Raw genomic sequence first — 72,089 nt, 5'->3', positions numbered from 1 at the left:
GAAAGGGTTAAAAAATAGTGACTTTTTAGGAGTGGTATAACTTAAATAAAAGATTAAAGGAAGTCTATGAGTTGCTAAGAACAGAAGTATGAGTAAGAGCACATTGTGAAGGGCAGCCATTTTAGCTCCTTTTCTACTGAGAGTGGAGGAGGATTGCCATAGTTCTGACTTGCGATTTGCAGTGGAAAACATATATTACAGTGAAAGTTGCACATCTGCAAAGAGATTGTACAGGTATGTTAATTAGGATGTAGTATAAAAAAAGTATATAAAATGTGAGTGTCTATAAGATGATAGAAACTGTGTAGCTTCTAGACAGTATAGTAAAAGGACCAATAGAAGGGAGCCTAGATGAGAATATTAACTAAACATAAAGTGAGCAGCAAAGGAGAAAGATTAATTGCTATACTGAAAATATAGGTATTTTTTTAAGCCAGTATGAATGAATGTGTTAGACATTATATGTGGGTTCTTGCTCATAGTATGTAATTTAATAGTATGTAATTTGCACCCACTCGAACAGTCGGGCAGGCACTTGTACAGCCAGTTACATTCCCACAAAAGCACATTTGTACCCACCATTGATATAGCCAGAGAGTGACTGACACACTCAGTCATACACCCATAAAATCCTTCACATACCCATTTACTCTCCTATACATCAACTTACATTGTTATTCACACACTCTTAAGGCACTGTCACACCCACAGCTATAAAGCCATTCATGTATTGAGCACACAGACAGTTGCACACACTTACACAGCTATACATCTAGTTATGCACTCAGTCACCTACCCATGCAGTCACTCGTATACCTATTTACAAAACCATACAGGCACTAACAAACCCAGTCAGACAGCAACAGAGACACTTGCACATATATATTCACATTCCACATAGCACTTATGTACCCACCACTAATAGAGCCACTTGCACCCACAGTTACACACCCAAACACTTACTAATACATCCACTTACAAATCAATACAGCCACTTGCATGCCCATTTAGATACCCATATTCAGCCTGTTACACAGTGATATACGCACTTATGTAGCTATTTGCTTGCTTATAGTATGTAATCTAATAGTATGCAATCTGAAGGTAACTGTATTCTTTATTTGCTTTTCAGATATCTACTTGTGTTTAAAGAGAAATGGAAGATGGAAGGATGAGGTGAAAACAAACATATGAATGATGCTTCTTGACCGCATCCATTAAATGGGCAAGAGGTGATCTATTTAGTTCCACTGGCATATAATGTTTGGCACAATGAGTCACCATCTCTTGAAGTTTTGGTGAAACAGCGAGAATAGTAAGTATCTGGTCAAGAGGTAAGGGTCCCACAGATGGTCCACCTGCTGATGTTGATGTACCGCCTTCCGTCTCTCTTATCATTCTCTGATACGTCATTGTATGTATGGTTTTCAGGGATTTCAAAATGAATGATGTGCCATGTGATCACGTCTTCAAAGTATCTCTTGACAGTTTATTGCAGCATATATTGGTTTGGAAACTTTTTACATTGTTTTCTATCTTCAGCAGAAGAGATCTTAACTTTGATATTCTCTTTTTTTGAAGGAAAGGGAATTATACAATGGAGCTGTGCTTTAGAGACTCTCCAAAGAGATGTGACTCTGAAACAACTGATTTGGTGTATGGTTTACAATGTGGATGGGTGGCCAGATCTGTGGTGGCATTGCAATGGATCTGCGGATCCATAAAATAAATTGAAAACAGTGGTTGAATTTGTAAAAAGTTAAATAAATTGTTATGTTTATTTGTTAATTGTTTATTTTAAATTGTATAATGTGTTCTAAACGTATAAAAAGTATATTACCAAATTGAATGTATGAGTGAAATCTAGTGCAATTTATTTAAAAAAAGTGACATTCCCCCCCCAAAAAAACATTTACAGCGACGTTATAGTATGAAATAGCATTAAGAAAAGTGGAAATTCACTGAAAAAAACGAAGGTTACAGGGACGAAACTTCGAAATTCACAAATTAAAAGTTTACAGACATTATAGTTAGGCTCAGATTTTGCACTCAGAAAAGTATACAAATTTAGCAGTTATAGTTACCTGAGTTAACTACAACTTATGCTGCTTATGACTAGGGGTGGGCAGTAAACTCTGCACCGACCGCATACGCAGAGTTTTTCCCCCTCAGCGATCCACTTGGAGCGCAGAGTTCAGCAAAAAAATTCACCAACCACTGTGTGACAAACGTCACTGGTACCCACTAAAATATCATATAACATGTTACACCTGGTCAGGTGCCTGTTGATAAGGGAGAGCTCTGAACTATCCGAGATGTCCAATGCCATGGTACACATTCTGGTACGAGGGCAGGAGGAACAGGCACAGTAATCCCGGCAGGCAATGGTAAACTGTGCTCCCTTTCACTAGACTCCTCTGACGTGCCACAGCCCTGCAAACTCCATACTCTCCGCGAATATAGGATACTCATTTACTACCTCTTAGATTTAAATTCAGCAGAAATATCCTAGTGCTCACAGAGTTACTCTAGTAGTGTTCAGGCATGGTCACCATCTTGAATTGATAGATTTGTTGCTGGATTTTAAAACAAGTGTTACACCACTTATGTTTGTTTCCAAGTATGCTACTTCTAATGTGTGGTTTAATGTAACTCTGCGGAAATCCCACAGAGTAAAACTCAGTGAGTTCCACCCACCCCTACTTATGACCTCACATATTACATCATTCATGACATGGTCAGTGACATCACTGATGGCATCATCCAGCAAAGTAAACTTCAATATACTTAATAAAATACCATTTAAATTTGTTTTTTTTATAAACAAGTTTTTATTGTTTTAGGCAGTACAGCAAAAGAAACTTTCGGGCCCTTCGAACCACCACCACACAGTAACACAATAGAAAGTGCATCACATTCCCACCCTCCCCTTGAAACCCTCCCCCATCTTCTAAGCCGCCCTATTATGGTACGTTGCCCAGCCATTTCCCCCCGACTTTTCGGTATTTCTTGGGGCAGCCCCGCGCCCGATAAAGAGTCCGCTCCTGCGCCGCACACCAGTCCACCCCGACGCCCCATTTAGCTAAGCTAGGCGGCTGTGGTTGCTTCCACGCCGCTGCAATGTCACGTTTGGCCACCATTAAGGCGGTCATGAGGAATAGCTGTTCTGGGCGCGTGCCATCCAAGCCGTCAGTGATGCCCAGTAGGGAGTGTCTAGGTTCATGCGGCACCTCCCACCCCAGGACCTCCGTAAGTTCGGACTCAATGCCCCTCCAGAACCCCTCCAGCTCCGTGCAAGACCACACCATGTGAAGGAAATCCGCCGGCTCAGAGCCACAGCGGGGGCAGGCCGCGTCAGCGGAGAGGCCCGCGCGGTGGAGGCGAGCCGGTGTGAGATAAGCGGTGTGTAGGTAGTAAATTTGGATAAGCCGCAGCCGTCACCAAGCGGGGGGCCATAAGGGCATCCCGCCAGTCGGCCTCATCCAGGGGCCCCACCCAACCCTCCCATCGTTCCTTAAGGCCCTCCAGGGATGTAGGGGTGCAGTTGACGAGGGAGCGATAAATCCTGGAAATGCCCCCCCTCCCCAAATTGCCCATCATGACGTGAGCCTCCGGGGGGCTGTGGTCCGGCAGCTGGACGTCCAATGGGGTGTAGGTGCGTATGGCGTGGCGCAGCTGGAGGTATCTATAGAATTGGGAGGAGTGGAGGGAGAAGCGCGCCTGCAGCTCTGAATAGGAACACATTCGCCCTCCCCGCCAGACGTCCCCCAGCTGGGAAATGCCGAGTAGGTCCCATGATTTAAAGCCTTCCAGTTGCGCGACCTCCCGCAACCACGTCCCGTGCCACAGAGGAGTGACACGGGTCAGCCTCCCAGTCCATCGGGTGTGACGGAGCGCCGCTCGCCAGGCCAGGAATATAGCTTTGGTGATATCCGGGCAGGAGGCGGGGATGGAGGCGCCATACAGGCGGTCCTGAATACCAGAGAAACCCAGATCCCCAAGATCCACCCTGTAGGCCGGGTCGGACCATCCCCCCCCCCAAACCAGTCATGAATGACCAGGAGGCGGGTGGCCAGATAATAGAGGTAGAGATTAGACATGCCCAGGCCCCCATCAAAGGTGGGCAGGCGGAATGTCGACAGAGCCAACCGAGGCCTCCCACCACCCCAGAGAAATCTTGTCTCCATCCCATCCAGCTCACAAAACCAAGGTCGTGGAAAGGAGAGGGGGGTATTTTGCAGCACATACAGGAACCGGGGAAGAACCATCATTTTGTAGAGGGCCACCCTCCCCAGCGGATTGAGGGGTAGCTGGTGCCATCTTGCCAAGTCTGCCTTGGCTTTCTTGACCAGGGGGATCACGTTAAGCACCCAGCTCAGCTCCGGGAGGAGGGAGACCCAGATGCCCAGGTATTTAAAGGATAACCGGCGGAGGGGGATGGTCGCCTGCCAATCAAAACATTCCCGGGACGGGTGCAAGGGACCCAGAACCGACTTCCGCGAATTCAGGGACAGACCGGACGCCCGGCCAAAACGGCCCAGGATGGATAATGCACGGGGTCCGGAGCGCGCCGGGTTGCCAAGATACAGCAGGACGTCGTCCGCGTAGAGGGCGATTTTGTCAGCCTCTAGGCCAGGCCATTCCCAGCCCTGAAGGAGAGGGTCAGCTCTAATCAGGGCCGCAAGGGGCTCCATCGCGAGCGCGAAGAGAAGAGGCGACAGCGGGCATCCCTGCTGCGTCCCCCGGCCGATTCGAAATGGCCTCGACAGCGTTCCGTTAACCAAGACCCTGGCACGGGGGCGGGCATAGAGGACCCGCACCATCCCCATGAACTTAGGGCCAAAACCCATGTGGGCCAGGACGTCAAACAGATAGGCCCACCCCACCGAGTCGAAAGCCTTTTTGAAATCAGCAAGGAGGAGGGCGAGGTATGGAGTCAGTCTGTGGCGGTGAGCCAGGGCCACATGGAGGCAGCGAAGACAGTGGCGGGTACCCCGAGCGGGCATGAAGCCACATTGATCCGGGTGGACCAGGGTCGACAAAAAGGGCCGAAGCCGTTGGGCCAGGACCGCCGCATAGAGCTTCACGTCAGTATTAATGAGCGAAATCGGTCGGTAAGCCGCTCTGTCGGTGGACGGTGGTGTGGACTTGGGCAAAACCACAATTGTGGCCAAGTCAGCTTCTAGGGGGAAGGAGCCCTTCTCAATCGCCTCCGCATAGTGGTCCCGCAGCCGCGGGACCAAGCTGTCCCTATAGGCGGCATAGAATTCTTGGGGGAAGCCGTCGGGTCCCGGGGTCTTCCCAGCGGACGTACGCCCCATTGCGTCCCCAGTTTCCTCAAGGGAAATGGGGGCTTCCAGGCTCTCCCACTCGTCCGGCCGAAGCTGGGTGAGGTGCACGTTACCAGACCCGAGCAGAGTGGCCAGAGAAAGATCCGGTGCCCGGGCCCAGTAGAGCTGAGAATAGAACTGGGCGAAAGCTGCCGCTATCGCCACGGAGGAGGACTAGAGCACGCCTTCGGAATCGGTGATCGCCGGAATGATGCGCGACGTCCTGGGATAGGTGGCCAGGCGATGTAACAGCGCGCCGTTCTTATCACCCCAACCATACACCCTCGCCAGCGAAGATTGCCAGAGAAGCTTGGCCGCCTCGAGGGATCGCTGACGAATCTCCTCACGAAGGAGCCGCAGCTGCCGGTCCACAGCCGTGTCATCGAGCTCAGAGAGAGACTGTTCCAACCGCAGTGCCCGGGCCTCACAGGCAGTGAGCTGCTGCAGCTGCGTCTGGCGGTGCCGCACCACATGCGCCTTAGCCGCGCCTCTGATGGTCGCCTTGCAGGCCTCCCAAAGGGTGCCCGCCGAGGAGACCGAGCCCTTGTTGGTGCAGTAGTACTGGGTAAGCTCAGTGCCCACCGCCTTACGAAGTGTCTTGTCTTGGAGGAACCAAGCGTTAAAGCGCCACATCGGCCGGGCCGTGTGAGGCGGAGTGCCCAGACCCAGGAGGACCGGAGAGTGATCCGAAATCCCCCTGGGGAGGATACGGACATCTTGGATACCCCCGCAATCGGCGGGGGGGGGGGACAAAAATCATGTCAATACGCGCGTGAGAGTGGTGAGCGGCCGAGGGTTGGGTGTACTGATGATCGTGAGGATGCCAAATCCTCCAGGCGTCGCATAGGCCCTGGGCCTCGGCCCAACCCACCAGCTGCCTCGCTCGCGCAGCACGGGAGTATGAAATCGGTCCCGACGAGTCCAGCTGAGGGGCCGAGACGGCGTTAAAGTCCCCCCCCCAAGCACAACAGCACCCAGCGGGAAGGTCTCCAACAGAGAGGCGGCGTGAGATAAAGCCTGCGACAGTCCGGAGGGTGGCGCATAGAGCGACAGAAAGCTGACCGGCCTACCCTCGAGTGTGCCGCAAATAGCAATCCCGATTCCATGAGGGTCGTGGGTCGCCTGTGTAAGGACAAAGGGGAGGGAGCGGCGCAGCAGGACGGCCACCCCGCGGGAGCCAAGGGAAAACCCAGAGTGCCACACCCGGTCATACCCGTAGCGTGCCAGAAAGGGACATCTCTCACCGAGAAGATGGGTTTCCTGAAGCAGGAGCACATCGGCCCCCACGCGCTGGGCATACTTATGGACTGCAGTGTGCTTGAGCCTATCCAACAGGCCGTTTACATTCCAGAACAGGATGCGCAGCTGGGCCTTGGGGGCTAAGTCTTCCGTGGAAGCAGTGGACGTGAGTCGCAGCAGGGGCGGAACAACCAGGGGGGAGCCGGGAGGACACCGAGCGGCATGGGCACGCGGGGATGGGACGAGGAGCATATAGGTACCACAGGGAGAACGAATGACCTACTAAAGGGAGCCAGGGAAGGCCGGCTGAGAGCGGGCGCTAGCGGAGCGCATGTGAGTGTCAGTGTGGAGCCACACAGTGGCGCTCGTACGATACTGCTGTGTGACAGGCCCAAGAAGAAACAAACCCAAACTAAAAAGAACACCCTCCCTAGAAGGAACAACCAACAAAACCCCATCCCCAACCCCCCACCCTACACTTCGAGAACGGAAGCATCTGTCGCCCTAACTTTAACAAACAACTACAAGGCCCCAAGCAGGGGCGCTCGGGTGTAAAGAGCGTGGTGGACACCTCCTGAAGTACGGATGTAAGTGTTCTGTCCTAGGTTACTACACAAGAGCAGGAAAACGCTGAATCCAAGTCCGAGATTGAGGCCCCCGCAGCGGGACCAGGCCGTCGAACCCCCTGCCAAGACAGAGGACAAAGAAAAGTCAAATCACATGGCTGGGCTGCGGGAGAGGTCGGAGAGGTCTATGTGTGTGGGGAGGGGGGTCGGGGATGGGTCCGGCAGATGCAATGAGCGGCGTTGAGAACCCCCAGCCGCTTGAGAGGACGTCCCGGATGAGGCGGATGAGTCCCTCGGTCTCCTCCCCGACACACTCGCAGATCGAGGCCCAGCCGCCACCCCACCACGGGGCCGCCGGGATGGCGTGCGCCTCCTGCGTCGTGGGCGCGGGAGCCTGGCTGTGTCTTGGGCCGATGGCCGCTGAGCCAGCGACACCCGCCCTGGCTGGCGCAACGGTCGTTCCTCGGTGAGCCAGGTCCATGCCGCCCGGGGAGTGTCAAAAAATAGAGTCTTGCCCTGGAAGACAACGCGGAGGCATGCCGGGAACTGGAGTTGGTAGCTGAGGCCCAAGGAGCGCATCTTGTGTTTCACCTCCGTGTACGAACGGCGTTGCTCCTGGACCTCTCGGGTGTAGTCCGGGAAGACCATGATGGTGTGGTTGTTAAAGGACAAGGGGGCTTGCACCCGCGCTTCCTTCAGAATAGCGTCCCTGTCTCTGAAGTTGAGGATCCGCAAGAGGAAGGGGCGCGGGGGGGCCCCCCACCGGAGGCCTGGCAGCCAACGACCGGTGCGCCCTCTCCACCACAAACCAGGTGGACAAGCTGGCCGCTGGCATCTAAGACTTGAACCACTTCTCTAGAAAGTCGTCGGTGCGGCCAGACTCGACCCCATCCGGAAAGCCCACCAGGCGGAGGTTGTTGCGGTGGGCCCGGTTTTCGGCATCCTCCGCCCGCCGATGCAGCTCCTTGGAGTGGGTCGTGAGCTCCCGGACTTGGTCTTGGAGCTGTCTGATGTCATCTTCCGCCGTCGAAATCCAGGACTCCGTCTCCGTGATGCGGGCCGTGGCATTGCGGAGGTCCTGTCGCAAGAGCGTAATGTCCACCTTCACCTCCCCGACCATCCCCTCCAGGGACGCGCTGGAGGCGTTGATGGCCTGCAGGATGGCGGCAAGGTCTGTGCTAGGAGTTGATGCCGCCTCTCCGCCCGCGCCCGGGGGGTCTGGGTTCGTGAAGCGGTCGATTTTGGTCTGGTGGGACGTGGTCGTCGACTTAGCGCCCCTGTCCTTGCCCATGATGGCGCTCGGGATGTGTACGCCGGTGCCTAGGCTCGATATGGCGAATCGTCGGCCAGCCGCGCCCTGCCGCCAAGCGACCGGCCGGCGTGGGGCCAGGAACCGGAGGGTCCAGAAGAAAGGGAGAACAGAGGCACCGCCGTCCCCCAGCGGGGGGAGGCCAGGAGTCCGCCGGAAACACCACTGCCCCGCTCTGATCCGGGCCGCCCTCTCACCTCACCAGAGCCGCTCCGGCGCGACCCACTCCCGCAGACGTCAGCAGCTCAAGCACAGTCCCTGGTCCATCTCCCACCGTCCTTCACAGTAGGTCCGCAGGTGCGCCCGGTGCAGCGGGCCACCCCGCAATTGCCCCCGGGCCCGATCGACAGCAGGGCCCCTCCGGGGGGGGGGGGGGGGGGAAACAGGGTGCCCCTGCTCTTCAGCGGCGGGCCCAACCAGCGGCGGCGGGGAGGATGGAGTCCAATGGCCGCAAAATAGGGATGGGCTCCCACGCCGGCCGCGTATGCCTGTGTCCGCAGGGCTCCGTCACCCCTTGCGGTGGGTCCACACTCAAAGCTCTCCAGGAGGCCGCCGCCCGGTCGCCGCCGGTGCAAGTCTCAAGCAGCGGCGTGGAGAAGAGACAGGAGCCAGTCCCAGCGCAGCCCGATGTGGCCGCCCGCGCAGGCCCACACCGCTCGCTCCAGGCCGTCACCGTTGCGGGCCTCCGCAGGTCCAGGGGGCACCCCACGGTGCTCGTGACAGCGCCCTGCTGGTCCATAGACGACTGGGATCACCTTCCCGGGTCCCGCGATGGGCGGCCGGCCGCCGCCAGCCACACGGCCTGTATCCCTCACTGGCGCCGCGGGACTCTCGTAGCGCCCAGCGCCGGCCGCGGAACCAGCCTGCCGCGTCCCTCACAGCCTCATATCAAAGGGCAGCAGAACCCGGCCCCGGGAGCAGGAAAGCGGCTCAAATTCGCACCGAGTGTGGTGCATCGGTCCCGCTGCAGGTGGAGACCTCCGGATCGCTGCTAGGACAGCGGGGCACGGATTAAGGCTGGATGCGAGGGGTCTGGCATCAGGAGCCTCACATCAGTGCGGCCATCTTGATTAGCGCCACCTAGCGCTCTCTCCCATTTAAATTGTTTTAAAGTCAGAAGATGACACAGGTGAGTGACTTAGAGCTCACTGTAACCTTATCAACTAGTGCACTCATCATGTATGTAAGAGACAGTTCTTAGTGAATAGTCCTGTCTATTCTGAACAACAACACCATTCATGAACCTGGAAAGCGGTTTTAGTGAAAATGTCAGATTTGCAGAAACCACTACAACATACAACTAGTAGACAGGTCTTCCTGTACCGTCTACTGTGTCACAAAACACTAGTAAAATTATTCTTCATCCTGGAAAAAGGTGTGAGAAGGGAGGTCAGTATGTTATACAGGTCTACTACACTGAGCCCTCATCCTAGAGAAAGGTCTTTGTAGAAACAGATTGCAATAAATTAATCTATTCACTGTCATTCATCACAAAGGAAAGAGTTCTAAGGAAACTGGTCAGTCTGTCGTAAAACAGAACTATACTCAGCAAACACTGTGGAGAAAAGTCCCAGTGAACAGCTTAGACTATCCAAAACACTACCATACACATACATCAGCAGGGAACATGTGTCAGTATAGAGGCTAGTTTACTGATAAAAAGTACACCCGCTTTAAAAGTTGGATTATAGATCAGATTACTTATGTTAGAAATAACAAATTAATAGTACAGAAGAAAAGTAATTTAACTTATGCAGTAGCTCAGTATATGCCTTTAAGTCTCAAAAACATATACGATATACTAACGCTCACTGGATGATGCAATCAGTGATGTCACTGAACATGTAATGAGTGATGTAATATGTCAGGTCATAAACAGTGCATTGCGGGGGCGTAAGTGATAGTTAGCTCAGGTAATTATAACTGCTGAATTTCTTTTGGTTGTGTGTATGTAAAATCGGAGCCAAACTAGAACATCCCTGTAACCAATGTTTTTTTTCAGTCAATATTCATGCATATTCATTGAATAAACCAAAGGTTACAGGGTTCAGAATATGAATATATATATATATATATATATATATTCTACTGGCGGTCGCCAGTAGGTAGTTAGGACCTATTTTCCATAGGAAATCCGCAACATTCTATTGGGAATATCTTTGGCGCCGATTGACGAATCTTCGCGAAATTCTCCAAACTTTTGGCCTGCTCCGCTCCTACCCTGAAAGTTGCGGTGATCCGTGAAGCGGGGGCCGAGAAAAAAGGACTGTCCCAAAACGCGTTTTCCCCATGCAATTTCCCATAGGATCTGTTGTCGCAGCTACAGCCCGAACCGCTGAACAGAATGACACCAAATTTGGCAAAGAGGTAGTCCTCAGTTCGGACTCGTGCCTTTTGCATATTTGGTGTGAATCTGTTCAGTAGTTCCTGAGAAATGTAGGGTAAAAAAGTTAGTGATATCTATAGCTGCGGAGGATCCGCGGACCGTACCCGCACCGTATGCGCACCCTCCCCGAACGGAGCGCGCACCCTCCCGATCGCGCGCTGAATGCTAATTGGCTGTCGAGCGTCTCTCTACATTCGAAACCAGGAACTGTTGGCGGCCATTTTCTGCCTCGGTAGAAGCGAGGCTGAAGATGGAAGGGGAATAAGTGTGTAAAAGATATAAAGGGGGCAGAGTGGAAATACTCTGACCCTCTAGATCTGCTTAGGGGGTCCCAGAAGGACCCCTGTGGCCCCCCTTTTAAAAAAAAAAAAAAAAAAAAGCGGCGAAATGCGCGCTCGGTGCGCGCATCCTATCGCATTGGATGCACGGATTCTCTCGCGGTGGGTGCGCGGATCCACGGCAACGTTTTTTGAAAAACGACAAGAAATCATTGGTTGTATAACCACTTTCTACACTGAAAGGTAGGGTGTATATTTTTGTTTTTAAAGGTATGATTGTTATTGGTTAACAAAAACAGATTGTAAGGAACATTATATATGATAAGCTGATATGTTGAAAAGTCAATCACACTTCCTGTCTTGTGAAGGAACATTGTGTGCTGAACTTGTGACCTGTGAGCTCAGTACAGTGTTCCATGACCTGTTTCTATGGTAACAGGCAGAAGGCAGATTGGGGGAAGGGTTGAAATGTATTTCAGTTGGAAAGGGTTGAAATGTTTAACCAATAGAAATGTGTGTTTGCTTTTGAGTTTATGTGCGAAGGATTGCGATTTGATGTTTACATGTATATGTGTGGAAAATGAAATGGAAACTTTTCCATTCTTTGCTTTTGCTGAGAGGTGCACAGTGCAGAGATTCTGTAAAAGAAAATATGGTGAGTGATTGATATACTCCTTAATCTACAAAAGAACTTGAAAGATGAGTTATTTAATTGTGAGGGGATGTATGTAGACTATTTTGATTTTAATCAGACTAATGTATTTGTCCTGCTAAAGTGTAGGGAGTACTTTTTTTCTCTACAATGTGTGTGCATGTAGAAACCATTCTGTGATAGGCATTTGTGTTTTTCATGTGTTTGTAGACAGATAACTGTGCAGTTTTTATATTTTGGTAGAATTAGAAACCAGTCATTGTTTATGAATTTGTGAAATGAGTTATGTTATGTTTCTATACTAAAATGTAGTACTACTTCTAGATATGTTTTGATATAGTGCAAGGGATAGTGTTGTTTGTCTAGAATCACACAGTGAGTCTGTGTGCATTTGGGAACCACTGTGAGAGAAGCATTTGGTCATATCGTGTATTTGCTGACAGATAACTGTTTTAAAACCAGTCAGGTTGTCAAGTTTTAGCAGCATTAGAAGACAGTTATGGCTTATGCTTTCATTAAATGAGTGAGGCACTGACAGTAAATTGCAGTTGTGAAATATGTAGATTGTGTGCAGTTTCCTTACCACTTGCACTGTAGTGAATGAGTTTTGGTAAGCTCATAGGGATAGTGGTGCTTGTCTAGAATCACACTGTGAGTTAGTGTGTATTTGGGATCAGTGTGAGACAATCATTTGGTAACATCATGTATTTGCTGACAGATAACTGTTTTAAAATCTGTCATGTTGTGAAGTTTTAGTAGCATTAGAATCCAGTCTTTGCTTATATGTTGATTAAATGAGTCATGCTTTGACACTGATGTGCTGTACTTAAATATGTAGATTGTGTGCAGTACCATTAACTCTTCCAGACTAGTGAATGAGTTTTGGTAAACTCCTAGGATAGTGTTGCTTGTCTAAAATCACACTGTCTGTCTGCATTTGGGTAAGGATTGTGAGAGAAGCATTTGGTAACATCGTGTATTTGCTGACAGATAACTGTTTTAAAACCTGTCATGTTGTCAAGTTTTAGTAGCATTAGAAGACAGTTATGGCTTATGCTTTCATTATATGAGTCAGGCATTGACAGTAAATTGCAGTCTTGAAATGTGTAGATTGTGTGCAGTTCCCTTATCACTTCCAGTGTAGTGAATGAGTTTTGGTAAACTCCTAGGGATACTGGTGCTTGTCTAGAATCACACTGTGAGTCTTTGTGCATTTGGGAACCACTGTGAAAGAAGCGTTTGGTAACATCGTGTATTTGCTGACAGAAAACTGTTTTAAAACTTGTCATGTTGTCAAGTTTTAGTAGCATTAGAAGCCAGTCTTTGCTTATGTGTTGATTAAATGAGTCAGGCATTGACACTAAAGAGCAGTCGGTAAATATGTAGATTGTGTGCAGTTCTCTTATCACTTCCAGTGTAGTGAATGAGTTTTGGTAAACTCCTAGGGATACTGGTGCTTGTCTAGAATCACACTGTAAGTCTTTGTGCATTTGGGAACCACTGTGAAAGAAGCGTTTGGTAACATTGTGTATTTGCTGACAGAAAACTGTTTTAAAACTTGTCATGTTGTCAAGTTTTAGTAGCATTAGAAGCCAGTCATTGCTTATGCGTTGATTAAATGAGTCAGGCATTGACACTAAAGTGCAGTTGTGAAATATGTAGATTGTGTGCAGTTCTTACCACTTCCACTGTAGTGAATGAGTTTTGGTAAGCTGCTAGGGATATTGTTTGTCTAGAATGACACTGTGAGTCTGTGTGTATTTGGGAACCACTGTGAGAGAAGTGTTTGGTAACATCGTGTATTTGCTGACAGATAAGTGTTGTAAAACATGTCATGTTGTCAAGTTTTGGTAGCATTAGAAGACAGTTATGGCTTATGCTTTCATTATATGAGTCAGGCATTGACAGTAAATTGCAGTTGTGAAATATGTAGATTGTGTGCAGTTCCCTTACCACTTGCACTGTAGTGAATGAGTTTTGGTAAACTCATAGGGATAGTGGTGCTTGTCTAGAATCACACTGTGAGTTAGTGTGTATTTGGGATCACTGTGAGAGAAGCATTTGGTAACATCATGTATTTGCTGACAGATAACTGTTTTACAACCTGTCATGTTGTGAAGTTTTAGTAGGATTAGAATCCAGTCTTTGCTTATGCGTTGATTAAATGAGTCATGCTTTGACACTGATGTGGTGTACTTAAATATGTAGATTGTGTGCAGTACCATTAACTCTTCCAGAGTAGTGAATGAGTTTTGGTAAACTCCAAGGATAGTGTTGCTTGTCTAAGATCACACTGAGAGTCTGTGTGCATTTGGGTAAGGATTGTGAGAGAAGCATTTGGTAACATCGTGTATTTGCTGACATATACCTGTTTTAAAACTGGTCATGTTGTGAAGTTTTAGTAGCATTAGAAGCCAGTCTTTGCTTATGCTTTGATTAAATGAGTCCGGCTTTGACACAAAAGTGCAGTCCTGAAATATGAAGATTGTGTGCAGTTCGCTTACCACTTCCACAGTAGTGAATGATTTTTGGTAAACTCCTAGGTATAGTGGTTGTTGTCTAGAATTACACTGTGAGTCTGTGTGCATTTGAGAACCACTGTGAGAGAAGCATTTGGTAGCATTGTGTATTTGCTGACAGATAACTATTTTAAAACCTGTCTTTTAAAACCTGTCATGTTGTCAAGTTTTAGTAGCATTAGAAGCTGGTCTTTGCTTATACATTGATAAAATGAGTCAGGGTTTGACACTAAGGTGCAGTACCATGTACTATTCTGTTCACTGTGGCAGAACTGAAAATTGAAAAGTTTTACCTAAGCACTGTCCTAGAAGTAGTCTGATTATTTAGTCAGTTTCTAAGTACCAAATAGATTGCTTCAAATAAAAGTGTTCTGACATACTATACACTTGTCTTTTACACCTTCAATTCCCTAGTCAGTATCCATACACTTCCAGGAAACATCCTGTCACTTCCTTTGCAGTCCTCTAGAGACCCATTCAACAGCATGTACTAATCCATTGACTGTGCCAAAACTCAAACACTTTTAAATTCACCTAGACACTCTTTCCAGTACTCTAATGATTCAGTCACTGCCTAAGTATTCATGCACTGAGCCAGGTCTTAGCACATGGACTACGTCAAACCCATATCCACTATCCATGCAGTCCTCTAACCACCTACACACTTGTCTTTCACACCTTCAATTCCCCAGTCAGTATCCGTTCACTTCCAGCAAACACCCTGTCACTGCCGTTGCACTCCTCTAGTGACCCATTCAGCATCATGTACTAATCCATTCACAGCGCCAAACCCTAATAAATTCACCCAGGCACTCTCCTTGCAGTACTCTAATCATTCAGTCAGTACCCAAGTACTCATCCAGTGACCCAGGCCTTAGTATATGGACTGCTTCAAACCCTTATCCTCTATGTATGCAGTCCTCTAACCACCTACACAATTGTCTTTCACACCTTCAATTGCCTAGTCAGTATCCATACACTTCCAGGAAATACCCTGTCACTCTCTTTGCAGTCCTCTAGTGACCCATTCAGCACCATGTACTAATCCATTCACTGTGCTAAAACCCAAACACTTATAAATTCACCAAGATACTATCTTTGCAGTACTCTAATCATTCAGTCAGTGCCTAAGTATTCATACACTGAGCAGGCCTTAGCACATGGACTGCTTCAAACCCCTATGCACTATGCATGTAGTGTTCTAACCACCTAGACACTTGTCTTTCACACTTTCAATTTCCTAGTCAGTATCCATACAGTCCAGCACTTGTCACTGCCTTTGCACTCCTCTAGTGACCCATTCAGTACCAAGTACTAATCTATTCCCTGTGCGAAAAGCCTAGCACTTATAAATTCACCTAGGCACTCTCCTTGCTGTACGATAATCATTCAGTCAGTACCCAAGTAGTCATGCAGTGAGCCAGGCCTTAGCACATGGACTGCTTTAAATGCCTATGCAGTATGGATGCAGTCCACTAATCACCTACACAGTTGTGTTTCACACCTTCTATTCCCTAATTAGTATTCATACTCTTCTAGCAAACACCCTGTGAGTCACCCAGTGTGTCTCCTTATAGTACTGTAATCATTTAGTCAGTTAACATGCAGTCTTTTAGTGAGGTAGGCTTTAGGGCATAAACTGCTTCCAAGTAGTTTGCACTATGCATGTAGTGTTTTAATGATCGTCACACTTGTGGTTCAGGGCTATAGTTTCATAGTCAGATTTTATATAAAATGTGTTTGTACAGTAATGGAATAGTATAAATTTGAAAGTTATTAATATATATTTATTTGTGATTCTTTTTTTACAGATACAGAACAGGAGTGTTTCTCATCTGTTTGCACTCTTCTCGTGCAAGATTGTTTGGATGAAGGGTCCTTAGGTGTTTCATCATACTTGCTGTGCCGCAAGAGTATTTTTTGTTAGGATCTCCTCGTAACAGAACTATTTGGCAAATCTTGCGAGTGACGAAGGTGGCATTGGTCTTTGTTTGCTCCTTGGAAAAAGTAAAAAATTTCCTCACCACTGAAGAAAAACGTTGTTGGTGTGGTGCCTTCTGCAAAACATTTTCTTCAGATTCAGTAAATATTTTAAAGCGGCAACATTTACAGTTTTTGTAAGTTAAACTTATAAAATTTTGTTAGCTGTATGCATTTTATATATCTGTGATTTGTTTCTTGTGGTATTTTGTTGAGAATACCATGTTGTTTTTATCTTTCTTATTTTCCAGGTCTGTCGTCGACATCCATTGTCCCCACAGTAGTGTTCCGCCTTGTTGTTTTTTATTATTGTTACATTTTGTTTATTAGTTTATTGTTCATATATATGTTAATAAAAAAATAAAGTTTGAAAATAGTTTTTCGTTTATATATTTATTATTATAAAAAATAAAGTTTGAAAAAAAAATTAATAACGTTTTTGGTTGTTCTCTTAACTGCTGTGTGACTCTTTCTTGTTCTTATTACTGTTATTTGATGGAGTCCACCATGGTGTTAAATTTTGGGGCACTTATCGCTGGAATACTGGTGATATCTGCAGTTTGCACCAACTTCTGAATAGTGTGTTAGATTTATCTCAACTTTACTTCCGTTAAAGTGCTGATAATGAAATGGAGGGTAGCCGTTCCCGTGCAAAAAGACACGAGGTGCACCTTTCCGATTTATTCTAAATACTAAAATCCTGTATTGAATTGCACTGAGGTATTGGTTGCACTTACAGTGTACACAGTGATGTCACTGACCATGTCATGAGTGATGTAATATGTGACGTCATCAGCAGTGCATTGCGGTGGCGCGAGTTATAGTTAGCTGAACTAAATATAACAGGGGAATTTCTAGGGTTTTGTACGAGGGAAATGTCCAGCTAACTATAACGCCCCTGAAACCTATGTTTTTTTCAGTGAATATATATATAGATATAGATATAGATATATATATATTCACTTAAAAAACCATAGGTTTCACACATGTTATAGTTAGGTGGATATTTCACTAGTAAAAAACCAACAAGCATTGGAAATGCAATAGGTCTCGCATTTGTTGGAGATGGAGCTATTGGTATTGTAAATGGCAATGTTTTTGAAGTACTGGGTATTTTAAACCCAGCGGTGCAGGGGCACACACCCTATGACTTCTGGGTTCTCCCTGTTCCAGACCTACAGAAACACAGAGTCTTCTGGGTGAAGTCAAAGATTCATTTATTGGCTGCAGACCAATTACAGGTATCCTAGAAGTACAACAGCGTGTATGTTCTCAGGAGACTGCTAAAAATCATAGAAACGGGCTTCTCCTTAAGTACAGTTTTTCCTGCCTCAGGCATACATTCCTAGGTTTATGATATGGTCATTTAAAGTATACATTACAAACGAAAAGGCAGAGTCATGATGACCATCCCACATTCCAGTTAAGCCAGCCCACAATTATTTACACAGCAAGGTTCAGATCCCACATCAGATATCGCTAGGCCCCAATAAACCACGGGCAGCTCCTGTTGATAGAAACAAGTCATAAAGCAGGAACAGTCAGGTGTGAAAGAGATTAGCCAGAGGCTTGTGTGGGATGAAAGGACTTTATGGTGTGTCAAGCCCTGATGCTAATCACAGGTGGCCGGAGGAAGGGGAGCTCGTGAGACCAGTTTGACCAGGGGCAGCAGAGCCAAGCTGCCCAGGTCACAGAAAAGTCATGGAAAGGCAAATGTGCTGTGAGGCCCGTATTTGCTTCATTATAGCCTATGTGAGGGCAATCACAAGATGGCCACCGCTTCCAAAATGGAACCCGCGTAGTGATGCAGAATAACGTGTACACAGTGCATTTATAGCTAGAACGGTATACAAAGCACTTGTACATACCGCATTAACCATTTGCGGTTCGCTAATACCAGGATAGACAGGGGTGGGGCCCTGTCCCCTACGCGGTCACAGAGATTAAAGTACGACAGACCCTCCTTTTGCCCTTACATAGGCAATCACTATACTCATCTTAATCCGAGTCTAGGTCAATGTTCACAAAGTCATGGAGATGTTGCTGTAGCATCATCCTATTACTTAGCTCGTCCCTCGATACAGGTTTCCTTACACATAATGTAGCACAGAGGCCACATATCGCAGGAGCACACTGTCTGCACAGACAGAACAGAAAAAGAATGGCTAAGATCATTCCAATGACCATCAGGACTTTCCAACCCCAGGCAGATATCAGTTCCCAGAACCACCCCACCAGTGACCAATCTTCTTTATCCACGTGTATGGACTCAGATATTTTATGGAGTCTGGAGATGGCTTGATAGACTGTTGGAGCGTTATCTGCTATGAAAATGCAACAACTGGATTGGATAACCTTACATACCCCACCGCGGTCTGCAAGAATAACGTCTAGAACCATGCGGTTCTGCAAAGTCATGAGGCGATCCGCTTGGAGCTCAGCTGTCAAATTACCGAGGGCACCAGCCGTTACATTGACAGTGGATTCAACCACACGAGTCAGTTGTCTCAGGTTCCTACTATTTACCATAGGTCCCCAAAACGGCAGGAAACCCAAGAAGAAGTCTCCCGCTTCCTGACCGGCAGTATCCTCCTTACTAATTACGCCCCTCACAACTCTAGTCTTGTGATAGTCAGAGGCAGCAGTAAATGTTGGCGGTAGCAAGTTTGCAATATAACATGTGCCCGAGAAATCAGGGGGCAACCATGTATATGCTCGGTCATTGCAGATGAAATATGTGCCCTTGGCAGCCAAAAACGCAGGAGAAAACTGTGATGGGAAAGTGTACGTTTCAGTACAGTCACTTCTCCCCAGTTGAGCTCTAGGATTCTGACCATTACCCTGTAAGCAGAACCGACCTATGTGGGGTACGACCCAAATTGGGGATGAGATTTTTCGCTGTCTTTCACTCAGACTAATACTATACCCCGTTGCGTTCCATCCTACATAAGGTCTCAATTCTTCCTTGGGTATGGACGAGTATGCATCGATATCTCTGCTCATATCGGCAACTCCTTTCATCAAGGCCTTATTATTGGTGATAGGTCTGATGGAACGCGGCTGTCGAGGGGAGTACGTATCTAGAGCATAGAGAAACATGGTCTGGAATGCCCATGACGATCCATTGTAACTGTACGGCAACACTAGATAGGGAATACCCTTATTGATGGTATGTGGCATTAACCCACACACCCAGCAATTGGTTGTATTCATTACTAGTTGGTGTTGGTGCAAGAGCTGAATAAACGAGTTATTTACAAACTCCGATCGTCTGGTTTGTTCATGTTCAGGCAGAGGGTGAAAAGAGTGTGAGGAGGCAGTAGAAAGAGGTATAGGCTGTACAGTGGGCGCAATGGGCTTTTGAGAGGAGAAAAATACAAATCCAACGATGAACATTATTATACTACATAGTATAAATAGGCACAAAAATACAAAACATTTACTCTTTATAATTTTACACATCCGTGCTTTAAAGTTCATTTCCTCAACGGGTCTCTCCATCTTAAAAAACTCCATCCTCTAATCGGGCCGCTCGCGGCGGATGAGTTTCTTCTGCTAAGGAGTACGCCTGTCAGTCCAGGGAAACGCCCTAGACCAACCAGAACCGTTGACCTAACGTCTTCGGCCTGTACCCCAAAGTCTTGGCACCGCGACCCTGCGGCTGAACCCGGATGGTGGTTCGAAAAACAAAAATCAAGAAAGTCCTTCAGATGGGAGAGCTTATAATGTCAAAAAGAAAAGATAGTAAGGAAATCTTTATTTGTCCATAGGCCTTGGTCTCAAATTATAGCGGAGACGGCCAGGTGCTGTTTGATCCTGGAACAAAAGTTCAGGCTCTGTGGTGTCCAATCGACTTGATAGTGGCACAGCTTCTTGCAAAATATCGTTACTCTCTTGGTCTGAAACTGTGCCTTTAATGCGTGCATCACTGAATGGTACAAAACGAGGTACAGTGTCTGTTTCAGAGTCGGCGATACCCTCCTGGACCCACTGGTCATATGGCAGGGGCAAGGGGACTACCTTGCAGTGGGTGCCATGGACCCAATTCTTTCTCCCTTTCACCCGAACCGCTGATCTCGTTGACAGAAGTACAAGGTGGGGGCCGATCCAACGAGGCTCGTCGTTGCTTTTGCGCTGGAAATTTCTAATCAGCACCCATGTGCCAGGGTCGATAGGGTGTCCAGGAGTTTCAGAAGCTTGGGGAAGAGTATCATGCACCTGTTGATGTAAAACACGTAGTTTAGCAGTCAAATCATACAAGTAATCGAGTAGTACTGGATGCTCGATCTCACTGAATTTCGTAGGCCTTGGTACACCCCATACGTTGGCCGGGCGGCCAAAAACCACTTCATAAGGACTAAGTCCCACTCGTGAGTGTACGGTCATTCTGGTGGACAGGAGTGCTAAAGGCAGAGCATCAGGCCATTTAAGACCGGTGCTCGCCTGGATTTTGGCCAGTTTAAGTTTTAGAGCGCCGTTGTAGCGCTCTACTAATCCAGCTGATTGGGGGTGATTTGCAGCGTGGAACTTCTGCCTAATACCTAGCCCCTCACACACATTCTTCATCACTTTACCCACAAACTCACTTCCGTTATCACACCACATCATTCTTGGCATTCCAAACCTAGGGAAGAACTCTTTCACAAGGGCTTTGGCTGTGGATAGGGCAGTGTTATCCTTTAGAGGATAGGCCTCTACCCATTTTGAAAAAGCGCAGACAACCACCAATACATATTTCAGGTTGTTGCACCTTTCCATGTGGATAAAGTCCAGCTGCAAAACTTCAAATGGGTATGATGGGGGTGCAAAATGACCAGCTGGAGTTGGGGTTCCCCTACCAGGGTTATACTTCAAACATACCATACAATTCTTGACCACATTCTCTGCACACTTGGGAATTCCAGCATTCTGCCATACTGGAGCCAACAACTTACAAATTCCTTTCGTACTGATATGTGCCATTCCATGTGCCATTGTAACTACTGGAAGCACATATGCATCAGGCAACAACCATCGCCTATGTTCTGTCAGATCAATCCAACAACCATTCTCATCCAACTTACCCACACTTTCTCTCCACTTGCTTAATTCTTTCTCTGTAGCTTCAGCTTGAAGCGACTTCACACTCTCTATCGTGTTTTCACACATTCGAACATCATCAACCCATCTTGCGGGGCCTGCAACATACATTCTAGTCTTTACATTCTGTGCTGTTTCTTTCGCGATCTCATCAGCAAACGCATTCCCACGTCCAACATCATCTGTGATTTTCCTGTGCGCACTGCATTTCATAATCGCAACTTGCAACGGTAGGGTCAGTGACTCAAGGAGATCATTCACCAACTTGCCATTCTCAATTTTAGCTCCATGCGACGTCAGGAACCCGCGTTCTTTCCACAATCGCCCAAAACTATGAGCCACGCCAAAGGCGTACTGGCTATCGGTGTATATATTCACTCTCATTCCTTCAGACAACACGCATGCTCTTGTGAGGGCGATTAATTCTGCTGCTTGGGCCGAATTATGTGGCACACGTGCAGTTTCCACAACCGTGTGTAAAGTCGTGATAGCATATGCAGCAGTCGTGTCACCATTAGGGAGCTTGAAACACGAACCATCCACCCATAAAGTACCATCACACTCAGTCAGGGGAGTATCTTTTAGATCTACTCTCCCTTTCGTCTCTTCTCCTGTTCTGAACAGACAGTCATGTTGCTCATTCTCATCTAGGTCTGCTGGATTTGGCAATAACGTAGCTGGATTCAGCGTGTTGCATCTCTTTATGTGTATGTGGTTTGCTAACAGTGTGAGCTCATAGCCTGATAATCGTGCACTAGTCAAGTGTTGTGTCTTGGTTCTGTTTAATAATGTGTCTACAGCATGTGGAACCATAACGATCAATGTGTTGTCCATTACCAAACCAGCAGATTGTCGGATAGACATAGCTGCAGCAGCTGTCGCTCTCAGACAGCTTGGCAATGCCCTCGCTACAGGGTCCAAGGTTGATGAAAAATATGCGCATGGGCGCGGTCTGTCACCAAAAGGCTGTGTTAACACTGATAATGCACAACCATCTTTCTCGTGAACATACAATGTAAAAGGCTTGCTGTAGTCAGGGGTACCCAACACAGGAGCTGAACATAATGCACTGCGCAATTCCACAAAACTTTTCTGGCACTCTTCAGACCATGGGATAGGATTCGGTGTGTCTTTGCATGTTAATGCTAACAAAGGTTTTGCCAACAGGGAAAAATTTGGGATCCAGTGCCTACAGTATGAGGTAATGCCCAAGAAAGCACGCACTTCTCTCTGTGTTCTTGGCACACTCAACTGTGCAATGGCTTGAATTCTTTCTGGGGTCAGTTTCCTTCCCTCCTTCGATAAGAGATGACCTAAGTAGGTCACTTCTTGTCGACAATATTGCAGCTTTGAGAGAGACACTTTGTGATGGAAAGCAGATAAATGACGCAACAATGATAATGTGGCTTCTTTGCAAATCTTCTCAGTATCCGCGGCAATTAGTAAATCGTCAACGTACTGAATCAGGATAGCGCCACTAGGTAAAACAAGTGCATCAAGCTGCGCTTTTAAAGCTTGGCTGTATATTGATGGACTTTCACAGTAGCCCTGGGGAGCGCGTTTGAAGCGGAAGCTTCGGCCTCCCAGACTGAAGCCAAAAATGTCTCTGCTCTCCTCTGCAATTGGGATGCTAAAGAAAGCATTCTTTAAATCAATCACTGAAAACCATGCAGCAGATGCTGGAATCATTGTTAACAAGGCAGTTATATCAGGGACAACTGGAAACTGTGGCACAACAATCTTATTAACCTCTCTAAGATCAATCACAAATCTGTAAACAGGTGGCTGTGAAGGGTCCGTTCGTTTTAAGACAGGTAAAATCGGACTATTGCAAACGTTGCCTCTTGTCTCTTCAATTACACCCTTATTAATCAAGTCGCTGACAATGTCTAACAATGCTTTCTGGCCTTCATTAGAGATCTTGTACTGGGGAATGCGTGGCAGTCTGACATTAGCCTTTAAAGTTACCACGTATGGCGGTATCTCCAAGAGGCCCACATCATTGGGACCAGTAGCCCAAAGGACATCCGGAAGGGATGACAATTCAGGCGGCATTGTATTTTTAGACAAGTACATCGGGGAAATCACTTTCCTGCCTAATGTAAGTTGTACTCCTGACGGTGAACAATACAGTGTAGCATGCAATCTTTTTAACAAATCTAACCCTAGCAAATTTTCACCACAACCTGTTGTTAGGATCAGGGGTGCTTTCAGCTCGCAAGTTCCAATAGAAAGTGACATGGGACTAGAAATCGGGTTCCTAACTGGGGCGCCAGAAAAACCTACTGAAACATTTATATCGCCAGACAAAGGTGCGCCAGGGAGTTTTGAATGCATGATTGAACTCTTTGCAGCACCAGTATCCAGCAGAAAGGGCTCCGTTACATTTGCTGTAGTTACTTTAACATAAGGTCCGCTCTGATCCACTGGCACTGAAACAACTCCCTCTCTCTGTCTACGGCTGTCCTAGTAATCATTATTTTCTGCATCGCCGTCCTCTGCATAATAATCATTATTGTAGTACTGAGCTGTATTACTAATCGCGTTGGCTTGCTGATCAAAGCTATTGATGGTATTTTGAGGCGGAAGAGGACGCGCGTTCTGGGGAACATTCCCACACCCTCTGCCTCTAGGAGCTTGCTGACCACCTCTCCCTCTTGCGCCATACATATTGCCGTTACGCTGCATCAATTTAGGGCAACTATATTTAAAATGACCTTCCTCTTTGCAGTATGAACATTGGTTGGGACCTACAGGGACACGTGGTTGATAATACCCATTCATTTGCTGATTGTTCTGAAATTGTTGGGGTTGGTGATAGACACCTTGGGGTTGCCTATAATTATTCTGACCTCCACGTGGCGGTTAGGCCTGCTGTAAAAGGACCTTTGTTTTTAGTTCTTTCGTTTTCTTTTCTGTTCTATCTTTCTCGTCTTTATCTCTGTTTTCATAATACTGTGCAGTAGCCAGTATTTGCGCTGAAGAGGAAACAGCCCAAGAACTTTCTGAATCTTTTAACTTTTTACACAGGTCAGGAAGTAAATTCTGCACAAATTTATCCACAAATAACCGTTGGCCACCCTCAGTACTCATATCTTGCCCACTGTGGTCAATAAACGTTTCTTCAAACCTGGTAAAGAAGTCTGACACTGTCTCATCTTTCTTCTGCTTGCATGCAGATAGCTTGTCCCAATTTACGCGCATCGCGGGCATTATTGTCTTCATATACGTGATGATTCTACCAGGGAGTTCTGCTATTAAAGGCTCTGGTTTCGCGCCACCAATCTGTCTAGCGTCAGCAGCGATGATGTTAGCCCATGTGTCCCCTAGTTCTGCAGCATGATCCATATTACGAATGGATCCCCACAAAGGCTGTGGAACCACATTCCCAAACAGCATATCTATATCAGCCAGATTCATTACACAGGATTCTGCAGTTTGTGACAACTCCTTATAATAACCGGTAGGGTTTTTACGGGGATCAGGCAATGTCTGCTTAAGTGCTAACACCTCAGATCTTTTCCATGGAACATGTACCCAAATACGCTGAAAATGTGCTAAGACAGGTGGATTAGCATTTGGTTCAGCAGGTCTCCAAACTGGGGGAACCTCACGCATCGGATATTGGCGTGCTTTCACCCTTTTTCCCACAGGGACATCAGGTTCAAACAACGATTGTTGACAATCATCATTCCTGAAGGATAATACAACCGCAACTGCTTTATATACATCGCGATCCACAATGGTACCAGTTCCAAAATCAAATCTCACTCGACACAACTCCTGCGGGCTTGGGTCTCTACCACTATCATCCAATTCCTCACAGAGAATTTCGCACATTTTCTCAAAGACATACCTCTGTTTTGGGGCATCCCATTGATGGAAAACGTTGACAACTGATTCCACATCATATAGTGAAGGGAAAACAATCCATCTACGCGCCATGCGATCTATTACCTTTTTCACATCGGTGTTAGGCAATTGACTGCGCAATTGCTTACGCTGTAAGCCAGGAGTCGCACCGGATGACTCAAAGAGAGGTGACATTAACGTAGTAACCACATTAGCTAAACGCTGTCGCGCTGAAGGAGAAGTTGAGGCGAAAACAGGGGGATAAACAGAGGGGAGAAAAGAGGATGCAGAAACAGGTACTGGAGTGGTGCAAGGAAGAGTGTCAGGGGAGGCAGCTGCTGAATTAGACAAAGTCGCAGGAAGCGCGGGGGCAGTTGGAAACACAACTGGCGGCCCTTGAGAGGGCTGCGCTATAGGGATAGGAGCCGGCTGCGAAGCAGCTGGCGGTAGCGGCAAAGCTTGCAGTATATTAACTGGAGGTGGCATATTCACAAGCTGGGGAGGCGCCGTGGCATTTTGAGCATACGGGGGTGGTGAACTCAGCAAATGCGACATCAGGGGATCTTTCTCCTTTTCTTCTAACTCATTCTGTTTAGAGTGCGGTAAAGCTGGGTAACATTTGTCGATCCCTAACTTACGCTGTCTGTGCAATTGCTCATTCATCTGCTCCTCCTCATTGTCTTTGAATTGTACAGCTGCTTGTATTACTGTCATACCTTTTTCTCTCCTATTCTTTTTCGCTAGCTTAATTTCCTTCTGTTTGGCTTCCTTCCGCCATAAGCAGAAAGAATCAAACATCGCCGGCCGGGCTTTCTTTTTAAACAATTTAATTTCCAAATTATCTAAAATATCGGTATCGAAACTACCATTTTGGGGCCATTTTAAAACACCGTCTTTTCTGGTGTAGTGGATCCATACTTCGTTATATGCAATGGGGCCTACGCCATGTTTTACATAGAGCTCATAAGTTGGAGTTCCAACCGGAGGAACCGGACATGATTCCTCCAGCTGGAAATCTCTTCCACAACCCAAACAAAATATTCTACCAAATATTCTAGAACCAGGCATCTTCGCTCACTAGTCTAGATCCAAAACGTCAAAGGATTATCGATTACGATAGTCTCGTGAATACACGAGTCCTCTGGCTTTGGCGTTTGCAAACTCCAAATTTCCAAATCAAAACGATCCAGAGGGATACCAAACAAATGGGAGACGCTCCACTTATACTTAACTGAATATTGATGATCAATGGCGTCACCAGAAGACTCTGTCGATTGTTTCGCTCTATCAAAACTCGTCAAGGGTCCAAAACAGGTCGATTAATCAGGGCAGCAGTCCTCCGTAGCCGTCGGGATGCGGAGAACCTCGCAGAAAAGACTTTCGGACCACGTCGACATGCAGGGGTCGATGAAGTGGCAGCCTTCCTCCGGAATTTCCACACGAAGCTCCTCACGAACCTCTGGCTTGGACTGGTACCGCTGAAATCGTCCCGAGTTGGGCGCCAAACTGAAGTACTGGGTATTTTAAACCCAGCGGTGCAGGGGCACACACCCTATGACTTCTGGGTTCTCCCTGTTCCAGACCTACAGAAACACAGAGTCTTCTGGGTGAAGTCAAAGATTCATTTATTGGCTGCAGACCAATTACAGGTATCCTAGAAGTACAACAGCGTGTATGTTCTCAGGAGACTGCTAAAAATCATAGAAACGGGCTTCTCCTTAAGTACAGTTTTTCCTGCCTCAGGCATACATTCCTAGGTTTATGATATGGTCATTTAAAGTATACATTACAAACGAAAAGGCAGAGTCATGATGACCATCCCACATTCCAGTTAAGCCAGCCCACAATTATTTACACAGCAAGGTTCAGATCCCACATCAGATATCGCTAGGCCCCAATAAACCACGGGCAGCTCCTGTTGATAGAAACAAGTCATAAAGCAGGAACAGTCAGGTGTGAAAGAGATTAGCCAGAGGCTTGTGTGGGATGAAAGGACTTTATGGTGTGTCAAGCCCTGATGCTAATCACAGGTGGCCGGAGGAAGGGGAGCTCGTGAGACCAGTTTGACCTGGGGCAGCAGAGCCAAGCTGCCCAGGTCACAGAAAAGTCATGGAAAGGCAAATGTGCTGTGAGGCCCGTATTTGCTTCATTATAGCCTATGTGAGGGCAATCACAAGATGGCCACCGCTTCCAAAATGGAACCCGCGTAGTGATGCAGAATAACGTGTACACAGTGCATTTATAGCTAGAACGGTATACAAAGCACTTGTACATACCGCATTAACCATTTGCGGTTCGCTAATACCAGGATAGACAGGGGTGGGGCCCTGTCCCCTACGCGGTCACAGAGATTAAAGTACGACATTTTGTACTTTGAAAAAGGTCTTGTGTTTGTTGGAGCTATTCACATTGTAAATGGCAATGTTTTTTATTTATCCTTAGGGTTTTATATAGCACGAACTTAACAGCCTCAGTTGTGAATTTCGATTCATTAAAGTTTTGTGAGCCCTGAAATTTGCACAAGTAAAGTGCTAACAGTATAAATATGGGCACTGTTTAATAAACGAAGCCACTGCAATACAAGAGCAAAGGTGACCGAGTGACTGCTTCTGGGTTGACGGAGTTGCTTACACTCACTGGCCATTAAAGCTAGCTAGCCCGCTACTATGAGTTTATCAAACTTAATGCTATGTTTTCTTATGTTATGTTTTGTTATGCTATGCTATGTTTTGTTATGCTATGCTATGTTTTGTTATGCTATGCTATGCTATGTTTTGTTATGCTATGCTATGTTTTGTTATGCTATGCTATGTTTTGTTGTGTTTTGTTATGCTATGCTATGTTTTGTTATGCTATGCTATGCTTTGTTTTGTTGTGTTTTGTTATGCTATGCTGTGTTTTGTTGTGTGTTGTTATGCTATGTTTTGTTATGTTATGCTATGATATGTTTTGTTATGCTATGTTTTCTTGTGTTTTGTTATGCTATGCTTTGTTATGCTATGTTTGTTTTGTTATGCTATGCTATATTTTGTTTAGTTATGCTATGCTATGTTTTGTTGTGTTTTGTTATGTTATGTTTTGTTATGCTATGCTACGTTGTGTTTTGTTATGCTATGCTATGTTTTGTTGTGTTTTGTTATGCTATACTATGTTTTGTTATGCTATGTTTTGTTTTGTTATGCTATGTTTTGTGTTTTGTCATGTTATGCTACGTTTTGTTATGCTATGCTATGTTTTGCTATGCTTTGTTTTGTTATGCTATGCTATGTTTTGTTATGCTATGCTATGTTTTGTTGTGTTTTGTTATGCTATGCTATGTTTTGTTATGCTCTGCTATGTTTTGTTGGGTTTTGCTATGCTATGTTTTGTTATGTTATGCTATGATGTTTTGTTGTGTTTTGTTATGCTATGCTATGTTTTGTTGTGTTTTGTTATGCTATGCTATGTTTTGTTATGCTATGTTGTGTTTTGTTATGCTATGCCATGTTTTCTTATGCTATGCTGTTTTGTTGTGTTTTGCTATGCTGTGCTTTGTTTTGTTATGCTGTGTTTTGTTGTGTTTTGTTATGCTATGCTATGTTTTGTTTTGTTATGCTATGCTATGTTTTGTTGTGTTTTGGTATGCTATGTTTTGTTACGCTATGTTTTGTTTTGCTATGCTATGCTTTGTTATGCTATGCTATGGTTTGTTGTGTTATGCTATACTATGTTTTGTTATGCTATGTTTTGTGTTTTCTTATGCTATGCTATGTTTTATTTTGTTATGCTATGCTTTGTTTTGATATGCTATGCTTTGTTTTGTTAGGCTATGTTTTGTTATGCTATGTGTTGTTGAGTTTTGTTATGCTATTTTTTGTTATGCTATGCTATGTTTTGTTATGCTATGCTGTTTTGTTTTATTATGCTTTGTTATGCTATGCTATGTTTTGTTTTGATATTTTTTGTTGCTATGCTATTTTTTGTTGTGATTTGTTATGCTATACTATGTTTTGTTATGCTATGCTTTGTTGTGTTTTGCTATGCTATGCTTTGTTTTGTTATGCTATGCTATGTTTTGTGATGCTATGTTTTGTTGTGTTTTGTTATGCTTTGTTTTATTATGCTATGCTTTGTTTTGTTATGCTATACTATGTTATGTTATGCTATACTATGTTATGTTTTGTTATGCTATGTTATGATTTGTTATGTTATGATAACCCCTTCTGTGCCACGCCCTTTCCCCCTCCTGTGCCGGGCGTTACATTAGTGGGTGGGGTTCATGACGAGATAGTCTCGTCATGGGCACAGCTAGGCTATGTTTTATGTTATGTTATGTTATGTTTTGTTAAGTTATGGTATGCTATGCAATAGTATGCAACGCTAGGCTATGTTTTATTATGTTATGTAATGGTATGTTTTGTTATGTTAGGCTATGTTCTGTTATGTTATGCTGTTATTTTATGCTAGGCTATGTTTTGTTATGTTATGCTATGTTATGGTGTATTAAACTACTGTGGATTTTAACACATCCAAAAGCTGATGAATGGAGCGGGCTTGCACGTCTTTGGGCTTGTGCGTGCTCCCCTCCCTCCCCCCACCACAGTACTTTGCATTTTGCCCTGTGTTTGTAAGTGTGTTTTCATGTGGAATTAAGGTGCCTGGTGACGGGGCACTATCTGGCGCAGCAGTGGGATTAGTGTCTTAATACTGAAAAGTAGCTGTGAATTGTGGAAACCCCAGATTTTTGTGCGTGAAGTAAATAGCTTGCAGGAAGCACACCAATACATTCGGGGACACAAATGAGGGCGCAGGAGGTGGCTGAAGAAGTGGGGTGGGTTAATCAGCAGAGAGCGGGAGGAGGAGGTGGTGGTTTAAAAGCAGGATTAGTTGTTAAAAACAATGGCGGGGGCTGGGAGGGTGAGTTAACACAACCAATGCATGTCAAAGGCAAAGCTGGCTGACGGCAAGTTGTGTATCCTCTTGAGTGCATACGTGAATGAGAACGAGTCAAGAGAGAAAACAGAGGAAATAAGATGCAGTTTTCAGAGAATGAGATTTGAGAGGAACAGGGAGGCATTCGGCGTCGAGGGAACGGGATCAGAACGCTGTGCAAAAGTGCCATGTGTAAGGATTAGGCTATGCTATGTAATATGTAACTTCGGGCACTAGAGTGTTGCTGCAACTGAAAGAGAAAGGAGTGACGGGAGAGGAACAGAGCAGCATGCGACGAACATAGGGGATGACAGATCATAGGGGAAAGGTAAAAGAATAGAGACTAGAAGGGACTAGGCAATCGTCAGGAAACTGTACAGAAGACACTACAAAGGAGAGTATGAAAGCGTAGACAGTAGGACAGCGGGGAAGGAGAAACAGCAGGAAAGGGAGGAGAGAAGGACCAAAGGACATACAAGAGGGAGAACGAGCAGGAAAGGGAGGAGAGAATGGCTAGAGGACATGGGGGGGGGGGGGGAGAAATGCAGTTGTGTAAACACGGAAGTATTCCACACATTAATGTCGGTATGTTTAACGCATATCAAAGAACTCGTCTGGTAGAGGGCCCGGTGCTGACAGACCTGTTACCCGCTTTTACATAACACAAAATTAGAACATTTCCTGCAAGTGAAGTAAACTAAAGTAATTAAAAACAAGCGGAAGTGATCGCGTTTGCGATCAAACATCAAAGCGGCGAAAGTGAAAGTAATGGAGCAGAGCATCAAAGGACTGGGTGAGAAGGGAGGGGGGAATGCAAGGGTCAAAGCGGCTAAAGTGAAAGTAATCGAGCAGAGCATCAAAGGGCTGGGTGAGAAGGGAGGGGGGAATGCAATGAGCAGAGGAGCAGCTGTGCACGTGCATGTGATCGTGCACTCAAGGTTTAGGCCAGCCAAAAGACTGTGGTTAGCACTTTGAAAATCCCACATATAAAATGTCTCTTCGAGCCTTTGGCTCGCGAGACCTAATGAAATTCCCCTGTTATAGTTAGTTGAGATAACTAGAACTCGCGCGCCCGCAATCCTCTGCTCATGACGTCACATATTACATCACTCATGACATGGTCAGTGGCATCACTCATGACATCACTGATGACATCATCCTTGTGATAGAGTGGCGGTCGCGCGAGTTATAGTTATCTCAACTAACTATAACAGGGGAATTTCATTGGTTTTTTACTAGTGAAATATCCACCTAACTATAACATGTGTGAAACTTATGGTTTTTTAAGTGAATTTGCAAGGTTTTTTAAATGCTAATTCCTAACTATAACGTGTGTGAAACCTATGGTTTTTTCAGTGAATTTGTACGTTTTTTTAAATGCTAAATTATGTATGTATTAACATTTTTTTTATATATTTATTTTTCAATAAACGACGTATTAATTATTATTTTTTTTTTTTATGGCTTTTCACCGTGCGCGCACGGTGCGCGCACTCCCGCGATAAAAAAAATAAAAAATTTAAATGATTTTTTCTGCCTTCGGGGTCCTTCAGGGACCCCCTGACCAAGGCTAGGGGTCAGGAACTCTCTACCCTGCCCCCTTTTCACGTTCGCCACCTTCCTTTTCCACTCTTGCACTGAAAACAAACAAAATGGCGGCCGATTTAGACCGTTGACTGACATGTAACAACCAATCAGAATTACGCTCGCGCACGTTAGGGTGCGCGCACGGTGCGCGGCTATAGATATGTATGTGCTTTTAACTGCAATTTTCTCAGGAACTACTGAACAGATTGACTCCATATATGCAAAAGGCACATCCCTGACCTCAGGACTACCTCTCTGCCAAATTTCAAGTAATTCTGTTCAGCCGTTCGGGCTGTACCTTCGACTAAAGGTCCTATGGGAAAATGCATGTGGAAAACGCGTTTTGGGACCCCCTTTTTTCTCGGCCCCCGCTTGACGAATCCCACCGAGACTTTCAGGGTAGGAGCTGAGTAGAGCGCCCCATTAGTTTTGAAAATTTCGCGAAGATTTGTCAAACGGCGCCAAAGTTATTCAAAATAGAATTTTGAGATTTCCTATGGAAACACGGTCCTCACTATAACTATCTACTGGCGACTGCCAGTAGATAATATATATATATATATATATATATATATATATATATATATATATATATATATATATATATATATATATATATATATATATATATATATATATATATATTGTTTTATTTTTTTTTCACTGAAAAAACCATAGGTTTCAGGGACGTTATAGTTAGGAATTAGCATTTTAAAAAAACTTTTGAAATTCACTGAAAAAACCATAGGTTTTAGGGACGTTATAGTTAGTTGGACACTTGACTCATATAAAACCAGAGAAATTCACCTGTTATAGTTATTTGAGCTAACTATAACTCACGCCCCCGCAATGCACTGCTGATGACGTCACATATTACATCACTCATGACATGGTCAGTGACATCACTGATGACATCACTGATGAAATCATCCAGTGAATGTGTTTCTGTAAAGTTTAAATATGTTTTATAAAGATATATATGTCAAGGTGTATTAAAGAATGAATGAGTGTATTAGACTCAGGATAGATGATTAAGTAGGTGTGTGACTAACTGTATAAGTGACTAATTGTGTCTTGCTTAATGCATGTGTTAGCGACTGATATAGACATTCACACAGTCTAGGTTGTTAGTTGGTATGTAAGCAGTTCCATGGTTTGGATAGCAACTAAATAAGGATCTATATGAGCTATTCATTGCTTGTCTGAGTACCTGTATGAGTACCTGAGTGTCTGTGTTGGTGGGTGGAGGGGTGTGACTCTGCATAGATGTGCGAGTGGCTAATTCACTAGGTATATGTGTTCAAGTCTATATCTGTGAAGGTCTGTATGGCTGAGTGATTGTGTGTATGAGTGTCTCGGTGAGTGAATGGATGCCTCAGTGGTACATGTGAGTAACTCCATATGGGAAAGGCAGTATATATGAGTGTTGGACTGTATAAATGACTATATGTGAGAGTGAGTGATTGTGAGAGTGCCTGTATGGATCAGTGTGTCCTTGTATTATTTATTGTATTAGAGTGTAAGTATGTGTTAGTATATGTTTAAATAAGTGACGTGGTATGTGTATAACTGTACAGGTGAGTAAATGAAAGCGTTATTGATTATTTCCATTACTGACTAGGTATGTGAATAACTCTAAGAATGAGAGGCAGTGTGTGAGTGTCTGTATAGATATGTGACTGGATACGATAATGCTGTATTGATGGCTGACTGTATGTATAAGTGAGTGTATAGGTGAATGAATGGATGTGTGTAGACCTACAAATTAGAGAGTGGATATGCACTAACTGGTATTGGTGTGCTCACGGTTTCGAAAATGATAGTCTGTATTTTAGACTGGGTGTATCAAGTGTTATATTAGGGTCTGATCAGGTGCATCTGATTTTCACGTGGATGATGTCACCAGTGATGTCATCAGTAATGTCATTTGAGATGTCATCAGTGATGTCATCAGTGATGTCACTGACCATGTCATGAGTGATGTAATATGTGACGTCATCAGCAGTGCATTGCGGGGGCGCGAGTTATAGTTAGCTCAAATGTCCAACTAACTATAACGTCCCTGAAACCTATGTTTTTTTCAGTGAATTTCAAAGGTTTTGTAAATGCTAATTTCTAACTAGAACTTGCCTGAAACCTATGCTTTTTTCAGTGAATTTCAAAGGTTTTTTAAATGCTAATTTCTAAGTGTAACATGCCTAAAACCTATGGTTTTTTCAGTGAATTTCAAAGGTTTTTAAATGCTAATTTCTAACTATAACATGCCTGAAACCTATGGTTTTTTCAGTGAATTTCAAAGGTTTTTTAAATGCTAATTTCTATTTATAACGTTCATTAAACCTATCTTTTTTCTGTGTTTTTATAATTATCATCCCATTCTCAACTTGGTGAAAACTGCAAATCTCACCACTCTTCCATCAATACCTTACACCAACAAAATCGCCACAAACAAGAGCTAATGAAATGCACACTAGGCGTTCCTGTGCAAAAAAAACACGAAAACACCACTTCCCCATATTTTCAACGACCTGCCAAATCTGCAATGCGATCCAAAAAGCAGGCGATAAGCCGAGTTAGCAGTAACAAATTAACATCAACCTTTAACTGGTGTAAGGAGGTTGACTATCTACTCCGTTATTTCGACCCAACTCACAGTCACATCTAAAGACCAACACGTGATACAGCTACTGATCATGCAGCTCCGACATCCAACAACGCCACAACACCCAGCCCCACCACCACCAGAACCTCCCCCGGACCACCCCCCCTACTACCACGAGGCAGCACAAAACAAAACAACGGACCTTCCCAAAACGCCATGCCCCTCAGCCACACAATAGCTGAATGTTGGGAGATGAGCAACCAACTATATATGAAGGAGGCAAGTCACCCATCACTGATGAAGCACACAATGCCAAGTGTAACGCTCATGTGCTGCACAGACCTCACTATGCAAAGCACAAACATCTCCATGTGGAGATATACTATTGATACTTGTAGTGTAGTGCACAGTGGGAGCAACCATGTTACCTCAGCCCGTGGGGAGGATCTCGGTCATGTAGCTGTGTTGTCCCCCCCTGGAAGCGGAAGCGGAGTGGGCTGCTCCAACATACGCCACTCCAGCGTAAGAGTATGAATAAATAGACCAGGCCCTAGGCGTGGTTCACTTGTGGGAAGACCAACGAGTCTGTCAGAAAGGCAGCCCTCACCCTGGCACGTGGCAGCCGCCATCACAGCGGGTCTCCTCGACACAGGGCCCCTGCGAACCCAGCGGCACAGCACCGCAGACATGTCTGTACCGACTACTGCCTTCGATCTACACTACGGACAGCACGGCTCACAATTCAGATGCAGTGGCGATTGCAGATGTCGCAGTCCAGTTCGCAAGACACGTTGCTCCCAGTGCGGCCCGCACAGACCACGCATGATCGCAGGCTGCGCACACGGTGTGTGCTTCAGTTGCTACTAACTCACTGCACCATAAGTCATCCCCATGTGGCCTTATCAACGCAGAATTCATTCATTAGACAAAACACATTGCTCCCAGTGCGTCCCGCCGGGACCATGTTTCATCGCAGGGTGCGCACACGCGGAGTACTCAAGGTGCCACTAACTGTGCAGCTCAACTCAATGCCACGTGGCTGTGCGCCCATCCTGACCGTTGCCTCCGCCTTACACTGGAGTTACATGGTTCACAATTCAACATTAGTAGCGACGTAAATTGTGTAAGAGACTATAAAGGGTTAAGAAGACCAAATGCTCCCAATCTGTGTAGCTCAAGTCAACGTCACCTGCCTGTGGGCCTTTGCTGACCGCTGCCTCCGGCCTACACTGTGGAAGACCGGCGACACGTGGTGCCAACTAACCCTGTTCAACACAAGCCGATCCCACATGTGTAACTGTGTCCTGAGTCCTCAATGGCAGCAACCACAGCACCAGACTCCCTTCGATCACCGAGGGGTATTTCCACATGGAAGACCGGCGACACGTGGTGCCACTGAACCTGTACTACGCAAGGTTTGTTTGGGTCACCAATGTATGCACGTGGCTGTGGACCCAAGCTCACCGCTACCTCTCCCTACACTGTGGGCGACAGGCGACAAATGGTACCACTAACCGTCTTCAACACAAGCCGATCCCACATGTGTAACTGTGTCCTGAGTCCTCAATGGCAGCGACCACAGCACCACACTTCCTTCGATCACCGAGGGGTATATCCACTTGGAAGACCGGCGACACGTGGTGCCACTGAACCTGTACTACGCAAGGTTTGTTTGGGTCACCAACGTATGCACGTGACTGTGGACCCTAGCTCACCGCTACCTCTGCCCTACACTGTGGGCGACTGGCGACATATGGTACCACTAACCGTCTTCAACACAAGCCGATCCCACATGTGGAACTGTGTCCTGAGTCCTCAATGGCAGCGACCACAGCACCGCACTCCCTTCCATCACCGATGGCAGTGACCCCAACTTCTTGCCAGCGACCACAGCACCAGACTCCTTTCGATTAGTTTGGCGTATTTGCATATCGAGGTCATCAATGTGGAAAGTATTGCAGATGAAAAGATAACGCAAAAGATAAATTTTACACAAACTGTCGATTTCCCTTTCCACGTCCAGTAATTTCCAAAGGAAGAGTGAACAGTTATGTCAGCAATGAGACATACCATCACTCGAAAATCACCCAAAAATACTTATAATTTAAAAAGAACAGAAGCATCGAAGTACAATAATGATTACAATACGGAGATTTTGAAGATGTGAAATGCAAATATGAACATACAATATGATGCACATAACTCAATTGCTGTTTCTCACTATGTCACGTCATATATTACCAACTCTGAGAAGACAGAATTCAAAGAAATGTGGGAAGAAATTTCACAGGTGAAGACACTTAGGAAAAGAATGTACAGCTTCAGTTTGAAGATACTTTCACATCGAGAAATTGGATCCTACCAATGTTCGGATCGATAGACATCTGCAAGTTTATATTCAAAGTCAACAGGAACCATCTGGCTAAGTCTAGGTTTCCTGCGGCACGAAATCGAGTTTTAATATAAAAGTTATAAAACAAATTTGTGATAATATTGACTTACGTTTCTTTGCTAGTCAAGAGAACTGTACAGAAAATAACAGTTGGATATATCTAGGTGTTGATCAACAAATGGAAGATAATACTGTTCTGAAGTTTGAAAAATAAATAACAAAGTTTAAAGTAGTTTCTGGTGAAAATCCCAACTATGTTTATATTTATTGCCTACGTACTCATTATAAAATTCAAACTAGGAATGTAGATGTACTACCACTAACCATGTTCAACACAAGTCGATCCCACATGTGTAACTGTGTCCTGAGTCCTGAATGTCAGTCGCCCCAAGTCCGTGGCAGCGACTACAGCACCACTCCCTTTGATCACTGAGGCATATTTCGATATGCAAGGCCAGCGACACGTAGTCCCACTAACCCTCTTTAACACAAGCCGATCCCACATGTATAACTGTGTCTGAGTCCTGAATGGCAGTGACCCCAACTCCATACCACCGCACTCCCTTTGATCAGTGAGGGGTATTTCCATATGCAACTACAGACTCCAGTAGGCAAGTAAGTATCACAGTCCTACACCCTACATATTATCCTTTTAGTATCCTTGCTTCAAGAACTTTTTTTATATCAGTTATAGCTTTACTACAATGACCAAATTAATCTTCAAATGAAAACTAAAATGGAATAGCAGTCTACACTGCAGGCAGTACAGCTCGCAATTCCATTTTTAAATGCTAATTTCTAACAACAAGATTGTCCTCAGAAAATACAACACTTCGTCAGTGCATTCTATACTTATTCATCTTTTCATCATACGCCTACACTGCACTCACTAGGGCTCCCAATGCAAACTATTTCTTCATTCATTAACTACAGAGTCCACTAGGCAAGTAACTATTACAGACCTCAAATCTACATTATATACTTTTAGTATCCCTTCTTCTTGAACATTTTTTATACCGTTATACCTTTAGTACAAACACGAAATTCATTTTCAAGTACAAACGAACACTCAGCAGTCTACACTGGGGGCAGCAGACCTCGCAATTTGAATTTTGGACACGTGGTGCCAACTAACACAGACCAACACAAGCCAATCCCACATGTGTAACTGTGTCCTGAGTCCTGAATGGCAGTGACCCCAAGTCAATGGCAGCCACCACAGCAGCAAACTCTCTTTGATCAGTTAGACATATTTCCATGTGCAGTGACCCAAAACTTCATGGCAGCGACCACACCACCACACTCCCTTCGATTAGTGAGGAGTATTTTCATATTGAAGGCTGGCGGCAAGTGGTGCCACTGAACCTGCACTACGCAGGCCGGTGATGCCACCAATGAATGCACGTGGCTGTGGGCCCTTGCTCACCGCTACCTCTGGCCTCCACTATGATCAGCAGGCCTCACAATTCAGATAGTCGTGATTCCACATGATGCAGCCCTATAGTCAAGACACATTGCTCCCAGTGCGGCCCGTCCACACCAAGCATCATCACAGGCTCATACACTCTCAATACTTCTGGTGCCACTAACCCTCTTTAACAGAAGCCGATCCCACATGTGTAACTGTGTCCTGAGTCCTGAATGGCAGTGAGCCCAAGTCCGAGGCAGCAACCACACAACATACTCCCTTCGATTTCTGAGGCATATTTCGATATGCAAGGCCGGCGACACCTAGTCCCACTAACCCTCTTTAACACAAGCCGATCCCACATGTTTAACTGTGTCCTGAGTCCTGAATGGCAGTGAGCCCAAGTCCGTGGCAGCGACCACAGCACCAGACTCCCTCTGATCAGTGAGGCATATTTCCATATGCAAGGCCAACAGCACGTCGTGCCACTAACCCTCTTTAACACAAACCGATCCCACATGTGTAACTGTGTCCTGAATCCTGAATGGCAGTCACCCCAACTTCATGCCAGCAACCACAGCACCAGACTCCCTTCAGTTTTATTTGTTGCTCTTTTCTTTAAATATTTTTTTTTATATGTAAATCTACACATGTCTAAGACTCTTCTTTGTCCAACCGCACAGGGACACTTCCGGGCCCAAGAAGGTTGTTGGAAGTATGATGGTAAAGTGGGAAGAGGGTGCGTTACCTGCTGATGTGGGGAGAGGCAGCGTCAAAGGGGTATCTATCACAGAAAGAACTCCGATATGTTTTCACAAATACCTCAGACAAATGCCAGCTGACGAACTGAATCACAAAATGATTTTTCAATACTTATGTAGTGTGAGTTATGAACAGTTCGCACCCAGGCTCGCAGAGGGACAACTGCGGCCCGTCCACTCCACTCACAGACGCAGTACTACGAGCCGTGCGCGCCATTGTAGCTATCCCTGCCCTGTTACGTCGTACGTCACGCCACGCAACGCCACTCAGATTACGTTCCGACGATGGCCCCACATAGCTACCTGTCGCAGGCGTACTCGCTGTTGGTGTGCAGGTCAGTGGTCTAGTTCTCCACATCTCCCGCCCACTCCGAGGGCAGGTTTGCACACACACCACACCCGTCCAGCGCATGCGTCACAGGCCATGTGACCACGCAAATATAATAGATCGACAACATCACATCCTTTATTGCTGATGCTGACTAGATGCCGGACGCTCCACTTGTCTCAACCATAAAGAGTCTTTCAAAACTTGCACAAAAGGTTACTCGCACCCTAATCTGTATAGCCCTCAGGGGCCTACCATCCCCTTGGCGCACACTTCAGATGCACAGGTTTAGTGCCATCCGAAGCTCATATTGCCATCAGGGGCCTACCACCACTTGGCACAAACTTAACTTCCACAGGCTTAGCGGCCCTAAAAGCTGATGTGGTCTCCGCCATTGATGACTCAGCGACATGTGTGAGATCTGCCGCGCCGTGCAGAAGATGATGTGGTCTCCGCCATTCAGGACTCAGGACTCAGCGACATCTGTGCGATCCGCCAAGCAACTGATGTGGTCTCTGCCATTCATTACTCAGGACTCAGAGACATATCTGGGAGGAGTTTTGATGGGCACGTGGAGTGCCCACTGCTGCACACTCCGGTGGCACCAGGTAATTATTTGCTCATGGATGCGCAGGGGCGGCAGTGTGTCTCGCTCTCTCGCTCTCTCGCTCTCTCTCTCTCTCTCCCTCCCCCTCTCTCTCTCTCTCTCCCTCCCTCTCTCCCTCTCTCTCTCTCTCTCTCTCTCTCTCCCTCTCTCCCCCTCTCTCTCTCTCCCTCTCTCTCTCTCTCCCTCTCCCTCTCTCTCTTCCTTCTTTTCCTCCTATCTGTCTAACTCTCTATCTTCCTTCTCCCTTTCTCACTCCCTTTCTTTCCTTCCCTCTCTTTTTCTCTCTAGCAATTTTTTTCCCTTCTCTTTTTCTCTATGTCTCTCTCCTTTGATATGCATATTACACACGTCCTTATTTTGTGCTTTATTTTCCAGGCTCTGTCGTCCACATCCATGGTCCCCGCAGCAGTGTTCCACCTTGTTATTTTATATTTTTTTTGATAAATTTTGTTTATTACTTTATTGTTGATATAAATTAATAAAAAATAAAGTTTGAAAAAAATGTTTTATAACGTTTCTGGTTGTTTTCTTAACTGCTGTGTAACTCTTTCTTGTTCTTATTACTGTTATTTGATGAAGTCCACCATGGTCTTAAATTTTGGAGGACTTATCGCGGGAATACTGGTGATGTCTGCAGTTTCTACCAACTTCTGAATAGTGTGTTAGATTTATCTCAACTTTACTTCCATTAAAGTGCTGATAATGAAATGCAGACTAGCTGTTCCCATGCAAAAAGACACAAGGTGCACCTTTGCGATTTATTCTAAAAACTAAAATCTTGTATTGAATTGCACTGACATAGTGGCTGCACTCACAGTGTACACACAATCATTTACGAAACCTCATTGTATTTATATTGATTGGGAATCGCGCGTCAGGTGCTGGATCTTGGCGAGATACACTGCCCAGTTCGTATATTGTCCTGCACACACAAAAAATCACATGACAACTTTCACACCAACTCCAATGCGAAACAAATTCCGGCGATAAGCCACGTTAGCACCAGGGATTTTACACCTGCTTTCTGATGGTGTTAAGCAGGACGACTACCTGCACCATGAAAGAGAACACAGCCAAGAGCCACACCAGAACACCCACAGGTGCCATAGAATAAATGAGCATGATACAGGGATACCCATGAGGGCCACAAGACTCTTCGGAACAACTCCGGGACCGCCAACGCCCCCCAAAACCGCATCTGAGCAAGTGTGTCCCTCTGGTCATTGTGTTAGCATGATAAGCACCAGCCCTGCAACATCAAAGTGTGCTATCACCTCAGCGTTGGCAGTGAGCCTGGACATGTAGCTATGCACGCATCCTCCTGCATGCACAACCGGCGTGTGCTGGTCCGGAGTACACAGGTCAGCGCAGGGGTTTACCTATCCGACAAGGGGAACGGGGTTTCTCGGACATCTCCGTGTACAGGAAGTGCGGTAATTGTGTCTGTGTTCTGGTTTGGCCTGCCACAAGGGGCGCAGCAGTCGATGTTGTAAAGTGGCATGCACCTCCTCAAAACGGCACTGTGATGGTGTAGTTGGAATGCAGCAGCACATGCGCAAATAGGCATTACAATGGTGTGCCGTACGAGTGCACGAGATACAACAGCGCACCGTACAAAAGTGTGGGAGCTCGTGGGAGGGAGGAGCAGCTGTTTGCAACGTAACAGACAGTGAACTCGCCCATGTGCCACGTGCTGGGCATCTCATCCATGATGACCACGGTCGCAGACATCCCACAACACCAACGACCCACCTTTGTACACATCCTCTATAAATGCAGGGTGGTTTTCACTTCTATACTCGTTCACTGGTGTGATGTTGGGGAGTTGTGTGACTTGTGCTCCTTGTTGGTGTATTTCATTTTGGCCATTGTTTGTCTATACTTGTGTTATACTTAATTGTGATTGTCTGCCATTCTGCCCATCTCCCCCCGTCCCCCCACTCCCTGCTTCTTCCTCTTCCTGGTGCTGTTCTGTCTATAAATGTTGTTGCTCCACACATAAATACATGTAAAGAACAAATTAGAATAGTTCCTTGATTCTTTTAGGTTTCAAAAATTCTCTCTGTTGGTTTCTTTTTAATTTTCCATACAAACTGTTTTTTTTAATATTCAACAACACATAGAAGTCAGAAATGCAACGTATTCCATCAACACACTTTCTAGAACATTCTACAACACGTGCAGGTTAAAAGTTCATCAATCTTTTTAAAATTAACCATATTTTTTTGCCACATTTTCTCGAACATTTAACGGCATGTGGAGGTTAAAAGTTCATGATTGTTTTAAGTTGAACAGTGCCTTCCAAATGCAAGTAGCAGGTGTGGTTGAGTTGACAACATTTATCCTATGATATGTACTCCACGTTGAAACTGCTTTTTCTTAACCAATCACTAAGATGCTTTTCCACAAAACGAATGTGCACCCTACTTTTAAAAAAGAATGCTTTTCGTCTCCCAATCACGTATCGTTTTGTATGGCAATAAAAAGTCTTTAAACATATCTCTTATTCTACCAAGGAACTGCATGAGCTACAGACATCTTTCCATACCTTCAAGCCATACCTTCAAAATGCTAGTGTGGATCGTAGGACATCGCTATATTTTCTGGTGCAAGAGGTATGCAGAACACCCTGACCTCATGATTGTGCACTGTGGTGGAAACGATCTAGGCACATCGACTGGGGTAGGTTTGGAAATGCTTATGAAGGACACCTTTGGACAATTGATGTTAGTTTTCCCTCAAACTGTCTTTGTATATTCCAATATAGGCCAAAGACAGAAGTGGAAATGGTCAAAACAATTTTGTCCTCTGATTGAAAAATCTAGGAAGAAACTCAACAAAGCTGTATCTGTATGCCTCAGAGGCCACAAAATGGGGTCCATCTACAACAACAACATACGTTTTGATATGGCTGATATCTACAGAAATGATGGAGTACACTTCACAGATCATGGAAATCAAGTTTTCCTGAATAACTTGAAGCTGTGCATCCGCACTTATATGTAGCTCCAACTAATCAACACAAGGGCTCTTTTTAGAGCCACCCTATAACTGACAACGTAGGCCCGCTATTTTAGGGCCAGGTAACGGCAACTCCCGCACCCTCGCCAAAATGTATTCTCCACACAGCTGTGACGCAGAGGTCAGACCATCTGACTTTGAAGGCACAGAGCTCTCGCTTTGATCACCACCTCTACTCCCCCATAAGGGTGAGTAGTTTGCGCTTTACAAATACCGTATTGATTTACCTTCGCACTCCCTGTACAACACCACCTAAGCACCATAGACAAGTTGGACATGTGAGGCACAGCGCCCAGAGCACATGACTTCACAGCATAGCAAACACAGGCTCACGGTTTCATACCCGAGTCCAGCAGCAGCACAATTTAGCAGCATGTCACTCTAGGCAATACCTCACTTAATTCCCGTACCCAGCACTTTCAGACCAGTAGGGGTCAGTAGTTCACTGGCTTTACCCCGAGTCCATCAGCAGCTCAGCTTACGCGCCCAGCGCCAACAGACCCATAGGAGTGAGAAGTTTGCACTTTACAAATACCAAATTGATTTGATACGCACAAATGTACCTTTGCACTCCCTGTATAACACCCCCTAAGCACCATACACAAGTTACAATGTTCGAAACAAAAGTTCCTCCGAGTAGGTATAACTACATACTGACACTGCTTGGATGTGGAACAGCGGCCAGAGCACATGACTTCACAGCATAGGACACACTGTTTCGACTCACGCTTTCATCCCAGAGTCCGGCAGCAGCTCAGCATAGCACCATGAGACAGTACACAATACCTCACATATTTTCCGTACCCCAGGACTTTCAGACCTGTACGGGTCAGTAGTTCGTCCTAGTAGGTATAAACACATGCTGACACTACTTCCACAGGTGTAGTGCAGCGGCCACGGCACATGACTTCACAGCACAAGACACAAAATTTGGGCTCACGCTTTCATCCCCGACTCCCGCACCAGCTCACCTTAGCAGCATCAGACTCTAGGCAATACCTCACTTAATTTCCGTAGCCCAGCACTTTCACACCGCTAGGGGTGAATACCTCGCTTCACACCTCGTCTATAGCACACCCTAAACACCCCACAGAGGTTACAGTGCTCCTACCCTCCTCTTTTTTCCCCTTACTCGCTTCGACGGAATCACAAAATGCCGGCCAACACTTCCTACTTGCAACCGCTCGCAGCGCTCGCAGCCAATAAGCAGCAAGCTCGTGCTCGTAACGCCTCAGTCAATCAGATGGCAGAATTCCCAAATATCAATATCTGTAAATTTCGATAGTTCTCAAAAACTACTGAACGGATTTACACCAAATAAACAAAAGCATGCTTTCTAGACCAAGACCCTTCTCCCTGCCAAATTTGGGATAATTCCGTTCACCCGTTCGACCTGTAGCCTTGTCTAAAGTTTCCTATGGAAATTAACATGGAGAAAATACGTTTTGGGACCCCCTTTTTTCTCGCCCCCCCCCTTGACGAATCACCCCCAAACTTCTCACATAGGAGCTGATATGAACAAAGAATTAGTTTGGAAAATTTAATGAAGATTCATCAAACTACGCCAAAGTTATAAGCAAAACATAAAATGCTCTTCCTATGGAAACTTGGTCCTAACTGTAACTATCTACTGGCGACCGCCAGTAGGTAATATATACAGATATATAAATATATCTATATATTTAGATATAGATCTATCTACACACACAAAAAGAAATCAGAGAACTCTGGGTACTTCCTAAGTATAGGTGGAGAGCAGCTCCTGTATAGAGCATCCTACAACACCAGTGACACTCTGAATTTTCTCACCTCAAATGTCTGCTTTTCAAGCAAGGTTTCTAAGTATAGGATTAGCACAGTGCCATCCAAGCTGAGCTAGAAAGGGACAATTTGTTTTGCCATTTCCTTAGAAAGTCTTTTCCTGAGGCGGAAGCCGGGAGTTCGTGTGTTCTCTTTTTAAATCATTGTGTGTCACAATTACTGTGTTTTTTAACTGCTGCACTTACTTCAATCCCTGGCATCTTTCAGGACTTCACCCTTGACTCGACCGCGCAGCGGAGCTAACGCTGCTGCGGTATCGCAGAATTTGAAAAATATCTTGCCGCCATTGACGGCGTGCGACGAGGCCACGCCCCCCGCCCACTGGTATAAAACGCTGACTGAGAGCGCCTTGTACCCAGATCCATATTTCCTCCTGAGGCGGAAGCCGGGAGTTCGTGTGTGCTCTTTTTAAATCATTGTGTGTCACAATTACTGTGTTTTTTAACTGCTGCACTTACTTCAATCCCTGGCATCTTTCAGGACTTCACCCTTGACTCGACCGCGCAGCGGAGCTAACGCTGCTGCGGTATCGCAGAATTTGAAAAATATCTTGCCGCCATTAACGGCGTGCGACGAGGCCACGCCCACCTCGAGGCCACGCCCCCCGCCTACTTCTCACTCCCTGATAAACATGTGTATTCACCGGACGCGCAGCAGACGGGCGCAGCGGGCGCGCCTAAGGCAAGCCCGTCTTCGCCCGTCATCGCCAAGACATCGCCTCTCGCCGGTCCCCCTGCTCAAACCACTCGAACGGCACACCACTATGATAAAAACTGCCTCCTTGCACTAAACCCGGGCCAACGCTGCGATAAGCTACTGGGCTGCATTGGACAGACCGGCCTACATTGTAAGTCCTGTACATTTGTCACACCTAGGCTGTGCCTACCCGGACACAAAGCCAGTACATTAAAACACACCCCGCTCACGATTCTTCAGCTCAATGTCAGATCTCTGGTAAAGCACCATCCTGAGGTCAACACTCTATTGACCGATGAGAACCCAGACATACTATTTCTGTGCGAAACCTGGCTGAAGGATGAGCTTACCAGCATTCCTAATCTTACGCTGCCGGATGGATTCTCTATGATATCCATCAATAGAGACTCTAGGGGAGGTGGCATAGCTGTTATTTACAGAACGCTATACTCCTGCTCTTTTATGAAGGAAGACATCATGGGATGTGAGTGCGCCCGCTTCAAAATCACCACTAGCCCTCACTTCTCCCTTTCTGGCCTTTTCATCTACCGACCCCCGGGGCCCACTTCTAAATTCACGGAGGAACTCCTAGAGGCTGCCCACACCCTGGTTGTGACCTTCGCCAACTTTACTATTTTGGGAAACTTTAATCTCCACTTTGATTCCTTCTCGGATCCCATCATTAGCAACCTCCTGGCAGACTTTACAGCCTTACAGCTGATCCCGCTTATCCACTCCACTACGCACTCTGCTGGTCACCTTCTTGACCCTGTTTTTACCAATATCCCGGAGGCCAAAGCCGATCCACCCAAACCCATGGGTTGGACCGGCCACTTCCTCATTAAATTTGTGATATCGGCTGACATCCAGCCCAATAATGATCTGCCTCCCTCCTGTCTTAAGCGGCCCTGGCACAAATTCCAAAATAAGGAACTCTGCATTATCCTAAGAGAACTCAACTTTGTAACCATTAAAGACATTAATACGTCCTATGCCTCTTTTCAGGACTGGATCATTAAAGGACTTGACACTCTCATACCAGCCAAATGGACTAGAGGACGTAGCTCCCCCTCTAACCCCTGGTACAATGACAGTCTGAAACTCTTAAGAAAGGAATGCAAAGTAGCAGAACGCCACTGGAGAAAGGATTATAAGGACAAGGACAAAGCCTCTTACCTGTCCAAACTAAAATCATACCATAAAGCTATACGCGCGGCCCGCGCATCCTTCTACGCCAAAGAAATTGATTCCAGCCCCAACCCCACAAAAACCATTTTTAAACTAGTTCAAAAGCTGCAAAATTGTGGCAATCTTGCCTCGTGTATCTCCTCCACACAGCAGTGTGAGGACCTCGCCACCTTTTTATTGAAAAGGCAAGGAAAATTTATAGCACCTTCTCACAGAACCCTTCTGATTACATTAGCTCCTCCAATTCTCCCTTTAAAGGTACCAGATTTTCATGCCTACCGGAAATCTCCCATGGGGATCTACTCATACTTTGCAGAAAGGTTAAATCCGGCGCACCCTCAGATCCCATGAGGCCGGCTCAATTTCTAGAGGCACTGGACTTCTTTCTTCTATCCCTGGCCACTCTTCTCAACCTCTCTTTTTCCTCGGCAACTGTTCCTACTTGCTGGAAACAAGCATGGGTCACCCCCATTATCAAAAAGCCGACCTTGGACCCCACAAAGCCGGAGAACTATAGGCCCATCTCACTGCTTCCCTGGGTATCCAAACTAGCAGAAGCCCATGCTAACATCGCTCTATCAGACCATATGGCCCGAAACAATATCCTGGACCCTTCCCAGAACGGGTTCAGGCCAGGGCACAGTACGGAGTCTGCCCTTCTATCCACCACCAAACATCTTCAGAAGATATTAGATGCCGGTCAAAGTGCTGCGCTGATACTGCTTGATCTCAGCGCAGCCTTTGACACGGTTTCCCATAACATCCTGTTGAAACGCCTGGAAGATATAGGGATTAGTGACCTGGCCCTCGAATGGTTCCGTTCGTTCCTGACGGACAGATCCTTCCGTGTCTCAGCACTTCCGTTCACCTCCCGGTCTCACTCAGTTGACCAAGGCGTCCCGCAAGGTTCGGCACTCAGTCCATCCCTTTTTAACCTGTACGTACAGCCCCTCGCGGCGGTGGCCAGAGAATGGGACCTCACGCTGGTGTCGTACGCTGACGACACACAGCTGGTGATTACCCTTACTGAGACCCCCTCTACCTCTGCCACGAGATTCAGGGATGGACTGGCTGCAGTCGCCCAATGGATGACGGGGAACTGCTTACAACTGAACGCAGGGAAAACCGAGGTGCTGCTCCTTGGTAAGAACGCCAGCTGTTGGAGCGACCATTGGTGGCCTTCCTTGCTGGGCCCCATCCCTCCCCCCAAAACTTTGGTAAAAAATTTGGGAGTTTGGCTGGACCCATCGTTGAGCTACCAAACCCACACCAAAAGAGTGGCAGCTACGTGTGTGGGCCTGCTGAGAAGCCTTAACCCCATCCTTGGCATCTTCGATCCCAAAACACGTCAGCTCATAGTCCAATCTATCATTCTTTCCCGGCTGGATTATGCTAGTGTCCTATTGTTAGGTGCTAATAAAGCAGAGAACACACGGCTTCAACGAATTCAGAATTCTGCGGCCAGGGCTATAGTCGGCCTTCCAAGAAGATGCTCGGCGAGAGCCACCATACACAAACTCCACTGGCTCCCAGTGGAAGCCAGGATCCAATTTAAGGCTCTTATCACTGCCTTCAAAATCCTTAAAACAGAAGGCCCTGTACTTCTCCGTCCACTTCTACTACCCTACACCCCCCAGCGCAATCTGCGTTCCCTAGGGCTACATTTGGTAATGGTCCCCCGTACGAAATTCTGCCGTATCGGGGGGCGTTCCTTCAGAGTTCTGGGAGCAAAACTCTGGAACTCCCTTCCCCTGAACATTCGTCGCCTTGATAATCTATCTGCCTTCCGCAAGGCAATTAAAACTCACCTGTTCCCACTGCCTTAAGCCTTCGGCCTCCCCCCCCCCTTCTCAGTAGGTTATGCTATGGTTTCTCAGCGCCGGGACGCCCCGTTGCTGGGGCAGCTGTCGCGCTTCAACAAACTCGTAACATAACATAACAAGCATAGGATTAGCACAGTCCCTTCTACGTCGAGCTGTAAAATGACAAAAGCCTTTTAACATTCCAGGCACAGTATTACAGCTTTGGATTGGTAAAATACCATCCGAACCAACTTAGAATGAATAAAAGTAACCCCTGACACGTGTTTTGCTGTTATACTGGGTGCCCAGACACAAGAGAGCACCCAGTATAAGTCAAAACAATACCCTTTCAGGCTTAGAGTGCTGCATAAATTATGCAAAACAGAAGCGGAGAGCTCTGGGTAGTTCCTAGGTTTAGGTGGACAGCAGCTACTGTATTAAGCACTCTACAACACCACCGACACTCAGAATTTTCTCACCTCAAATGTCTGCTTTTCTAAAAATAAATTAATCATGGGATGAGCACACCCCCATCTCTGCTGAGCTAGAAAAGGACAGTCTTTTGCTATCAATTTTTTAAGCATAGAATTAGTACACCGCGGTGTAAAATGACAAAAGCCTTTTACCACTCCAAGCACAGCATTACAGTTTTGGTGTTAGAATCCGGGTTCTCTGGTTGGCACAGGTAGGTACTTGTGACATGCAGGGAACCTTTCCTCTAGTCAGCGTAAGGGGTTACACTACTAAAACAACCCCTGCTCACCCTCTAGGTAGCTTGGCGCGAGCAGACAAGGCTTATCTCAGAGCGTTATAGGTTAAGCATTTGTGAACACATACAGTAACCAAGTGACAACACTACAAATGGACACCACACAGGTATTTGTATTAAAAATAAGGATTCTTTATATAGGATTATCACAAGACCATTAAACGATTAAAAATACACAATACGGTTGCTTAGTTGGTAGAAGATTGCTTAGTTTCTCTTAAGTTCTTAAATGCGACACTTTAAGTCAATGTACCTTAGATGCGACACGCAGGGCAACGAAAGTGTTGCAGCGATGCAGATGCGTTGAAGTTCTTGGTGCAAAAGAAATAAAGACGGGATCTTCCAGATGCGTTGCGCTGCTCCGATGTTGCGAGAAGGCTCGACTCGATGCGTCAGCTACAGCGGCGTCACCTTTGACGAGATGCGACGACAGCGGCCTTGGCAGCGGCACTCTTCTCTGACGTTGCGAGACGCTTCCGCTCGATGCGATGCTGCAGCGGCGACACCCCTTCTGCGAGATGCGACGACAGCGGCTCCGACGGCGGCACGCTTCTCTTCCTTGCGTCGCGCTTCCAGAGCCTTGCGACACGCAGTCCCTCAGAAGGCCCAACAACAGCAGCAGGCACTTCCAAAAGACTCTGGGGAGCTGGGGATGAAGTCCACTGGTCCTGGGACTTCGTTCAGGGGGCAAGCTCAGTTCAAGCCCTTGGAGATCTTTTTAAAGCACAAGTTGAAGCAAAGTCTTTAGTAGTCTTTCTCCTCTCCTTCAGCAGCAAGGCAACCACTGCAGGCCAATCCCCCAGGTCAGGGACAGTACTCCTCCTACAGCTTTCCCAGTTCCTTCTCCTCTGGCAGAGGTTCTTCTTGTTTCAGCAGGATCTAATTTCTTGGGAGCAGGGTCCCAATAATTATACCCCTAATTCCTTTGTTCCTCTGGGGTTGAGGGGCCTTTGCCCAGTCCAAACCAGTTCTTGAGCACTCTGTTGACATGACTCTGCCTTTCTATTCAGGGTGCAGGGCAGAGACATCAGCCGCTCCGCAGGAGGTGGAGCCAGCATTGTGGTAGCAGAGCACAACCCTATTCAGAGCCCAGGTGTACTCCTCCCACCCATCTGACTGCCAATCTTCCTATTCACCACCAGGCTACCTAGCCCTGCCCCTCTGGGTTTCCCCAGCCCTGTCACTCACACAACCAGACAGGCAGATACACATCATAGCAGAGGAGGGCTGAAATGGTCAGGCAAGCAAATACCAACTTTCTAAAAGTGGTATTTGCAAACACAGAATATTAAAATAAACTTTAGTAAAAGATTTATTTTATTATTCTGAGTTCAGGCATACTAAACTCGAATTTCTACCATGTTCCCTGGGTCTGTTAGGATCATAGAATGCAACAATTCTAACTGCCCATTCTGGCCTATGGAGAACAGGTAGGCTTACAATAGTGAAAAACGAAAATGGCTGTAATTCACTATTAGGACATGCCACACACATCAGGGCTTGTCCTACCTTATGCTTACAATGCACCCTGCCCTTGGGCCTACCATAGGGGTGACTGATATGAAGTTAAGGGAAGGTTTAGGGACTGGCAAGTGTGTGCACTTACCCAGTCAGCATGACAGTACCAGACTACACGCAGGCTCTGCAATGGCAGACCTTAGATACATTTTACCAGGCCGCTTCTGTGGGTGGCACAACCAGTCCTGCAAGCCCACCAGCAGCATTTGTATTTACAAGCCCTGGGCACTCCTGGTGCACTTTACTGGGGTCTGACAGTAAACCAAGTAAGCCAATCATGGAATCCAACCAACATATACATTTTAAATAGGGAGAGCATATGCACTTTAGCACTGAACAGCAGTGGTAAAGTGCCCAGAGTCATAAAATAGCCAACAACAGGTCAGAAAAAGTACAGGTGGAAGGCGAAAAGTCTAGGGACCATCCGGCCAAAAGGGCCAGGTCCAACATTTGGATTGGGAAAATACCAGTTAAGCTGAGCTAAAATGAATACAAGCAACCCCTGACATGTGGTTCACTATTATAGATCTTCAGAGAGGTTTAGCTTTGTCCAGACACAAGGAAGCACCCGGTATAAGTCAAAACAACACCCTTTCAGGCTTAGAGCGCCACATAAATTATGTAAAGCAGAGAACTCTGGGTAGTTCCCAAGATTAGGTGGAGAGCAGCTATCAAAGTTTTTAAGCATAGGATTAGTACAGTGCTGTCCATGCTGAGCTGTAAAATGACAAAAGCCTTTTAGCACAGTATATCAGTTTTGCATTGGTAAAATACCATCCAAGATAGCCTGGAATTAATAAAAGCAGCCCCTGACGTGTTTTGCTATCATATCTCTTCAGAGAGATTAAGCTTCCTCCAGACAAGAGGGAGCACCCAGTACTAGTCAAAACAATACCCTTTCAGGCTGTGAGGGTGAACTCTCCGATGTATTTCCCCTGGTGAGTGAGGTGTGCCAGGAATGTGTGTTGGCACCCCTGCTTTTCATTATTTACATCAATGAATTATGCACACACCTCTCTATATCTACCAAGGACAATCCAAAAATTGGCAACTCATTTGTACCGGCATAGTTATAGGCTTACAATTCCGTTATAATGGCTCGGACACTTGGTGCTTTACATATCTTGGTAGAATCCTTTGTTTCCTTTATGGGTAACTTGGACATGATGATGAATTATGGCAAATCGCATGTGGACCAGGTTGGAGAAACTTGACGTCTTTAAAGTTACAAGACCATTCCTTGAGCTCTGTTATCTAGGTATTACTTTTGGCCCCTCCAAACCCCTGGCAAACCCATGTGAACTCAGCCCGCACTAAACTAGGAAGAGCGGCTGGGTCTTTTTTTAATCTCATGCAGAGGTAGGCAGGGGTACTATTTCTCCTTATTTTAAGATTTTTAATTTGCAGTGTGTCCCAACAGCCACACACGGAGCAGGGGTTTGGGCATATAAAGATATTTCCTCTTTTGAAGTGGAAGAAAATAGGTTTTGTAGACAAATTTTGAATCTCCCTCTAACTAGCCCCCATTACATGTTAGACTTCAAACTTAACCTCAATTAAGGTTTGGATAGAATCAAACTGGCTCCTCACTTGCTTTGGGTGAGTGTATGGTCCAACCTCGAAACACGTTTTAAGAGAGATGTTATCCGTTACCAGGGGGCTTTCCATTTTCTGGTTGAAGTTCGTCAGCAAAGCATTTAGTGATATTGATCTCACTGAAATACTTTCTGCCCCCAACACACTATGCAAACATTATACAAGGCTGGTATAGTCTCACCATACAGAGCATATTATCTCACGAAGAACGGAGGAGGCTTTCTGTAAGCACACCGTTCATAATTATTTTATCACTTTAGCTGCAGGAGATATGGCTTTTTTTCTAACCTTGGAGCTCTCACGGTGGAAGACGTCTCTTATTCGGATTTAGGTCTGGCAATGTGTGGCAACTTCTGTGCTTTTCTGAAGAGGCTTTGTGTGGGACAGCGGTCTTCCTGCATGGCTCTGTGATGGTCTAACTGAGCAGTCGATGTTACATTTGATGTTTTTTTTGTAAATCTTAAGATGTCTTTACGCCATAGGCAATTGATGGAGGGGTAAGGGTTTGTGAAACTGCTCATTGCTACTTAACGCACCTTTTATGGTAACTAACCCTGCTCTGATGAGATACAGAATCGGACCGCTATATTCTTTTTATGCTATTTTATTTCTTTGTTCTGGCCTTTTAGGATGATTTATATTTAGCTTCATACTTTTTATGGAATTATATTTTGTTGCTTTTAACTTTTTAATAATATCTGTGTTACTATGATTGTTTTTTGTGAATTTATGCTGAATTGTAACATGCGCTTTTATGATCTTTATGTAAAGATTTGAATAAAGATACTTTTGAACAACTGGTGTAGTCTGAGGCAGATGGGCTATAATGCTGTTCTAGAAAAAAAATATTATCTGAGTTGCCCACTTTGTGGAGACATATAGCTATAATTAAAAAAACATCCTTTTAGTGGATGCATCCGCAAATTAATGCTGTATATTTGACATCCTTACGGACTGGAGGGGGAACTTGGAAACATTGATGTTGTTCTATAACTTGTTAAACTCAAGATTAAGTGTTTTAGAGTTCCCTATCTCATATGACAAGACAGAGATTCACTTCCTAGATTTATCAATCAAGGTTGATTCTAGTAAATTATAAACTAGTCTGTGTGGGAAGGAAACCAATCTAAATTCATTACAAAAATCTTCAAACCAGGAACCTATGAGATAATCTGCATGATCTACCCAAAGGGTAAATTAGGAGAAACTACACTAAAGCAATTAATTACTTCAAGGAGGATGACTGTCTGGTCAGCTACTATCATGCAGTTATCCCAAAAGAGTGGTATGGTGAGCTCTTACAAAACCCCCGGGTATAATGACAGAGTAAGTCTTGAAAGAAAAATCAGAAATAATATATCCAGACCAGTTTGTGTTTCAATGTTTGGCAATCAGAATGATGAGTTCAGACACATTATTAACCAGAAATACCATTGGTGTGCTCATGTAAATTAAAAATATCCTATCCTTGTTTTGCCTTTAAAAGATCAACCAATATACAGGCCAAATTGGAAAGTGTTTTTTAGGAGAGTGGGATCTGCACTTATGTTGCCCCCACTTTTTTTCTGATGTATACACTGGTTTCTGACTATAGTCTGGCTGGGGCCCTGCTAATCAGGGCCCCAGTCTCACTAATCTCTCTAAAACAACTTGGTGTGCATATTAGATGCACTAGTGATTGGATACTGTGGTACCTTATGAGCCCCTAGTATATGGTACCTTAGGTACCTAGGGCATTGGTACTTCACAGGCCTACCAGGGGCTGCAGCATGTATTATGCCACCCCTGGGAAGCATTCACAATCTGACACACAGGCCTGCTACTGCAGCCTGTGTGAGGTAGTGTTAGCACTCCTCACTGAGGTATAGGTTCCTATATCTCACCATACACACACATATAAACCTATCAGTCACCCCTATGGTAGGCCCTATCAATTCCAAGGGCAGGGTGCATGGTTTACTATGTAAGGGGGTGCTTCTGCCTGAGCAGGACCCCTCTGCAGCTGGCAGAGTATTCTCTGCTGCTGTTTGTGGATGCGGTTAAACCATATACTCTTAAGTGCATTATTACCTCGCGGTAAATGCTAACTTTGGAATGACTGCATCTAAACATGTCGTGTTTGGTGTCAAACAACTTGGAATCATACCCCCACACCAGTAACTGGTGTGGGAGTATGATCACACCCTTCTAGAGGGGACGACATGTATCCACTGTACTAAATGGTAGAAATCTTCTAGAGCCCTGGCATCACAAAATGGATGCCACCAGCACAGACACTGGGCTGCCCTCCTGCTGCTGACCGAAACTCGCAGTGGATGAAGCCCAACAAAGGGTATCCTGTCACAGGGAGGTGTCACCACATCCCAGACAGGATTAAGTGTATTGGAGCTGGGTGGGTGCACTCCTAGAGTGCTTTGAAGTCCTGCACTGGGGGAGCAGTAGGCTCCTCTGTGCATATGCCAGCTCAAACCGGTTCAGGGGTTACCTGCCCCTGCTCTGGCGCGAAACTGGACAAAGGGAAGTGGGTGTAACCACCCACTACCCTGACCCTCCTAGAGGAGTGGTCATAGAGCTAGTCCCTCCCCTATCTTCACTATAAGATACCAAGCATTGCCAATGCAATTCAGATTAACCCTGGACGACGCTCTACAAAGAAGAATCCTGGCCCTTCAACGTTCCACTATCTCTGGAAGACTGAAGAATCTCCCTTGGAGTCAAGGAGTGACTCCCCTGCTTGGCAGGCACCAGTAACTTTGATCAATGGTTGCAAACTTCACTGCTCCTGCCGGAGTCCGAAGTCCCTGCGTCCCCTGAAGTGGATTTCCTGACATCTCGACGGCCATTTTGAGTCCCCAGCGAAGCTGTGGCATCTGGACCCCACGAGTGACGAGGAACAGCAATACCAGGGAACCGAGCACTGATTTCGAGTGCAAACCCTAAACAACGTTCTATTAACTTGTGCTTTGGACCATCTGTAGTCCAAGTCCCTAGCAGGTCTGGTACCGAAAATCAGCGGCCTACCCCGTCCCGCGTGACCGTGGGCTCCTGTGGACTTTTCCTGCAAAGGCGTCTTCGCGGTTGCTTGCCCGTTGGCTAGTAACTCACACAAGACTTTCTCATCGACTTCAAGGGCTCTCCTGGGTGCTCCGGGCCTGCCCTCACTTACCCTCACTGGGTAAGTCCATCAGACCTTGCTGGTCTGCATCATCGTCAATCTTCATTCCACACGAGACTTGCAGTTGCCAAGGCTTGTTGGCTCCAATCCGGTTGCCGACACCGTCATCAGCTGCAGACGTCGTGGGACCCTCCGAATCCAGCTGCTGGTCATCGTCGATCTCTCCTGGACCTCGTGAGCGAAGAGACAAATCACCATCGACGACCTGAAGCGACGCGACATCAGTGGTCATCCATCCTGCTGGCCACCGGTCACTGGCAAGTGACTTTGAACTCTCTCCCCTCAATTTTCAGGTCCTCTTCAACTTCAATCCATCTTCGGATTCCAGCGGACACCTCTCCAGTCGTCACAAGCAGCAAGTCTTCAGTGATCTCCATTGAAAACAGCATCGCGACCCGACACCAAAAGACACTTATGCACCCGGCTTCCCATGGTGAGGTAACTCGTGCACTCCGGTGCCCAAGTGTGTGTTGGCCCTCGAAATACTTACCCTGTAAGTGGCTTGCTTGTTGACTTCCCCGAAGTGCCCTAAAACTTTAAATTACAAACCGCGACTTGTGCCATTGAAACCAATAGGAAACCCGCGGCTGTGTTTAGACACTGCACGCGTCTCCTGTGGACTGATTACTTACCTGCTAACACTGCAGAAGTGAAGCCCCAGCGATTCCCAAGGCCCTAGGCCTTTTCATTTTGCAAGTCGAGTTTGTTAAACCATTTTCTTAGTATATGGTCTGGTACGCCCCTAGGGCTACAGCCATATTTGTGCTTAATTTATTGAGAAGTGTTGACATTTGAATGTGTATCTGGGTTCTAATCTTATAAAGAGATTAGTAGAGTGTATCTAAGAATAAATACATATATATTTGATAAATATACCTGTGTGATGTCCTTTTCATTTGGTAATTCAAGAGATTATAAGGTAAAACAAGCTGCTTTACATTCCTCAGAGACTTAGCCTGAAGGCTGCTCTCCACAGCTACCACTAGGATAGCTTTCTTTAAAAGGTTGTCTTAAACCTATCTACCATAAGAGTCGAATTGGACTGGTGCAAGGTGGCCACTATAACTAGTGACCAGCATATGCCAGGCCAACTTCTCACATGTTTTGACTGAACCACCAAGCCATTTTGACATTTCTGAACTGATGAGTTTTGATTAAATCATTGGTCGATTCAAATGTGTGCAGTGTACAGCATGTAGCTATACTGGAAATATAAAAGAATTCTCAGCTAATTATGACAGGCGGTTCCTCTTGAACTTCACCACATGCCAAATTCGTAATGTTATCTACTGCATCGAATGCCCATGCAGGTTGAGGTACACTGGAAAACAAGTCAACAAATTAAGACATGTAGCCTGCAACATCAATCGCGAATGAGTTATCGAGTGATGAATGCAGCACTAGTAGATTACTTCATAGAATAGAGCCATTAAGCCACAGAGATGTTATTTTCTGTATTATATATTGCTTTTTCATCCTAGATAGTTTCTAATTTGAACAAACCTCTTGCTTTCAAAGTAAATAAATGGATATGGAAACTTAATGCTTCCAAGTATGATTTGAATATTACAGTTGAATCGCATCATCTGGCCACCTTATGATCTACATTCTCTCTTGGTCAGTGCTCCTTTTCTGGCTGTCTTGGGCTTGTCAGTATTTTTGGCACTGACATCTGAGGTTTTTTTTACTGTCTCTGCGTAGTCGTCTTTTCATCTGTTAGTTTCTTCTATTTTGTACAAATACTTCAAACATTTGTAAAGATTACAGTTGAGGTTAGACATTTCGCCTCTTTGCTACAAATGTTTTTCATCCTGGGTCCCCTGCCTCTGTACTTATGGTCAGTTATACATATTATATATGCATTCCTATGAGCAGTTTTCTCTCACTACCTGTGTAGATACCGAAGGTCTATGATGCTCTGGACCAGTTGCTTCTCTCGTTTGTAAACCTTGACTGTCTCTTTTTTTTAATGTTTCTGTCGGATTATCTATTGTACCAGTTAAGGATGTATTGAACTCTCCATTGCAGTTTACTGAGCTAACTAGAACTTGTGCACTCATCATGCTCTGCTATGACCCTACAGATTGCATCATTCATGACATGTTTGATGACATCATTGATAACAACACTTGATGTGGTGGGTTTACAAGTTCTAGTTAGCTGCATAATCTATACCATAAACTATACCAATGTCACCTGAGCCTTTGTTTTTTAAGTGACTATAGTGTAGCTGTGGTAAAAGCAGCTGGTAAATACCAGAGAAATGTGTGTTAAGTCAAAGCGGTACCAACAATTTTAAGGTAAAGAAAGCAAACCAATAACATTTCTACCCTAATTTAGACAACTAGAAAAAGTGTCAGTGTCCAAGACACTAATATCATTCAAATAGGCTAAGGAAAACTGGAAATATGATATTTTAAAGTTTTAAGACAAAAAGTGTCAAGAAAAACGTCATTGCTCACGGTTGAACAGGACCTAGGTGCGATTTCAAGCTGACCGTAATGGAGTGAAGCCTGGATTCTCCAAAGGGTTCATCCCGGTCAAAGCTTTTGCCTTCAGTTTTGGCCTCCGAAATGGAAGTAGAAATCTCCCAGTGGGGCAAAGTCCCAGTCTGTGGCCAGCGAGGGTCTCCCAAAGTTGGATAGGTCAATGCCAAGCTCCTGCTGAAGCAGTTGTTTTTTTTTTTTTTTTTGAAAAACCTTTATTGCACATAAAAATCAATACAAACATGGGCCTACAACCACCAGGGCCGGCCGCCAGTATGTACATGGTCAACAACATCAAGGAAACAATGAGCCCCCTGGGGCTCAGCCGAATTGACAAAATATTGGGTGCACCTCAGAAGTTATCCGGATACATAAATTTTAGAAATACAAACAAAAAGAAAAAATAATAACACCAAAAGACAAGGCGGAAACCATCGAAAAAGAGGCGTCTTACCACGGCTGGGGGACCACACAGTACCAACTCCACCCTCGGGTGGTCAATGAGGATGATCAAGGGGGAGGTGGGGGGGACGGGAGAGCCATAACATCTACAGGTGAAATGCAATAGTCCGGGAACCTCAGGATCAGGGGGACAAGGCAGCATCAGATGAGACCACGAGGGGGGTGTGCAGATGTTCCCACGGTACGCGTTCCACTGGCCCCAAATTCTACCCCATGCACCTGGCTTACCCCGGGCCACATACACAGTCTTCTCTCTGCACATGCACCAGTCCATGTTCTTCTTCCATACTGACATGGTGGGAGGCCGCCGGGAACCCCAAAGCTGTGCGATGTCCCTCTTAGCAACCATGTTCCCAAGGGCCGCCCACCGAGTCTGAGCCGCATTATAATCGTTAGGCTCCCACACGTTCAGCACACATCGGCGAACCTCAGGCAACAGGGCGACCCCAGTGACACATTCCATGACAGCATGCACCCGGCGCCAATACTCCGCAACCTTACGGCACTCCCAGAGAACATGGAGAAAAGTGGCGCTGAGCCCACAGCCGCGCCTACAGAGCCCGTCTTCAGAGAAACCCATCAGAACTAAACGAGGGCCCGTCACGTAGACACGATGGAGAATTTTAAGCTGGACCAGACGGAGACGCGCGGGTATGGCCACCTCCTTAGGGGAGGACAGCGCAGACTGCCAGTCCTCGTCGTCCAGTTCCACCCCATCCCCGATCCATGCCTCCCGCAGACGCACGAGGAGATCCGCCCCAATGTTTATTAGTTTTTTATAGATAAGGGAAATAGTACTGTCGGGCAAGTGACCGTCGAGTATGCGGTCCTCGAGTGGCGAAGACACAGGGACTGCAGTCCCCGCCCCGACGGCCGAGAGCAAAGCGTGGCGAACCTGAACGTAGCGAAAGAACTCCCTCTCACTTAATTCGTACTCACTCTGAAGCGCAGCGAAGGATTTAACCGCACCCTTCACCCAAAGGTCACCCACCCTGCTGATGCCAATCGTGTCCCAACGCTCGAATCCCTTCGTCGTCCAGAGGCTTCCCAATCTTTCAGACGCAAACAAGGGGGTCGCGCCCGTCAAGCGATCATTCCAGCCCATGGCCACGTTCGCAGCCTTCCACAAGCGTACTGCAATCTTAGTGGGACCGGTTAAGGTCCTCCCAGCTGATCGAGAGTAAAGCGCTCTGTTAAAGTTGCCGCCAGGCAACAAAAATCTATCCATGTCGAAAGCCGGATTCGGACCAGGTGAGTACGTTGCATGGTTAATAGCAGATAGCTGGGAAGCCCAGTAGTACCTCCTGATATCCGGGAGCGCGATGCCCCCGTCGTACCAGGGGAGAGTCAGTTTTGCAAGAGCAATACGTGCACGACCGCCCCAGACAAGTCTCCTCTGTAAGCTCTCTACTTCCCGGAAGTAGGCCGCCGGAATAATATCAAAGGAGTTCTGAAGTGCGTAAAGAAATCGGGGAAGGGACATCATTTTAAAAAGTGCCGCACGACCGAGGGGAGACAAGGGAAGCTTACGCCAGCGGGCCACGTCTAACCTCAATCTCCGAAGTGGAGAGAGGAGATTATGCTCGTAACGGACAGCAGGATCCAATGAGACGTACACCCCCAGGTACGTAAAGCCGGAGCTGGACGCCTTATTGGGAAAACGAGAGGGCAAGAGAGGAAAGCCGCCGGATATAGCATAGACACAAGATTTGGACCAGTTAATGATCAAACCAGAGTTCTTGCCGAAGGAAGTGAGGATGTCAAAGAGCACATTGAGTGACCTACGTGGTGAGGTGAGGTACAAGAGAATGTCGTCCGCGTACAACGAAACACGATCCTCGAAGCCAGGGGCCCACTGGATCCCTCTTATCGACGGTTCCCAACGGAGCCAAGCAGCGAGCGGTTCCAGAGCTAACGCGAAGAGCAGGGGAGACAACGGACACCCCTGCCTAGTGCCCCTCCCAAGAACGAAGGGCCGGGAAACCCTCCCGTTAACGACCACCTGTGCCAGCGGGGCAGCGTATAAGAGTTTAACCCAATTAATAAATCCCGCCCCGAAGCCAAACTTTGCCAGGGCAGCCCAAAGATACGGCCATTCTATCGTATCAAAGGCCATCGTGGCGTCCAAGGAAACCAAGATGGCCGGCTCTGAAAGATACTCCGCCCTTGCAAGTACGCCATGTAGGCGCCGCAAGTTAAGGGCCGTATTCCGGTGCGGGATAAAACCGGATTGGTCCGGATGCACCAGATCGCAAATAACAGTAAGCAGGCGGTTCGCAAGAACCTTGGCGAGGATTTTCGGCTCCGCGTTCAGCAGAGAAATAGGCCTATACGAGGCGCAACGGTCCCGAGGTTTACCGTCCTTGGGAATCACGACTATAGTGGCCAGGCGTTGATCATCAGGGAGAGAGCCGATTTCAAGCGACTCCGAGAACATACGACGGAGAAATGGCGCAAGTTTATCCGGTTGCAGTTTATAGAGTTCAATCGGGAGTCCATTGGGGCCCATAGCCTTGCCGGAGCGAAGGGAACTGATCTCGGTTGCAATCTCGTCAACCGAAAGCGGGGCATCCATCTGCTCACGCTCCTCCACCGACAAGCAGGGCAAAGCAATATCCTTCAACAAGTTGCGAGAGTCAGCCTCATCTCTAGTAGACACCGGGGAGTACACAGCACAGAAGTAGTCCGCAAAACACTCCACAATCTCACCAGGATCAGTCACACTCACTCCCTCCGACGTCTGAAGCACGGGGACCACTCGATTCACTCTCTCCTTCTTATCAAGCCAAGCAATCAATTTACCTGCCTTAACCCCAGCATCATACAGTCTACCCTGCTGCTCCCTATACATTGTCCGAGCAGCATCCGTAACAAGGGACTTATATTCGAACTGCTTCAGGTTGAGGGCGTGGAGCCCGTCCTGAGTGACACCCGTCTCCAAGGCAGCCTCCAACCCCGATATCTCAGCCTTCAACGCAACCACCTCCCCGTTCTTAGCTTTCTTGGCCTCCACGATCAGGGATAGGGCATGTCCTCGGAGGACCGTTTTGAAGGCCTCCCACAGGGACACCGAGGACAAGACGGACCCCTCATTCTCCAGAAAATACTGATCAAGCGACTTAATGAGACCCTTGCGAATCTTGGGGTCACGCAAGTACCAGGGGTTAATGGGGGCGATCCGCCCGGCGGATCGCATCCCGGTATCGAAGAGGAGCCACAATGGGGAATGATCGGAAATGCCCCGGGCCAGGTGCTTAACCTCCCGGACCCGGGTGGTCTGGGCTGCGGGCATTAGAAAATAATCTAGTCTGGAGAGACTCCCGTGGGCCCCGGAGTGGAATGTGTACTCACTCTGTGTCGGATGTATCAACCTCCAGCAGTCCACCAGACCGAAAGTGTCCAAGAACCCGCCGAGCCACGCCTGGGCGGCCGAGAGGGCCCTGGGAGGATAGCGATCCAACTCGCCAGAAATCACGGAGTTAAAATCCCAACCCACAATCAGGAGACTATCAGGAAGTTCAAGTAACATGCGACCCACATCAGAGAAAGTGGAGGTCTGGAGGCCCGGGGGAACATAGACCGAAACCAATGAAAGAGTTTGCCCCTCCCACCGCCCAGTCAAAGACGCATAGCGCCCTCTATCATCAAGAGTAACTTTGTCAATCTCAAGCGGGAGGGAGGAGCGCAGCAAGATGCCCACCCCTCTGGAGCCAGTGGTGAAGCCAGAGTGTGCCACCAGTCGGTAGCCCCCCTGTTCATAGCATGACATACATTTCCCACCAAGTGCGTCTCCTGAAGAAATACCACATATGGGGCCAATCGACGCAGATATTGCAACACAACCCCACGTTTGATACGGTCCCCCAATCCGTTGACGTTCCAAGACATCAGTTTCAACCCGTCCCCCCCCATCCCAACACAAGAAGCTGGAGTCCCCGGGCACGCAGCCAGACACCTGAAACTGAAAGAAAACAATAAGACCGCCTTGAAAAGAAAAAACACACAACCCATCCACCACAGCCACCCTCCCACCCCCACACCATTACCACCCCCCCCACCTTGCACCCCTGCGGACTATACAGCCCCCCCAACTTGCAGTGTGCCTGTCGCCCTAACAACCCCATGCTACAAGAAGACCCTAGAGGAGGAAAGGGACCCGTCTCCACCCGCACCCAGACAAATCATTAATAGGCAAAATATACAATTGAAGTAGAACCTGGCTGAGCACAGAAGGAAATGTCAAAGTAAAGGGCGAAAAATTATTCCTGCAGAGGCCCACCGCCCTCGGCACCGCCAGTACGCCCAGTTCGGTCTCCCGGTTCCGGCAGGGAATCCAACCAGTCACTCACTGTGTCGGGGCGTTCAAAAAAGAGAGTCCGATCTTCATATTCCACACGAAGCCTGGCAGGGAAAAGCATAGAGTATTTGATGTCCAGATCTCGAAGACGGCGCTTCACCCCCTGAAAGCTCATTCTCTGTTTCTGAACGAGTTGGGTGAAGTCCGGGAAGAGGTTGACGGAGGAGTTCTCATACTTAACTGGGCCGTGCACCCTCGAGGCCTGCAAGATCGCATCCCGGTCTCTGTAATGAAAAAGTTTTGCAATGATAGGCCTCGGGGGAGCGCCTGGTCGAGGCCTACCGCCCGGGACACGATGGGCACGCTCCACGGCGAAGAATTTGCTCAGGCCTGAAGGAGCAAGATGATTGAGGATGAGATCCTCGACCATTAAGCCACAGAGATGTTATTTTCTGTATTATATATTGCTTTTTCATCCTAGATAGTTTCTAATTTGAACAAACCTCTTGCTTTCAAAGTAAATAAATGGATATGGAAACTTAATGCTTCCAAGTATGATTTGAATATTACAGTTGAATGGCATCATCTGGCCACCTTATGATCTACATTCTCTCTTGGTCAGTGCTCCTTTTCTGGCTGTCTTGGGCTTGTCAGTATTTTTGGCACTGACATCTGAGGTTTTTTTTACTGTCTCTGCGTAGTCGTCTTTTCATCTGTTAGTTTCTTCTATTTTGTACAAATACTTCAAACATTTGTAAAGATTACAGTTGAGGTTAGACATTTCGCCTCTTTGCTACAAATGTTTTTCATCCTGGGTCCCCTGCCTCTGTACTTATGGTCAGTTATACATATTATATATGCATTCCTATGAGCAGTTTTCTCTCACTACCTGTGTAGATACCGAAGGTCTATGATGCTCTGGACCAGTTGCTTCTCTCGTTTGTAAACCTTGACTGTCTCTTTTTTTTAATGTTTCTGTCGGATTATCTATTGTACCAGTTAAGGATGTATTGAACTCTCCATTGCAGTTTACTGAGCTAACTAGAACTTGTGCACTCATCATGCTCTGCTATGACCCTACAGATTGCATCATTCATGACATGTTTGATGACATCATTGATAACAACACTTGATGTGGTGGGTTTACAAGTTCTAGTTAGCTGCATAATCTATACCATAAACTATACCAATGTCACCTGAGCCTTTGTTTTTTAAGTGACTATAGTGTAGCTGTGGTAAAAGCAGCTGGTAAATACCAGAGAAATGTGTGTTAAGTCAAAGCGGTACCAACAATTTTAAGGTAAAGAAAGCAAACCAATAACATTTCTACCCTAATTTAGACAACTAGAAAAAGTGTCAGTGTCCAAGACACTAATATCATTCAAATAGGCTAAGGAAAACTGGAAATATGATATTTTAAAGTTTTAAGACAAAAAGTGTCAAGAAAAACGTCATTGCTCACGGTTGAACAGGACCTAGGTGCGATTTCAAGCTGACCGTAATGGAGTGAAGCCTGGATTCTCCAAAGGGTTCATCCCGGTCAAAGCTTTTGCCTTCAGTTTTGGCCTCCGAAATGGAAGTAGAAATCTCCCAGTGGGGCAAAGTCCCAGTCTGTGGCCAGCGAGGGTCTCCCAAAGTTGGATAGGTCAATGCCAAGCTCCTGCTGAAGCAGTTGTTTTTTTTTTTTTTTTTGAAAAACCTTTATTGCACATAAAAATCAATACAAACATGGGCCTACAACCACCAGGGCCGGCCGCCAGTATGTACATGGTCAACAACATCAAGGAAACAATGAGCCCCCTGGGGCTCAGCCGAATTGACAAAATATTGCAGTCACTGTGGCGAAGACACAGGGACTGCAGTCCCCGCCCCGACGGCCGAGAGCAAAGCGTGGCGAACCTGAACGTAGCGAAAGAACTCCCTCTCACTTAATTCGTACTCACTCTGAAGCGCAGCGAAGGATTTAACCGCACCCTTCACCCAAAGGTCACCCACCCTGCTGATGCCAATCGTGTCCCAACGCTCGAATCCCTTCGTCGTCCAGAGGCTTCCCAATCTTTCAGACGCAAACAAGGGGGTCGCGCCCGTCAAGCGATCATTCCAGCCCATGGCCACGTTCGCAGCCTTCCACAAGCGTACTGCAATCTTAGTGGGACCGGTTAATGTCCTCCCAGCTGATCGAGAGTAAAGCGCTCTGTTAAAGTTGCCGCCAGGCAACAAAAATCTATCCATGTCGAAAGCCGGATTCGGACCAGGTGAGTACGTTGCATGGTTAATAGCAGATAGCTGGGAAGCCCAGTAGTACCTCCTGATATCCGGGAGCGCGATGCCCCCGTCGTACCAGGGGAGAGTCAGTTTTGCAAGAGCAATACGTGCACGACCGCCCCAGACAAGTCTCCTCTGTAAGCTCTCTACTTCCCGGAAGTAGGCCGCCGGAATAATATCAAAGGAGTTCTGAAGTGCGTAAAGAAATCGGGGAAGGGACATCATTTTAAAAAGTGCCGCACGACCGAGGGGAGACAAGGGAAGCTTACGCCAGCGGGCCACGTCTAACCTCAATCTCCGAAGTGGAGAGAGGAGATTATGCTCGTAACGGACAGCAGGATCCAATGAGACGTACACCCCCAGGTACGTAAAGCCGGAGCTGGACGCCTTATTGGGAAAACGAGAGGGCAAGAGAGGAAAGCCGCCGGATATAGCATAGACACAAGATTTGGACCAGTTAATGATCAAACCAGAGTTCTTGCCGAAGGAAGTGAGGATGTCAAAGAGCACATTGAGTGACCTACGTGGTGAGGTGAGGTACAAGAGAATGTCGTCCGCGTACAACGAAACACGATCCTCGAAGCCAGGGGCCCACTGGATCCCTCTTATCGACGGTTCCCAACGGAGCCAAGCAGCGAGCGGTTCCAGAGCTAACGCGAAGAGCAGGGGAGACAACGGACACCCCTGCCTAGTGCCCCTCCCAAGAACGAAGGGCCGGGAAACCCTCCCGTTAACGACCACCTGTGCCAGCGGGGCAGCGTATAAGAGTTTAACCCAATTAATAAATCCCGCCCCGAAGCCAAACTTTGCCAGGGCAGCCCAAAGATACGGCCATTCTATCGTATCAAAGGCCATCGTGGCGTCCAAGGAAACCAAGATGGCCGGCTCTGAAAGATACTCCGCCCTTGCAAGTACGCCATGTAGGCGCCGCAAGTTAAGGGCCGTATTCCGGTGCGGGATAAAACCGGATTGGTCCGGATGCACCAGATCGCAAATAACAGTAAGCAGGCGGTTCGCAAGAACCTTGGCGAGGATTTTCGGCTCCGCGTTCAGCAGAGAAATAGGCCTATACGAGGCGCAACGGTCCCGAGGTTTACCGTCCTTGGGAATCACGACTATAGTGGCCAGGCGTTGATCATCAGGGAGAGAGCCGATTTCAAGCGACTCCGAGAACATACGACGGAGAAATGGCGCAAGTTTATCCGGTTGCAGTTTATAGAGTTCAATCGGGAGTCCATTGGGGCCCATAGCCTTGCCGGAGCGAAGGGAACTGATCTCGGTTGCAATCTCGTCAACCGAAAGCGGGGCATCCATCTGCTCACGCTCCTCCACCGACAAGCAGGGCAAAGCAATATCCTTCAACAAGTTGCGAGAGTCAGCCTCATCTCTAGTAGACACCGGGGAGTACACAGCACAGAAGTAGTCCGCAAAACACTCCACAATCTCACCAGGATCAGTCACACTCACTCCCTCCGACGTCTGAAGCACGGGGACCACTCGATTCACTCTCTCCTTCTTATCAAGCCAAGCAATCAATTTACCTGCCTTAACCCCAGCATCATACAGTCTACCCTGCTGCTCCCTATACATTGTCCGAGCAGCATCCGTAACAAGGGACTTATATTCGAACTGCTTCAGGTTGAGGGCGTGGAGCCCGTCCTGAGTGACACCCGTCTCCAAGGCAGCCTCCAACCCCGATATCTCAGCCTTCAACGCAACCACCTCCCCGTTCTTAGCTTTCTTGGCCTCCACGATCAGGGATAGGGCATGTCCTCGGAGGACCGTTTTGAAGGCCTCCCACAGGGACACCGAGGACAAGACGGACCCCTCATTCTCCAGAAAATACTGATCAAGCGACTTAATGAGACCCTTGCGAATCTTGGGGTCACGCAAGTACCAGGGGTTAATGGGGGCGATCCGCCCGGCGGATCGCATCCCGGTATCGAAGAGGAGCCACAATGGGGAATGATCGGAAATGCCCCGGGCCAGGTGCTTAACCTCCCGGACCCGGGTGGTCTGGGCTGCGGGCATTAGAAAATAATCTAGTCTGGAGAGACTCCCGTGGGCCCCGGAGTGGAATGTGTACTCACTCTGTGTCGGATGTATCAACCTCCAGCAGTCCACCAGACCGAAAGTGTCCAAGAACCCGCCGAGCCACGCCTGGGCGGCCGAGAGGGCCCTGGGAGGATAGCGATCCAACTCGCCAGAAATCACGGAGTTAAAATCCCAACCCACAATCAGGAGACTATCAGGAAGTTCAAGTAACATGCGACCCACATCAGAGAAAGTGGAGGTCTGGAGGCCCGGGGGAACATAGACCGAAACCAATGAAAGAGTTTGCCCCTCCCACCGCCCAGTCAAAGACGCATAGCGCCCTCTATCATCAAGAGTAACTTTGTCAATCTCAAGCGGGAGGGAGGAGCGCAGCAAGATGCCCACCCCTCTGGAGCCAGTGGTGAAGCCAGAGTGTGCCACCAGTCGGTAGCCCCCCTGTTCATAGCATGACATACATTTCCCACCAAGTGCGTCTCCTGAAGAAATACCACATATGGGGCCAATCGACGCAGATATTGCAACACAACCCCACGTTTGATACGGTCCCCCAATCCGTTGACGTTCCAAGACATCAGTTTCAACCCGTCCCCCCCCATCCCAACACAAGAAGCTGGAGTCCCCGGGCACGCAGCCAGACACCTGAAACTGAAAGAAAACAATAAGACCGCCTTGAAAAGAAAAAACACACAACCCATCCACCACAGCCACCCTCCCACCCCCACACCATTACCACCCCCCCCACCTTGCACCCCTGCGGACTATACAGCCCCCCCAACTTGCAGTGTGCCTGTCGCCCTAACAACCCCATGCTACAAGAAGACCCTAGAGGAGGAAAGGGACCCGTCTCCACCCGCACCCAGACAAATCATTAATAGGCAAAATATACAATTGAAGTAGAACCTGGCTGAGCACAGAAGGAAATGTCAAAGTAAAGGGCGAAAAATTATTCCTGCAGAGGCCCACCGCCCTCGGCACCGCCAGTACGCCCAGTTCGGTCTCCCGGTTCCGGCAGGGAATCCAACCAGTCACTCACTGTGTCAGGGCGTTCAAAAAAGAGAGTCCGATCTTCATATTCCACACGAAGCCTGGCAGGGAAAAGCATAGAGTATTTGATGTCCAGATCTCGAAGACGGCGCTTCACCCCCTGAAAGCTCATTCTCTGTTTCTGAACGAGTTGGGTGAAGTCCGGGAAGAGGTTGACGGAGGAGTTCTCATACTTAACTGGGCCGTGCACCCTCGAGGCCTGCAAGATCGCATCCCGGTCTCTGTAATGAAAAAGTTTTGCAATGATAGGCCTCGGGGGAGCGCCTGGTCGAGGCCTACCGCCCGGGACACGATGGGCACGCTCCACGGCGAAGAATTTGCTCAGGCCTGAAGGAGCAAGATGATTGAGGATGAGATCCTCGACCATAAGGTCCACCGGACGAGTGTTGGAAGTCTCCGGTACACCTATGACACGGATATTGTTGCGTCGTGCCCGTCCTTCGAAATCCTCCAGCCGCCGGGACATCGCGTCGTTTGCAGACTTTAGATCGCCAAGAGTTGCCTGGAGGTCTGATACATCCGTGACAAGAGTGGACGTCCTCAAGTCCAACGATTGAACCCTCTCGTTAGTCTTAGAGAGATCCGCCCGGATTAACGTAACATCAATGGCAACCGTGTCAATTTTACGGGCCAGAGCCTCGTACTGCTGGGCGATGGTCTCCCTTATGCCGTTGATGGCGCCCATAACGTCCTGCAGCGACAATTCCGTGGAGACGGACGGACCCCCACCTGAGTCCTCCGTGACGGCACCCGCCGGCCCGGGGGTCCCTTTACCCTGGGTATAGCGATCCATGATGTTAGTCTGGACAGTTCCTCCACGCAGGGATGTCTTGGTCTTCCGTTTCTCGGGATCCCCCTTGCCCCCCATGTTGGGCGATGTTCACCGGTGGGGTCCGCCCGGACCGATAGCAAATGGGCACCAGCAGATCAGACACCGACTGTCCGGGAGCCCGCTCGGGAGAGTTGAGAAAAAGGGGGCACAAATCAGTCCGGTACCAAGGCCGGAGGACGCCCCAGCCATGCGAAGTAGCTCCTCGATCAGGTCAAGCAGAAGTGCAAAAGCAAAACTGAAAGTGGGTGCGCGGTCATTGGCAAGGCTCCGATGCCGTTGTTGTTCAACTACTCCCCGGCCCCACGGGTCACCAAAGCACCGGGCACAGCTTCCAGGTGGGCCTCCAAAATACAAGACGCTGTATTTCAGGTCGCCCCGGTCCGATTTTCGTTCTGAGAAGAGTTATGGATTCAGCCAAGGTTCATCTTCCAGAATCTGTCCACAAATCCAGGATAGTGTCAGGATAAGTTGCGAGGAGCGGCAAGGGTCCGTGGAGCCCTGTGCTCACGCGACCATCTTGGATGCGCGCGAAGCTCCTCCCCTCGAAGCAGTTGGTTTTAATAGAAAAGAAAAATAATGCCTCGGGACTAATGATGTAACCTCTATTTTGGTGACGAGATAGATAAATTATCTCCTCCCTTGAGTTATATATTTCCTCAAAATAAAACTTTGTTTTTGGTATGTTTTTGGTATTTTTTGTGATCGTCAACGGCAAATCCAACCAAGGAGTCAATATATTTTGACCATTTGGGTTAAGTAAGTCTAAGTATATTTATTTTATACTTCAGCTCCAGTATATAAAGATCAATCTTTTAGATATATATACAAAAATATTTACAATATTTACAGTACTAGTTTACATGGACAAAGAAAAAGTGAACATATACATATCAAAAAATGAATGAGCATATACATATCAAAAACGCCCTATCATTCAATTAGGATGCCTTTGAAATTAATTTGCTAAAGCATTCCTTTCTAACGAAGATCACTCCTAAAGAGACACTATGAGATCTTCTAATTATAATCTCCACATTCTTTATAGTACTCTTGAATGTCTACTCGAAACAATAAACAATCCAATGAGTGTCTTCAAAATCGTCGTCGACGCGTTTGAGCCATGAAAATCTTTAGGCCTCATCAGGACTAGGGCACATGTACATATACTTTCATCAAGTTCAACCTCTTTTCAACTTATTTTTTCACAAAGATACTAGAGGAGTTTCATTTCTTCGTTCCCTCTCACTAAGGGTGTAATAGCGATAATTCTATGGCAATATCCTGTGGACTTTACATAATCCTTTGGCCAGAATTTTCTCCGACGATTTCTTGTCGATTCTCTATTCAACGCCTCTTCTCTTGGCTAGGAATCGGGAGTTCGTAAGGATATCTTAAAGCTCCACCTCTAAATATATTAACGCCAAAGGTCGCATTACTCTGTCTCGATACCTCTCGATAATCTAAAAGATTGATCTTTATATACTGGAGCTGAAGTATAAAATAAATATACTTAGACTTACTTAACCCAAATGGTCGAAATATATTGACTCCTTGGTTGGATTTGCCGTTGACGATCACAAAAAATACCAAAAACAAAGTTTATTTTGAGGAAATATATAACTCAAGGGAGGAGATAATTTATCTATCTCGTCACCAAAATAGAGGTTACATCATTAGTCCCGAGGCATTATTTTTCTTTTCTATTGTTCATGTACCCAGATGTCGGAGGGTTATCAATTTGGGTTCCCCCCTTTTTTTGAAGAAGCAGTTGGTTTTAGCACCAAAAACTATGAGCTGTACAAACCTGGATTTTCTACCTGCTGGGGTTGCTATGGATTTGGATTGATTTACCGCCTCAACCGAACCAGGGTTTTACCTTCAGATTTGATCACTTTTTTGGAAGTCACTGTCCTCCAATGTGGCATAGCTAGAAGCTTTAGTGGGACAGGGTCTATGAGGCTGGATACTTTCACTGCGAGGTACTGTTGAGCCAGTTTTAAGCATGTAAAAAAGTCTGGAGCGGGTTGAGCTTGTTTTTTTTGCCTGTTGTTGGTGCAACCTAAATGAGCAAGCTTCAGCACCTTCTCTTGGTTCTCCAGTGGTGGAAAAAAATGATGGAGTCCCACTTTTATTCAAATGCAGGGAAAGTTCCTTCTAGTCAATTCTGCAGCTTCTTGCTCCTCGTGGCACATGTTTAAGCACCAGGGCTTTCTCCAGCCGGGTTTTCTGCAGGGTCCAATCCTCTGTGGACAGCTGGGTCCTCTTCAGGTCAGAAGTCCATCCACCTTTTGAGTCACTGAAGCAGGCAAACACAAGGCCAACTACTTGACCATTGGAGAGCAGTTCCAGTTCTGCTAGCAGGATTCAAGTGTTGAGTCCTTGAGTGAGTCTTCTTTTCCAGCAGTTGTGCTTTTCCAGAGGGGCCTTCTTCTTCATGAGGAATCTTTTCAGGTTCTTCATCCTGTGCACTAGCCAATGATGGGAGAAATTCTGCCATCCAATCATATTTTTTTGCAGTCCCCTACCTCCTTTTGCAATAGTTTCTCTTTGCCTGATTATAAATGTATTCCGTATGGCAGGACCCATCAGCCACTAGGCAGGCCTGTCGTCAGCTGCTTGGCCACTTCCTTATTGAGATGAGCTCTCCTTCCAACTGTCAGGATGATGCAACCTGATTATACCCCCTACTATGACTTGAGCCTTGCTGTCTAATAGTTCCTGGTAATTACTAGAAGAAGCTTTCCCTGCCATCTCAAAGTCGAAAGAGGTATTGACAAGACTGTCCTTTATTCTGCCCGCTTTTCCTGTCCACAGCCAGACAGTTAATCTCTGGTAAGTGGTCAGTGGTTTATACCCAATTGCGCTTCCTGGGCTTAGCCAGAGTCATTAACTCTCCCAGCTAAGGATGTATATTCCAGTTCTGGAGGGGCTGAGTGGCAAAACTGCTTTGAGGCCACTTTTGGGTCAAGTAACACAAAATACATTTTAAAAAGTTACTTTTCCACTTAAGTTACCAAAGATCTGATGTGCCCACTAAATTAGATTTTAAAAATTAAATAAGAAATAACTTAGAAGCGTTTTTCTAGCATTTCCCAAGCAGAGATCGAACTTAGAGATTTTGATCTCATCTAAGTGTAAGGATTTCTCTCTTACCTGCCTTTGATATGGCTGTGTGCAGGCCCCATGGTAGCATGTGTTTCCTGCAGGTTTCCGTTTGCGCAATTGCCTCTGCTGGTCACGAGATAACACAGCATCCTTGGCAGCTATCTCCTTTTT

The sequence above is a fragment of the Triturus cristatus genome, chromosome 1_1, assembly GCF_964204655.1.
Source record: "Triturus cristatus chromosome 1_1, aTriCri1.1, whole genome shotgun sequence".
NCBI lineage: Eukaryota > Metazoa > Chordata > Amphibia > Caudata > Salamandridae > Triturus > Triturus cristatus.
The sequence above is the reverse complement of the archived record's forward strand: the minus strand, read 5'-3'. Positions refer to the sequence as shown.